Source organism: Zingiber officinale, chromosome 1B (assembly GCF_018446385.1).
Source record: "Zingiber officinale cultivar Zhangliang chromosome 1B, Zo_v1.1, whole genome shotgun sequence".
NCBI classification, from domain to species: Eukaryota; Viridiplantae; Streptophyta; class Magnoliopsida; order Zingiberales; family Zingiberaceae; genus Zingiber; species Zingiber officinale.
Window position 1 is genome coordinate 62,275,526 of NC_055986.1, and position 72,089 is coordinate 62,347,614.

Sequence of the window (72,089 nt, forward strand, 5' to 3'; positions counted from 1 at the left end):
AGGCCATAACATCATCATGCATTATTTTATTTCCTTGTAAATTAAGGACTAATGGCATTTATTAACAAGTAACATCCTCGGTGGATGTTTACAACTCAAAATGCCTAGATAGATATGCATGATCCCTAGATTAGGGCAAAACCAAAATTTACATCTCACTAAAGAACTATAAGGTGACTTGTATGTGTTTTAGTACACATTAGATACAAGTGAGATGTTAGAATGATGAACAAAACTCAAGATGTTGATTTAGTGCATTCTTTTGAGTTTTAGATTCATCAAAACAAATAGTTATGTGTTTTCCAATCATTGGGAAAGCTAATGTACAAGTCATGTGCATTGAGCCCAAGGAACATGGTTGGATATTGGTTTTGAAAATGATTTTAAATATATTTTGGAAAACCTTGATGAAGGCTATCTTTTGATAGTAATCATCATTGAATAGTTGAACATAAACTTGAAGAAAACACTAAAGTTTTTACAAGTTTTCAAGTTTGTGTCAATCTTTGAAAATAAGAAGTATTTTCTTAGAAAACTATTTTTCCATGATACTATATGTGATCGATTGAAGGGTCTCAATCGATTAGGCGATCGATTGAGAGCAAGCTTCTCGCGAACAGAAGCTTCCTGGACCGATCCACCGATCGATCCAGCCCTCCTGAATCGATCAGTGGATCGATTCAAGAAGGTTCAATCGATTGGGACCCAACTCCAATCGATTGGGAATGCTGATTTTGGCTGGTAAAGCCTAATTTCAGTATTTTGGACCATCTTTAGTCTAAGTAACCATTTCTAACCCCTCAAAACATATTTGTATACATTTAGGGGGAGTTTTCATGTTGAAAACAAGAATGGATTGGTTAAGGAAGACTAAATAGAGGTTTAGGTTGAGGTTTGGTTTCAATATTGAATTTATGAACCTCAAAACTTCTAAATTTGGATTTCCTAAAGGTTTAGGGATTCCAGGTCATTGTTGGTACAATGACAGAAGTCATGACCATGTCTTTAGGGGGAGTTACTCTTTAAGGACATGAAAATCTAATTTTCATACACCTTGGAAGGTGGTTAACCTTCTGTCGTGAAAATGCTCAAGGTTGGGCATTTGACTTCAATGGAGAATGGATATCTTCATTGTTCAAGTGGTGCATGCTCATGGATGAGCATGTGATGATAATGAAGGGTATGAGACCTTCATTTGAATCGTGTGTGAACACAACAAGTGGCTCTGTTCCAACAAGTGGTATTCACACAACAAGTGAATATACCAAGTGGTATATGCTCAAGAATGAGCGTTGAGAATGATAGTGAAGGGTATGGGTCCTTCATTATCGGATTGTGAGCAACAAGAGAAGTTGTGAACAAAGTTAGGTAACTCTTCATGGGGAGAGTTTGCTTATTTTGATGTGTGCCAATAGGGGGAGAATGAAAGGGTTTAAGTTAGGCCTTCATTATCTAAGAGGGAGTTTGCCCTCTTAGGGGGAGAATGTAGGGTTTAACTTATGTCTTCATTACCTAGTGGCATGAAGAAGGTTGAGGCTATGGGATTAGCCTAATTTACAAGTGGTATTGTCAAACATCAAAAAGGGGGAGATTGTTGGTGCAATATTCCCCAGGTCAAGGTTGATCGTGTTGACTGAGCTTGAATTGAGTCAAGCTCGAGTCTTGATGTTGTGATTTTGATGTTTGACAATACATGTAGTCAATACATGAAGATTGCAGGTGCAATTGTTCGTGTGTGAAGGAGAGTCAAGTAGGTCAAGGTTGACCGGATACTTGACAGGGAAATCCTGGTGAGTGAAGCTAGGTGAAAGTCCTAACTGGGAAGTTAGGCAATGGAAAATCCTAGTGAGTGAAGCTAGGTGAAAGTCCTAGTGCGTGAAGCCAGGAAGATGGAAAGATCTAGTGAGTGAAGCTAGGCAGAAGAGAAATCCTAGTGAGTGAAGCTAGGTGAAAGTCCTGGTGAGTGAAGCCAGGCAGATGGAAAGACCTAGTGAGTGAAGCTAGACAGAAGGAAATCCTGGTGAGTGAAGCCAGGTGGAAGTCCTGATGAGTGAAGCCAGGCAGACATGAAATCCTAGTGAGTGAAGCTAGGCAAAAGGAAGTCCTAGTGAGTGATGTTGGGTTTTTCGGGCCGCGAAAACCGTTTTTTCGCGTCGCGGAAACCCCGAAACCCCGCCACCGAATCCGTACGAAGAATAAAACTTTCAAAAAATATGAGTACGAGTTTACCAACCTATAGATCTACACTAGAACTATATGTTAAAGAGTTTTACCCTCGTTGCGTGCCCTTCGCAAGTCCCGCTTGTCCAAGGAGATGCTAGATCTCAAGTTGTCAAAGTAGACAACTCTCTATGCGTATCCACATGAACTAATTAGGTGGAGAAGACCAAACAGTAGTTGTGCTAGCACCTAGGTGGTTCGGCCAAGGAGAAGAGGGAGAGGAGAAGGAGAGCTTGAGGAAGAAGATGATGTAAATTAGCCTTGAATGAAAATCAAATTTCATTCCTCTACAAAAGTGGGCGGCCACTCATGAAGTGTAACCCCCTTTTTTTGCATTAAGTGGCCATTAAAGAGGGAATTTGTAACCTCCATGAGGTGGCACACATATGTGCTAAACATGATGATGTGGCGCATCATCATTGGCCACTTAATGGCAAGTCACAAATGATGTGGCATAAAGTCAAGTCAAACTTGACTCTTCCTCTTCCTCTCAAGTCAAGTCAAACTTGACTTAATCTCTCTCATGGTTGATATAATCCAACCATTTAATTCAAGCCAATTTAATATAATGAATCTAATTCATTTAATTAAATTGATTCAATGAGTCATAATCTAAATTAGACTCATTGAACACATGAATCAACTTGAGTCCAACTCAATTAGCCCAATTAGAATTACTCTTAATCCAATTTGATTCATCACATGAATCTAATTATCTTGGTTCATCATATGAACCTAATCTCCATCTAATTGTCCTTTCTGTGTGACCCTATAAGTTCTTCTAACGTTGGCAATGCCCTAAACCCATTTAGGAGCATAAGTAATGAGCAGTATCTAGCAACACATCATTACTATCCAAGTTACAAGAATGTTAAGATCCAACATTACCTTGTGACTACTAATTATGATTTCTCACAATATATGACAAGTGTCCTTCTATCCTAGACATCAAGATTGATCAATGTGAGGCATAGACCGTGTCATCCTCTGACCAATCTAAATCTTGATCTCCAAGTAGACTCACTAAATCAAATGAGCTCAATATCTTATATTGACTCATTTGGGCATGATCATGCACTTCGTGGTCTAACTCTATCAAGAATATCGATGTCGCTCCCGTCATATAGGAGGGATAGATCCCATCTACATCACTCACATCCCTCTGCATAATTCGTTACATACCCAGTAATCGCCTTTATAGTCCACCCAATTACGGGTGACGTTTGACGAAACCAAAGTACATAACTCCTTATGTAGGGATCTCATCTTCTCATTTTCTTCATTCATGCCTTTTCTTTTGCCTATTTCATCCATTTCAATTGTTTTTTTGCTTTTATTTCAATTCTTGTTGATTAAATCCTTTTGATTCATTTATGCTATGTTTATAGTGGTGGAGAATTAAAAAATAAGCAAGCTTATGGTAGTGAAATGTTGTGAGTTGCATTGAGAGAGCTCCACTTATATGCAATTTTGAGTGTGAGTGCTAGAATAGGCAAATCCCTTGTGAGATTGCAACTTGCTTAATTTTTCAATTGGATTGAAACTACCATACCTACTAATTAGTGTTTGGATTGTATTCATGATTGTTTGTGATCTTTAAGATGATCTTAGTTAAACTCTTTTTACTATCTTTTAGGTATTGCTAGGAAATTTTCTATGGAGATGATTTTTAGTTTCTTTACTTTCACGGGGTGTTCAAGACTAAGTGTGGGGGATTTGATAACCATGATTTTACTGCATTATTTTGATTCATATATGCATGGTTTGATGTTAATTTCATAGGTTAAAATCATGGTTACATCACATTTTGTGCATAGTGTGTATTTTTGGACTTAATTGCAAATTATATTATTTTTGGTATTATTTGATGCTAATATTTGATTCTTATTTGGTAGGCATCAAAGGATCTTGAATTTGGATCTATTTGGACCAAAATTGGGCTCAAATCGGAGTTCAAACGAGAAGATCTAGCCATTGAGCATTATGGGTCGTTCATCAAGAATAGGACAGATCTGGACCATCCGTTGAAGATCTGGCCGATCCAACTTAGTGGAGAGCAGATCTGAGCCATTGATGAAGATCCAGAAGTTTTGATGCAGATCTGAGTTCATCTAGCTATTGATCCGCCCGGAACATTCTGGACCGTTCATTGAAGACTATGAAGATCTGGGCCATCCAGTGATGATCTGATCGATCCGACCAATGGGAGGGTAGATCCAGACCCTAGATCAAGATCATCACCTTCGGATCAGATTTTGGATGAATTTTCACTATTGATTTAGCCCGGAATCATCTCAACCGTCCATTCCAGATCTGATTTAAATGAGAAGCTACAGTACTCAGCTTCTTCGTCGATCCCCTGCGTTGTTCTTCGTCCCACGGCGCGGCATCTTTCGGATTTCGGCACCATTCCTTCTCCTATCAATTTCCCGAGCTTCAATCTCGGTGGAGAACTTCTCGGCGGTGTCATCCCGATCATCTGGAGCTATCGGAGAGTGTTCTCTCCGGCGGAAATATGCTCACGGCGACTTCTCTGTTTTCGCTAGATTTGGAGGTGGTCTTCCAAATCTGCGCTCCGATTCCATTCAATGACGCTTGGAGGTGGTCCGCCGGCGTTATTGAGATTCATCCAACGCTCATCCGCAATCCACATTTTCACTTCAGATCCAGAGAGCTCTGGGATGTAGATTTCCATCATTTTCGGCATTTTTGGGTTTTGGGATGTTCTTAACTCGTCGGGGGTGGTCCGTTGGCGTTGCTGAGTATACCTTGAACTAATATGCCACTGAGATTCTCCACTGAGGTCCGAAATTGGGTGGTCTCGATTTTGGCCTCTTGTGTGACGGCGCCAATGAAGTTTGTGAGTTGATTGTGAGAGGATTGGTTTTTATTTCATTCTAGATCTTTTTCTTACTGTTCAACAGCTTAGAACAGATTTATTTTAATGGTTGTTATGTTTTAGCATTTCTTTACTTAATTGAAGCTTAGTTTAAGTCTTCTTTGAAGCTTGTTTAATTGATAAGTTGTAGGTTTCAAATTAGGGTTTAAATCATGCTTTAGATTAGATTTATTTCTTTCTTGTAATTTCATATATAGTTTAAGTGTGGTGATGATTAAATTATAATGTAGGGTGACAATGCATTATGGTTTGATTGTTGGCACACAAGTAGATTTCACTATTGCTTTAGATTAATTTCTTATTGGCTATGCTTTACTTTTGTTAAATTTAGATCAAGCTTAAACCCCCCATTTATTTGCAAAACTCCCCAAATTCCATTTATATGTTTAAAACCCCAAAAATAGGAATAAAAAGACAATCCTAAATTACATTCTACCGTTGGTTCCTCGGGATCGATCCTGGGCTTGTTACTACAGCATTATTGTTTGATTAAGGGGTTCAGTGGAAAATACATTTATTAATTTAATATTAGCGCAAGTGACAGTTGACAATATATCAAGGAGCCTCCGGAATGGGCTGCTCCAGAACGTACAGTTTACGTTCCTGGGTGAGAACTATTCTCAAGTTCCTGTACCAGTCCAGGAAATTTGCTCCATTGAGCTTGTCCTTCTCAAGGACAGAACGCAGGGAGAAAGAGTTCATATTCGACGTCATGGTTATCTACAATAGAAAAATACAGAAAATAAATATCATATTCTTTTAAATCATTTGATTAGGCCTTTAACTAAATGATGCTCCCACTGAATTCTATAATTCATGTGGGACAAGATCCACATCATACTACGCCTTGAGTTAGCTTTGGCTAAATCGCCCAAGACTTAGTATGATCGGTAGGTAACGATTTACCAATTATATCTCTATGCAACTCTTGTTTATAGGATCATTATCCGTAGTTATATTAAAACTTGAGTTAGCTTTGGCTAATACGACCAAGAATTAATATAAATGTGATTTATGTCCTATCTTTCCAACCGTTGGAAGAATGTCTATAGTTGTACTCGATCCAACCGAGTTAACTAGGAATACTCAATCTAATTGAGTTTGTACTCGCCTATGCGTTGATAAGCGGGACCAAGATTGTCCCTCCGTACCCTACCAAGATAATATGTGTTGCTCTGCTTTGGCAGATTCAACAACACATGTGATCGAGGTAGTGATAGGTATCACAGCATGGTAGGCATTAGAGTTGACATGATTTAGATCTAATCTAAACGATGATGCGTATCATATACTCGATAGATCTAATCTAATCGAAAGGGTGCATCATGTGCACGACTTAGATCTAATCTAATCGTTAGGCACTAATTAATTACTTAATCATGCATCACATATACACAAGCAATTAATTAAATTAATTTGTGATTAGTCATGGCCCTACTACGATCTTCTCAAGCCAATGAGAAGATCGGATGGTCAACCTAGGGTCAACAGCTTCTCAAGCTCCTCCCTTTGACCACCTTGTGTTGCTCACGCCCTCCTCGTAACTCCGTCTCGAGTGGACCTTCCACGGCTCCAATTTTGTACATTACAATTTTGAAACTCGAGTTACATTCGAGTCTAAACTAATTTACAACAAGAATAAATAGAGAAAGGCACGACGCGCAGGTCACGTATAAAAAATACAGCACACACAATCACATGACGGCACACATGCCGTATTATGAATTACAACACAAAATATACCAATCCAATTGGGTCTTTTTGGGCCATGACTATCAAAAATTATACATAATTCTAAATTATGTATTTTCTATAATTTTCTTCAATTTTAATACCAAATTTTACAATTTTTACGAGTAAAAATTCCCGGCGGTCCCGTTTAGCGGTTTTCGGACGCAATCGCAGAACGAATCCCCTTGCGGGGCCAAGGACACCGCCCCTACCCGCGATCTAACCATCGGGAGTGTCCCTTAGCGATCCAATAGCACCTTAGCCCGCTGTCCCAAAAAGATTTGGGGCGAAACCTTGCCGTTTTGGAAAAAACTTCTCGGTAGTCGAAGCCTACAAGTGTCGAGACACTTGTGCTTCCCTTCTACGAGAAAAATACCCATAAAAACTCTAAAAATCATAGAATTACAGAATATCACAGAACCTATATTTTTCATAAAAAATCAAATTAAACTCGTACAAGTCTTTGCACGTGGCTCAGATACCACTGTTGGGTTTTTTGTGCCGTGAAAACCGCTTTTTCGCGTCGCGGAAACCCCGAAACCCCCGGCCACCGGATCCGTGCGAAGAAAAATAAAACAAAATACGAGTACGAGTTTCTAAAGTCTAGATCTACACTAGATAAGAGCGTTACCCTCAATGCAAAGCCCTTCGCAATCCCGCTCGTCCTCGGTTCACCGGATCTCGAAAGTGTCAAAGTAGACAGTTCTCTATGTGTATCCACACAAGCAAGAGATGGAGAAAAATCTCTAAGGATGTGCTAGCAACCTTAGAGATCAGTAATGGAGGAGAGGGAGAGCAAGAAGAAATCTAGAGAGGAAGAAGATGGGAGTTACCACAAAAAAAATGAAACTCTCCACATGAAATCAAAGTGGCCGACCACTTTAGTGGAGGTTGTAACCTCCATGGAATACCAAGAGTCACAACTCTTGGTAACTCCCATGAGGTGGCATCTCACTTAAGTAACCATGATGATGTGGAGCATCATCATTGGTCCACTTCTTGCCAACTCACCAATGAGGTGGCAAATGGTCAAGTCAAACTTGACTCTTCATCTTTCTCTCAAGTCAAGTCAAACTTGACCACTTCTCTCCCATGGTTGATCAAATCTAACCATTGGTTCAAGTCAATTTTAATTTAATGAATCTCTATTCATTAAATTAAATTGATTCAATGAATCTAAGTCCAAATTAGACTCATTTAACACATGAACCAAATTGAATCCAACTCAATTAGCATAATTTGGATTACTCTTAATCCAATTTGGTTCATCAAATGAACCTAATCCTTTAGGTTCATAAAATGAACCTAATCTCTATCTAATTGCCCTTTGTGTGTGACCCTATAGGTTCTTATAACGTTGGCAATGCTCCTAAATCCATTTAGAAGCATAAGTAATGAGCGGTATCTAGCAACACATCATTACTACCCAAGTTATAAGCATGTTGAGATCCAACATCACCATGTGACTACTAATTGTGACTCCTCACAATATATGACAAGTGTCCTTCTATCCTAGACATCTAGATTGATCAATGTGAGGCATAGACCGTGTCATCTTTTAACCAATCTAAATCTTGAACTCCAAGTAGACTCACTCAATCAAATGAGTTCAATATCTCATATTGACTCATTTGGGCATGGACATGCACTTAGTGGTCTCACTCTATCAAGAATATCGATGTCTCTCCCGTCATATAGGAGGGATAGATCCCATCTACATCACTCACATCCCTCTGCATAATTCGTTACATACCCAGTAATCGCCTTTCTAGTCCACCCAGTTACGGGTGACGTTTGACGAAACTAAAGAACATAACTCCTTATGTAGGGATCCATGGTGATTTCAGGTCTAAGGACTAGTAGTCATACTAATAGCCACATGAGAAAGTATATGACACTCATATAATGATCCATGATACTTTTGTTGGTTAATCCTAGGAAAATGTACCGGTTCCACTGTACAAAATTTTTTGTACAAGTATCGAACCTTTCCTTAAATAACCTATTGTGTTCTTTAGAAGTTAAATAAGGAATCACAGTTGGAACTTAACATCATTGATTCCAAATTTAACTTATCTATTCTTAATGGTTTAGATTTGAATTGCAAGCGGAACTTAACACTATTGATTCAAATCTACCTAGGTTATTAATTCCATAAATATTAATTTCTAAAATTAGCTTCCAGGACTACATGGCGAGGCACCTGGCCTTCTAGGATATGGGAGCAACCACCACCGCCTTGGCAAAGCCTTTTAAGAAAAGCTAATATTTATTTCCTTAAATAACTCTAGGTCAACCAAAAGGAACAATCGAATCACAAGTTCGAAAAAAAGAAAACACAAATTCGAAAAACTATTTCGAAAAACTAGATCTAATTGCCTCTTGTATTTAGAATTCTTACAAAGAGAAAAACTAGCATGATGCGGAAAATAATTGCTAATTATATCTTCTCTTTGTATGCTAATGACCTCGAGATATTCTACCATATTCCCCGCCTCGCCTTGGACGTCGTGTGGGCGACGATCTTCCAAGATGAACACCACCCAAAAGCTTCCTCCTTCTTCTTCTGAAAACCGGCCACCACCACCACCAAGGAGAAGAGAGCAAAGGGAGAGGAAGAAGGGAGAGGGCCGGCCACACCAAGAGATCACCCAAGCAAAAGAATAAGAGTTGTGTCTCATGAAGCCCCCTCACCCCTTCTTTTATATTACTTGCCCAAGGCAAATAAAGAAAAAACTTTTACAAAAAATAAAATCATCCAAGAGTTTTTCCTTTTTCCTTTTTATTTTTCCTTTTCTTTCCTCTTGATTGAATCAATCATCAATCAATGGTTGAGATCAATCCTATTTGGTTTAGGATTAAACTTGGCCGGCCCCTTGCTTGGGCACCAAGCAAGGTGGCCGGCCACCATGTGAAAGGAATAATAATTTTTTTTAAAAAATAATTTTACAAGAGAATAACTCTTATAAAATTTTACAAGTTCTCTTTCCTAAAGTAGGAGTTAAAAAAAGAAAGTTTCTAAAAATTAAAACCATGTTTTAAATTTAAAAACTCTGTTATAAAATTTCCTTTTTTAACATGGTGATAGATAATTTAAATTTTAAAACTTCCTTTCCTTTTTTTCTTAAACCATAAGGATGGTTAAAAAAGGAAAGTTTTAAAATCTTTTAAACTCTCTATTTAAACATGTAGCCTAATTCAAATAAGAAAAGTTTTAAAAATTAAAATCTCTCTTTTAAAACTTATAGTTTTTTACAAAGAGAAGATTTTAAAAATTCAAAACAACCCTCCCTTTTTGAATTATTATGGCCGGCCCCTACAAGCTTGGTCACCAAGCTATAGGGCCGACCCCTACAAGAGGATGTGGTCGGCCATTGCTTGGTCACCAAGCAATGGTCCGGCCCCCTTCTTGGACACCAAGAAGAGCCTTACATTTGGATGGACTTGAGGCTATAATGAGGCTATGACAGGGACCTAGAGGAGAAATTGGTTTTGGCCTTCCGATGAGCTTGAGTATCCCGTGCTCGCCCCGAACACACAACTCAAGTTCATCGATAACAACTCATTCCACTAGAGAGTTATTACCGCACTACCACACCAATCCCAAATTACATTATGGGCTCCTTCTTATCATGAGTGTGTTAGTCTCCCTGTGTTTAAGATTACGAATGTCCACTAATTAAGTAAGTCACTGACAACTCACTTAATTAATATCTAGCTCCAAGAGTAGTACCACTCAACTTTATTGTTATGTCGGACTAGGTCCACCTGCAGGGTTTAACATGGCAATCCTTATGAGCTCCTCTTGGGGACATTCTCAACCTAGATAATTAGGACACAGATTCCTTTTATAATCAACAACACACACTATAAGTAATATCATTTTCCAACTTATCGGGCATATTGATTTATCGAGCTAAACCTCACCCTTTGATAAGTTAAAGAAATAAATATTAAATATATGTGCTTGTTATTATATTAGGATTAAGAGCACACACTTCCATAATAACTAAGGTCTAGTTCTTTTATTAACTCAGTACAAAAAGAACTTACCTAAATGATCCTACTCAATACACTTAAAGTTTATTAGTGTAATTTATTAGTCAAGATAAACTAATACTTAATTACACTACGACTATTCTGATGGTTTGTTCCTTTCCATTTTAGTCGTGAGCAACTTGTTTATAATTTATAGAGAACCGACAACATGATCTTCTGAGTGTGACACCACACTCCGTGTTGTCTACTATATAAATTAATTGAACAATTACATTTAACAAATAAATGCAGATATTGACCAATGTGATTCTTTTATTTCAACAAATAAATGTTTACAAAAGCTAGGCTTTTAGTATACACTCTAACAAACTCTGACTTATACTAAAAGACTAAGCTACCATATCTGTTGCCTTACATCTGATTCCCATTCCCTCCACATGCCGATCAAAAGCATTCGCTGGAAGGGCCTTTGTGAAAGGATCTGCTAGGTTATCTTCTGATGCAATTTTGGCGACGACAACTTCTCCTCGCTTGACGATGTCTCGTATCAGGTGGTACTTACGCTCTATATGTTTACTTGCCTTATGAGCCCGTGGTTCCTTCGAGTTTACAACTGCACCGCTATTATCACAATAAATTGTGATGATCTTGGGCAAACCAGGAATCACATCTAAGTCCATTATAAAGTTCCTGAGCCATACAGCTTCTTTGGCTGCCTCAGAGGCTGCCACATACTCAGCTTCCATGGTTGAGTCCGAGACGCATTTCTGTTTAACACTCCTCCATGCAATGGCTCCACCTCCTAGAGTAAACACATAGCCTGACGTAGACTTACTATTGTCCCTATCTGATTGGAAATCCGAATCCGTGTAACCCACAGGGAGCAAATCGTTTGCTTGGTAGACTAGCATATAATCTCTAGTCCTTCTCAGGTACTTTAAAATATGCTTCACAGCAGTCCAGTGTCCTTGTCCAGGGTTACTCTGATATCTGCTAACCATGCCCACGGCAAAACAGATATCAGGTCTCGTACACAGCATTGCATACATAAGGCTTCCTACAGCCGAAGCATAAGGAACTGCCTTCATGTCCTCAATCTCCTTTGATGTCTTTGGGGACATCTCTTTAGATAAGGCTACTCCATGCCTAAAAGGTAAGAAACCTTTCTTGGAGTTTTGCATGCTAAAACGAGCAAGGATTGTATCTATATATAAAGCTTGAGATAGGCACAACATTCTTTTCTTGCGATCCCTTATAACTTTGATCCCAAGAATGCGTGCACATTCTCCTAAGTCCTTTATATCAAATTGTTTGGATAACCATACCCTTACATATGATAATACCTTGACATTGTTGCTAATTAACAAAATATCATCTACGTATAGTACAAGAAATACCACCATGTTTTTGTTACACTTCTTGTATACACAAGACTCATCCGGACACTGAATAAATCCATATGATTGGATTACTTCGTTAAACCGGATGTTCCAAGATCTTGAAGCTTGCTTTAGTCCATAAATGGACCGATTGAGCTTACACACTAGATGCTCTTTGTCCTTTTCAATGAACCCTTCTGGTTGCTTCATATGGATGTTTTCTTCAAAACTTCCGTTAAGGAAAGCTGTCTTGACATCCATTTGCCAAATCTCATAGTCTATATGAGCGACAATGGATAAGAGTATCCGGATAGACTTAAGCATGACTACCGGTGAAAAAATCTCCTCATAATCGATTCCCTCTTTCTGAGTATACCCTTTCGCAACAAGCCTTACTTTGAAGGTTTCTACCTTCCCATCTATCCCTCTTTTCCTTTTATAGATCCACTTGCATCCATTGGCTTTTACATCATTAGGTGGTTCTACAAGCTCCCAGACCTTATTAGAATACATAGATTCTATTTCAGAATTCATTGCCTTTTGCCAAGCTACTGCATCTAAATCTTGGAGTGCTTCGTCATATGTTCGGGGATCTGGTTCATTTTTACCTGGGATCAAGTCTGAAGACTCACCCAAAAACATGAATCTCTCAGATTGCCTCACAACCCTCCCACTACGACGAGGCACTATCTCTGGCTGTGTATCATGTGTGACACGTGTTGCAGTTTCTTATGGTACTTCATCTTGTACTGTTGGTACTAAAGTAGACGTGTCCTCTCTAATTTATTCTAGAACTATTTCACTCATGGGCTTATGGTTCATTACATAATCTTCTTATAAAAATCGAGCATTGGTGCTAACAATAATCTTCTGATTTTTAGGATTATAAAACAAACCACCTTTCATTCCCTTAGGATATCCCACAAACAGACAAACTTCTGTACGTGATTCCAACTTGTCAGTATCTCCCTTCAGCACATGTGCTGGACTACCCCATATCCGGATATGATTCAGACTAGGCTTACACTCATTCCATAATTCCATGGGAGTAGAAGGAACTATTTTAGAAGGTACCATATTCAGAATGTACATTGTTGTTTCTAAAGCATATCCCCAAAACGAATTCGGTAATTCTGAATAACTTATCATTGATCTAACCATTTCCATAAGAGTCATATTCCTTCGTTCTGCCACACCATTCTGCTGGGGTGTACCAGGTGCAGACAATTGGGATTGAATCCCGACCTCTGATAAGTAATTCCTAAACTCTCCAAAGAGGTATTCGCCACCACGGTCAGACCGTAGTGTCTTGATATTTTTACCAAGACGTTTCTCCACATCAGCCCTATATTCTTTGAACTTGTCAAAGCATTCAGACTTACGGTGCATCAGGTAAATGTATCCGTATCTTGAATAATCGTCTATGAAGGAGACGAAGTATTCATAACCTCCTCTTGACTGGATAGACATAGGACCACACAAATCAGAATGAACCAGTTCTAACGCATCATTGGCTCTATACCCCTTGGCCTTAAAAGGTCTTTTGGTCATTTTACCTTCCAAGCAGGATTCGCATGTTGGAAAGTTTTCCAACTCTAATGAACCTAAGAGTCCATCGGCTACAAGCCTTTGAATCCTACTTAAGTTAATATGTCCAAGCCTTAGATGCCAAAGATATGTTTGGTTCATTTCTGAAGGTTCTTTTCTCTTATTAGAGTTAGAAGATGTATTATTAATTTCCATATTTTGCTTTGTGGGAGAAATTGAATTTAAAGTGTATAAATTGTCAACCAATGCACCAGAACAGATAATCACTTTATTTCTCTTTATAACGACATTGTTACTAAAAGAGACTGAATATCCATCCAAATACAGTTTAGAAACTGAAATTAAATTCTTTCTAAAACTGGGTACATAAAGATAATTTTTTAAAAACAAATTTCTATTCCTATTAAAAGATAAGTAGACGTCTCCCACTGCAACAGCCGCCACCTTAGTAGCATTGCCCTGTACACAGTTATCTCTCCATCAAATAGTCGTAGGGTTTCCTGGAACCCTTGTAAAGAATTGCAGACATGATCAGTGACTCCCGTATCTACACACCAAGTGCTGGTAGATAACATTGCTAAACATGTTTCAACTACTAGAGTATGAGATATACCTTTATTGTTCTGGTTCCTATGAGGACAGTCCACTTTCCAATGTCCAGACTGCTTGCAGATGAAGCACTTGCCCTTCGTCTTCTTCATTCCAGCTTTTTGTCCTGTACTCTGAGGTTTATTCACCTTCTTTGCTGAAAAGACCTGTTTCTTCTTCTTCTTGCCTTTCGACTTAGAAGTAGAACCATTTTCAGCATAGTGAATCTGAGAACTGTGACGAAATATTCCTTCTGCTGCCTGTAGTTCTGTCAGAAGTTCCGCCAACGTATACTTTCTTTTGTTCATGTTATAGTTCAGGCGGAACTGCTCAAAACTTGTGGGTAGCGTTTGGAGAATTATATCGACCTGGGTTTCCCCATCGATTTCTCCTTCAAGGACTTGTATTTCATTCAGATAAGCAATCATTTTGAGAATATGATCCCTTACGGGTGTCCCCTCAGACATCGTGGCTGTCATTATCTTCCTCATTGCTTCTTGCCTAGCAGTCCGATTCTGGTGCCCAAAGAGTTCTTTGAGATTGTTCATTATATCATAAGCTGTTGGTAAATCTTGATGCTGATGTTGCAATACATTTGACATAGATGCCAAAATGTAACACCGCGCCATCTCATCAGCTTTTACCCATTTCTTATGATACTCAATATCCTTTGGGGTAGAGTCACCGTCAGGTGCATCAGGGCAAGCCTCAGTCAGTACAAACTTATAGCTTTCAGCAGTAAGAAGTATGTCCAGGTTTCTTTTCCAATCAATATAGTTGAGACCAGTAAGTTTGTTTTCTTTCAGTATAATGGCTAGTGGGTTGAAAGTAATCCTAAGAATCATAAAAATAAATTTTGGTCAAGACTCTAAATTTAGAATAATATTGATTCCTCAAACAATACTATTTTAAATTAACTAACACCTCAAATCACCGTGAATATTGCATGCCACGTTAGTGTGGACGTATACAAATTCAACATTTGTAAGAGAAGGGTGTGACCCATTAATTTTATTATCTTGTCATCCTAACTTTATGACAAATAAAATTAATAGTTGGCTTTACTTTTGTCACACAATACAATAGCAGTGACTCTGTTGGGGAGGATACTATTGAATGCGTCTAAGTGTATACCATTACTTGATACTAAGTCTATTAAATAGGATTGTGCCCCTTCAGTTGGAGAAGATCACACGCTCCTAAATAATTTCCTATAACCATCCATAAAAGGAAGTTTGATCTAGTGATCCGCAACAAACCCATCCGTTGTGGAGGGAGGCACTCAGAGCCAACACGCAGGCTTGTTGCATCACTTACAAACCAGTAATGGAGACCATGGGATTTATTAAAATCTCTCTCCCACTTAGTTATTTAAAATTGAGAATTTTATCCTATGCTAGCATACATCACATGCATATAAACATCACAGTAAATAAAAGCAATAAATTTGGAAATTAATTTTCCAACTATTATGGCCTTTTCCGTCACTGTCTTCGGTATGCTCCAACTCTAGCTGCTGCCATCTTTAGCCACCACCATCGGGTCAAGTTGTCGCATCCATCTTGCTTCTTATTCCGCCGCGCCTCTGGTGCTCCAAATGTACCACGCCTCACAAGAATCCGATTCGCGACAAGAAAAGAATTTTACATATATCGATCCTATATTCCTCGAGGGAATGTACATGTAATCAGGATCAAAAAATAAAATTCTAAAAATAATACAGCTCCTGCTGTATTTTATACATACAATCATGCACACAAATAATGCCCTTATCATGTCCAAGGGTCCAATCACACATAATATCAATAAGTCATAATAGTTGGAGCCTGCAACCAAAGAGTTAGCACATCCTATTATTTTCCTGCCAAAATTATGTATGACATGTGCATAACCTATTTGAATTCTAAAAATACACAGAGGCAAATCCTAGCTCTGATACCAATTGTTGGTTAATCCTAGGAAAACGTACCGGTTCCACTGTACAAAAATTTTTGTACAAGTATCGAACCTTTCCTTAAATAACCTATTGTGTTCTTTAGAAGTTAAATAAGGAATCGCAGACGGAACTTAAAATCATTGATTCCAAATTTAACTTATCTGTTCTTAATGGTTTAGATTTGAATCGCAAGCGAAACTTAACACTATTGATTCAAATCTACCTAGGTTATTAATTCCATAAATATTAATTTCCAAAATTGGCTACCAAAATTGCATGGCGAGGCACATGGCCTTCTTGGATATGGGAGCAACCACCACCGCCTAGGAAAAGCCTTTTAAGGAAAGCTAATATTTATTTCCTTAAATAACTCTAGGTTAACCAAAAGGAACAATCGAATCACAAGTTCGAAAAAGAAGAAAACACAAACTCGAAAAACTATTTAAAAAAACTAGATCTAATTGCCTCTTGTATTTAGAATTCTTACAAAGAGAAAAACTAGCATGATGCGGAAAACAATTGCTAATTATACCTTCTCTTTGTATGCTAATGACCTCGAGATCTTTTGTCGTATTCCCCGCCTCACCTTGGACGTCGTGTGGGCGACGATCCTCCAAGATGAACACCACCCAAAAGCTTCCTCCTTCTTCTTCTAAAAATCGGTCACCACCACCACCAAGGAGAAGAGAGCAAAGGGAGAGGAAGAAGGGAGAGGGCCGGCCACACCAAGAGATCACCCAAGCAAAAGAATAAGAGTTGTGTCTCATGAAGCCCCCTCACCCCTTCTTTTATATTACTTAGCCATGGCAAATAAGGAAAAAACTTTTACAAAAAATAAAATCATCCAAGAGTTTTTCATTTTCCCTTTTTAATTTTCCTTTTCTTTCCCCTTGATTGAATCAATCATCAATCAATGGTTGAGATCAATCCTATTTGGTTTAGGATTAAACTTGGACGGCCCCTTGCTTGGGCACCAAGCAAGGTGGCCGGCCACCATGTTAAAGGAATAATAATTTTTTTTTTAAAAAAAATTTACAAGAGAATAACTCTTATAAAATTTTACAAGCTCTCTTTCCTAAAGTAGGAGTTAAAAAAGGAAAGTTTCTAAAAATTAAAACCATATTTTAAATTTAAAAACTCTGTTATAAAATTTCCTTTTTTAACATGGTGATAGAAAATTTAAATTTTAAAACTTCTTTTCCTTTTTTTCTTAAACCATAAGGATGTTTAAAAAAGGAAAGTTTTAAAATCTTTTAAACTCTCTATTTAAACATGTGGCCTAATTCAAATAAGGAAAGTTTTAAAAATTAAAATCTCTCTTTTAAAACTTATAGTTTTCTACAAAGAGAAGATTTTAAAAATTTAAAACAACCCTCCCTTTTTGAATTATTATGGCTGGCCCCTACAAGCTTGGTCACCAAGCTATAGGGTCGTCCCCTACAAGAGGATGTGGTCGGCCATTGCCTGGTCACCAAGCAATGGTCTGGCCCCCTTCTTAGACACCAAGAAGAGCCTTACATTTGGATGAACTTGAGGCTATAATGAGGCTACGACAGGGACCTAGAGGAGAAATTGGTTTTGGCCTTCCGATGAGCTTGAGTATCCCGTGCTTGCCCCGAACACACAACTTAAATTCATCGATAACAACTCATTCCACTAGAGAGTTATTACCGCACTACCACACCAATCCCAAATTACATTATGGGCTCCTTCTTATCATGAGTGTGTTAGTCTCCCTGTGTTTAAGATTACGAATGTCCACTAATTAAGTAAGTTACTGACAACTCACTTAATTAATATCTAGCTCCAAGAGTAGTACCACTCAACTTTATTGTCATGTCGGACTAGGTCCACCTGTAGGGTTTAACATGGCAATCCTTATGAGCTCCTCTTGAGGACATTCTCAACCTAGATAACTAGGACACAGATTCCTTCTATAATCAACAACACACATTATAAGTAATATCATTTCCGAACTTATCGTGCATATTGATTTATCGAACTAAACCTCACCCTTTGATAACTTAAAGAAATAAATATTAAATATATGTGCTTGTTATTATATTAGAATTAAGAGCACACACTTCCATAATAACTAAGGTCTAGTTCTTTTATTAAGTTAGTACAAAAGGAACTTACCTAAATGATCCTACTCAATACACTTAAAGTGTATCAGTGTAATTTATTAGTCAAGATAAACTAATACTTAATTACACTACGACTATTCTGATGGTTTGTTCCTTTCCATTTTAGTCGTGAGCAACTTGTTTATAATTTATAGATAACCGACAACATGATCTTCTAAGTGTGACACCACACTCCATGTTGTCTACTATATAAATTAATTGAACAATTACATTTAACAAATAAATGCAGATATTGACCAATGTGATTCTTTTATTTCAACAAATAAATGTTTACAAAAGCTAGGCTTTTAGTATACACTCTAACAACTTTCTCATGGCGGGTCATTCAGTATACATTCTCTAATGCATACCCATGTGTCAATTTGATATCTCTATATCCATGACTTGTGAGATCAAGTCATCGAGTCGACCTACATGCTAGTCTTATTGCATTAACATTGTCCCTGAATGTTAATACTCGACTAGGAATGATTAAGAGTAGTGTTCCCTATATCATCTCATTATCGGTTCAACTAACCGATTGATATAGGTGAGAACCTTCTACTGAAGGACGCTATTATACTTAGTTTATTTGGCACCAATACAAGTAAGTATAATAACCAAAACAAATGCCTTTATTTATATAAGAATATGATACAATAAGTCCATAATACAATCATCAAATGATTGGCTCTAGGGCTCTAACTAACATTATACAACTCAAATAATAGGTCTAATGTGCATAACAATTTAAATGAAAGAATTCTAAATACATGGCAATCTTAATAAATTCTTATGCTAAATCCCAAGGCTTCTATAGTCCAGGCATCACACATCCATCCGCACCTCCTTGTCGCCTTCATTTGCTATAACTTTTCCTTTCCTTTATCTGTAGTAAGAGGAAAATGCATCTATAAGCAAAATTGCTTAGTAAGCGCTATCTAACTCACAAAACTCGAATATGCATGTGAATAAGAATAAATCTAAAACTGAATGCTTTAAAGGAAATACTACATATGCTCATCTAATAGCAAAAGAAACAAGACATGCTGAAATGCTAAACATGTAAAGCTTATTTCACTTGTTCAAAACTTATACTTTTATACTTTAGAATAATAAGTTTAACTGAACTGATACATAAGCTGAGCTAAACTGATGTTAGACTAATGTTGAATCTGAACTGTATTCACGTAACTGATTTGTGAAGTTTTGAAAACTATTTTCATAATAGATAAAAATAATAATCAATCTGCTGATGGGCCTGACAACTGTACTTGCTATGCGCGCATCCCTAACTAGACCCGAGGTAGCTAGTCCTGAATCTAGTAAGGTTTAGTAGGTTATCTAAACCTAGTGACGACTATAGGAGTCCAACCCAAGGACAACTAAGAGTCCAGCACAATGCCACTGATAAAAGTAAAATACTGATTCATAAGCTGATTTATCTTAATTACTTCTTCTTTAAATGCCTTGGCATTTTAACGAGCACCTTGTGTGCCAAAATCCCTAAAGTCTTGACTTTAGGATCTACTTAAGGCCTTGGCCTTTTTCTTTCTTTTCTTTATCTTTCTTATACTTGTTAATACCTCTAATAAAAGAATGCTTCTTTAAAAACTGAAATGTTTAAACAAATTCTAATTTTGAAATGCATAAATAAAAATTTGCATACTATGCTAATCAAAATTCTGCATACTATACTAATCAAGATTCTGCATTCTATGCTACACTATTTTTGCATACTATGCAAACATAAATTCTGCATTATAATACTTAACCAACTGCACTATAATTTTTTTTTTTAAAAAAACTGCACTATAAGTTCCACCAAAAATCTGAAAGTAAAGTTTCCATCCTTAATTTACGTCATCAACATTTGATCATCATCTTTTCTGAATCTAATATTCCCTTAAATTTATGCATTCTCTTCCCATAAATTAATCAATATGATATCTGTCTCATGCTCACTGCATAACAAAACAATTTACTCCTTTCCAAATCTAAATGAACTAAATTTAGTTTCATGGCAGCAACACCAATCAAACAATAAGAAATAAACTAAACCACATATTCAAATCAATTAAAACCTCTTCTCATCTTCTTTATGAAACTCACGGCATGAAATCTTCAAAATCATCAATCTTTGCGGCATGTGTCGGAAATCAAGAACACATGAATCCGAAACTATTCTACTGCAGGTGAGGAAGCACTTACCTTGGTTTCTTGGTCTTATAATCCGAATTAGGCTTCTAGGGTTTTCGGAGATCTTGAGATTTTGGCTCTTCTTCGTGCCCACGGCTTCTCTTCGACGAGAGGATCTTAAGGAGGTGAAGAACTCTCGGGATTTGCCCTTCACCGGCCGCCGGAGAGAAGCCTAGCTCCGGCTTGTTTCCGCTCGAGAAATCGCCGTCGCCACGGGCAGAAGGAATGAGAGGAGAAAGGTTTCTAGGTCACGGGAAATAAAACCCTCTCCTAACTTATCCCTTTTATAATCTCCAATATTCTGTTAACTTCTTAAATAAATTTTGCTACCTTTTATAAACAGAACCGCCCGCTTGGGCACTTGGTCAGCCGGATTCGCTTAAGGTTCGGTTTGGGTCAAAGGTCGCGGGTTCGAATCTCGGCCACAACCCTTTTATTCCAATTTATTTTCTGTTTATTAACTACCACTTAAATTATTTTCACTCCTCCTTTAATCTGCAACGCCCGCTTGAACACTTGGCTAGCCGTGTTTCGTCGAAACCTCTGACCGGGTCAGAGGTCGCGGGTTCGATTCCTCATCCGAACCTTTTATTCCCATTTATTTTCTATTTCCTAACTACTGCTTAAATAAATTATGTTCTCCTTTTAATTAGCAACGCCCTCTTGGGCATTTGGTCAGCCGGATTTGCTTAAGAGTTGGCTCGGCTGGAGGTCTCCGGTTCGAATCTTGGCTTGGACATTATTTTTGTCGAAACTTCTTTCGTTTAGTAAAAATACCAAACGAACTCCAAAAATTGCATAAAAATACAATAAAAATTTCTAAAAATCACTAGAATATTTCTAAAGCATTTATAAATATTTTTAAATGCTATTTAGGACTTGGAATGAGGAAATTTGTGTCGTTACACCTCTATTGTTGTCGTGGCATAACCTCGAGCTATATTTGAAGACATAGCTCATGCTTATGAAGCATGACATAGCCGTGTGTTTTTCCTTTGCTTCCATTGGGGCATGGCCTTGGGACTGTTTAAGGACATGGCTCGTGACTCAAAGGCACAAGTGGGCCATGTGTTTTTCCCCTCCCAACTTTGCATGATGTCTTCTTTTCCTGGTGACTTCTTCCCCATTGCCCCTATGCCCATGGATAACTCCATGGCCAGCTCATGGGGCGAAAAACCTTAAAATAAAAATAAAGAGCAAACATGGATTAAACTCTGAAAGCAAGTAAAATAAACTAGAAAAGAAAATTCAAAAGAAAACTCTTGGATTGCCTCCCAAGCAGTGGTCGTTTAAGGTCACTAGCTTGACCCAAACTCCTTTAACTTGGAATCATGCTCCCATCTTTTTTACGGGCTCTCACCGGAATGATATATTTTGTATTTACATTGTGAGGTCTCTTTTCCTTGCTTGCTAGACTTGGAGTAGCATTTGGTGGTCTTCCTTTTGGGGTGTGCTCCTTTCTGCTGGTGTAAGGTGCACCAGAATCAAACCTGAGTTTTGATGTTGTCAAAGAATCAAGTTAAATCTTGTTATGATATGATGATTTGGCTAAGTATGCAGGCTATTTACTCAATTGAGAAAGCCGTAATCGCGAACAAACAGTAAAGTCTAAACAGGTCTGGAGGACCCAACGTTTTGATAGGTAGGTTGAGGTAAACAAACTGGAGGAGTGACAGTGAGGTTGGGTTCATGAAGGGAACAACCTTAGGCCGTTGATCCAACTGAAGAAACCAGGAAGGTTTCCAAGTTGAGATCAAGACAGTCCTACTGTCTTTATATTACTCATGCATTTTATTACTGAGCTAATCTTTATTTTGCAGGTTATTTTGGCTAACACTATTTTGCAGGTCAAACATGATCGGTCGACCGAACCAGAGGATCGGTCAACCGAACCAGGACAACTGAAAGCAGTAATAATCACAGAACAGATCAAACCAGAGTCCGGTCAAAGCATGATCGGTCGACCGAACAGTAAGATCGGTTGACCGAACCTTAATGACTCAGCACTGCCAGTTCATTAGAACCGTTCAGTAGCAAAGGAAAAAGAACCTGATCGGTCAACCGAACCCGTAGATCGGTCGACCAATCCAATCAGCATTAATGGTGCAATAAATAAAGATCTCAGCAGATTTCAACGAACAAGGAAAAAAGCTTGTTCGGTCGATCGAAAAGTTGGTTCGGTCGACCGAACCATTAAAAGGTAGTTAATGCAGAAGATCGAGCCCGCATCAGATTCCAGCCAGGAAGGAAAGGAGTAGGTTCGGTCGACCGAACAGTGGGATCGGTCGACCGAACCTTCAGTACACCTATAAAACGAGGCTCGAAGTCTGAGGTATAATAACACTTTCTAATCCATTCAAGTTCCCCTCTGCAAACTACTCGTGCTACAAATTTTCATCAGTCTTGCAAAGCTACTCCGTCCGACCGAGCTTCGACTTTAAATTTCTATTCTCGGTATATTTCATTTTTACTGCACTTAATTTTATAAGATAGTAGAGTGTTACTATCTTACATCTTTCTACCTGTACGATCCACTTCTTTCCAAAGGTTTCAGAAATAAGTGTTATAGTGGTTTGCTCATCGGTGCGGTCAAGGACCGTGGGCCTTTGAGTAGGAGTCGAGCTAGGCTCTGAACGAAGTAAATGCTTTTGTCTCTCTCCTTATTTTCCGTTTCTTAATTCTGTTTTTAAAAGATAAAGAAGAGTTTTAAAAAGAAGCGATATTCACGCCCCCTCTATCACTCTCAATCGATCTATCAATTGATATCACAGCCTCGTTAGCTTTGAAATTACATGACCATTTTTCAAAGCATCTTTTAAAACTCTTTCTTTTCATCATTTTTTTCTTAGAATATTTTTTATTTTTCAAGCACTGCTAATCCCAAGACAAGAGTCTTGGAAATTCTTTTTGTTTCTCAATTTTTGGTGCAAGAACAAATGACACAATCCGAGGGATATTCGACCGTGCGTCCTCCACTATTCGATGGAAGCGATTTACCATATTGGAAAAAGAGGATGGAAGTTTTCTCAAAACAGACATTGATCAATGGCTCATTATCCAATGCAGCTACACATCACCAGTCAACAATCCAGATGAATGGACAGAAGAAATAAAGAAGAAAGTATAAATTGATTCAAATTCACTCAACACTTTACAATGTGGATTATTAAAAGAAGAATTAAAATGAGTCGGCCCCTTCGACAATGCAAAAGATTTGTGGGATAAGTTAGTTAAACTACATGAAGGGACAAATGATACAAAGGTAATAAAGCGTGATCTTTTATTAAATTCATTACTAAATATTAAAATGCTAGATGGTGAGTCGGCAAGCCAACTACACATGAGGATTAAGGACATCCTAGATGGACTACATATCATCGGCCATCAACTTGAGAATCGTGATATCATTAGGTATACGCTTAACTCATTCCCTCGAACCTCCTTATGGGCATCTATTATAGATGCCTATAAAGTTGCGAAGGATCTTTCCATTATTAAATTAAATAAACTATTTTGTGAATTATCATTACATGAACAGACTAACTTGAGTCAAGCCAAGAAAGGGTTAGCTTTGTATGCAGGGCCAATCAAGGAAGCTAAGCCTCGAATAAAACTAGAACCAAAGCACTTGAGTCATATAGCATTTATGGCAAAGACTGAAGAGTCCGAATCCGAGTCTAAAGATGAGTATGAGTCAGAGTCCGACGACGAGTCTGAGATAAGCCATGGATTTGCATCCGTTTCAAAAGGACCCGATAAGGTAACTTTCAATTCGAAGTCTGAAATGTTAAAAGTAATTAAATGCTTGTTTAAAAAATTAACAAAATCTGAAAAAAAAAAAATAACTTGTTACTTAAGGAAATAGACCACCTTAAGGAGTAAGTTAACTTGAGTAACTCGACTAATCAAGTTCAAGTTGGAACTTCGACTCAAGTTACAAAACTTGAGGAAGAAAATTCCAACTTGAAAGGACAAGTCGAACAACTCAAGGAAATGTTGGAAAAGCTCAAACTGGGATCCAAGTGTCTAAATATGGTACTTGGGTCGCAACGAGCCATGTACAATAAATCAGGACTCGGCTATAAACCAAATAAAACAAACAAACCATACTTATCTTTAATCAGTCAAAATGTTAGTAGTCAAGTCCAAGCATGGGTTCCAATAAAATGTTTAACCAAACCAATTAAACCAAACCTCTACTTAGTCCCTAAGAGTCAAATTCATTACTTAGATAGACCTTATCTAAGTTATGACTCAGGGGGAGCAAGTAGAAAAATAATACAACCAACTTGATTAACCAAACTCTAACACATGGGATTAGGTTTATTTTCTGCTTAGAATGGTTAGATGAAAAAGGTTTACCAATGTAACGCCCGAAAATTCTCAAAACTGCATTAGAAATATTCTATGATTTTTCTGGAATTTTTAGATATTTTTCCGGAATTTTTAGAATAGCGGAAGTAGCAAAAATAATTAGAACCGCAAAATAGCTTAGGCGGGAATTGAACCCGGGACCTCTCGGTTCCGATAACTTTTAGTTAGCCTTAGTAACCAGATGAACCCAGCAGGGCCGTGCTGTAAGGAAAGGGCAACGATTTAATTTATATTAGAGTTGGGCCAAAGTACCCACTTAAAATAAATAGGAAGTTTAAGTGGGGTTTGGTTTATTTTTGTTTAGTTCGGCAACTTCTCCTCCTCTCCAACCCTCACCGCCGACTCCCCTTCTCCTCTCCTTCTCTCAGCGCCAACCACAAGAACAACCTAGGGTTCCTTCCCTAAGGGCTCTAGGAGCACCTTCCGGCGATGACTCCGACACGAGGACGTTCCCCTCTGCGAGAAGAACATGTAGACGCGAGAGGATCGTCGAGAAGATCGTCCCCACCGGAAAACTAGCCACTAGATTCGTAAGAAAACTAGCGCACGAGGTAAGAAACCCCTCACCTGCAGTATAAGTAGCTTTCATTTGATTGCATGCCTTTAGTTTAGCTATATGCAGATTTTTCGGCACCTAGGGTGTGTTTAAACCCTCCTCGCAGATTAAGGATCTAGTTGAGCACCTCTAGATGGGCTAGACACGTTGTTCTCCTTCAGTTGGAGGCTCTAGACGTTGTCGGGTGCCTAGAGGTGGTCTCCCTATTAGAGGGGAAAGTTGGAGTACACCAAGTGTTCGATAAAATGATTAGTGTAGCTAAATATTACCTCAGATATTTTTAACAGCTCAGTTAAATGCATTAGTAGCTTTAAATTAGTATATTAGTCTAGTTTCAGCTTACAGGGGACTACGGTCCAATGGGTGGGCTCCCACAGTCGCCTCTAGGTTTAGATAACCTAGAAACAACAAAATAAACAATTAGTAGCTATATCCAGTATTTTATTTTTAGTGGCACTGTACAGGATTAGATATCCATTGGGTTGGGCTCCCACAGTCGTCTCTAGGTTCAGATAATCTAGTAAACCCTACTAATTGCGGGACTTGCAAACCCGGGTCTAGCTAGGGATGCGCGCACAGCAAGTACAGTTGTCGGGCCCAAATAGCAGCATGATTACTATTTTCACTTATTATGATAATAGCTTTTAAACTTGTAATCTAGTTATGTGAATATAGTTTTAGCTCAGTTTTAGTTTCAGTTTCAGTTTAGTTCTCCTAGTTGATACCATGAGATAGCTCCAGGCTTAGATTTTATTATGCATGCCATGTACAGTATTTATGCCATGTAACTTCAGTATGCCATGCTTTAACAAATTCAGTGCATGTTTTTAAATAGCATTTCTTTAAAAACATGTTTGCATCGTTGCATGTTTTAGTGAGGTAGTTGGTTTCTTACTAAGCTTAAAGCTTACAGATACTATTTTCCCTTATACTGCAGATAAAGGTAAAGGGAAGATGGACTAGCAGAGGAAGCTAGAGGTCAATGCAGAGATGGTGTGTGTGGCAGGAACCTGGAATGAAGATCCTTAGGAAGTTTAGCAAATTAAGAACTTAGTTTCTTTCTTAAGACACTTTTATGCATTTCTAGTGGTTTAAATGCTATAAATTAATAAATCTTGCACTATGTCATGTTAGAATGCTAGTTAGTGGATATTAGAATATTTTCCATGCATTGTATAATTGTTGTGTGAGATTTTGGCACGAACTAGTACTGAAATCATAGTTTCAGTGCGAAATCAGAAACCCAGATCGATCTACGGATCGATCAGAACTGGGTTGTGCCACTGGATCGGTCAGCTAACCAATCCAGTCGTGAACAGAGAGTTTATGAATCGGTCAGCCGACCGATCCAGATGTGAACAGAAGCTCACTGATCGGTCAGCCGACTGATCTGTGAGACACTGGATCGGTCTACCGACCGATCAGTGTAATCCTGGATCGGTCGGTAGACCGATCCAGCCGCATACAGAAGTGAGATGATTTGTGGATCGGTCAGCCGACCGATCCAGGGTTTTCTCTGTGCCAGTATCAAGCTGGATCGATCACTGGATCGATCCGACAGCCCAATCGATTCATGGATCGATTGAAATGCCTGATTACAGCTACCAGGACATCCGAGAGGCATAGATTATCCTCCCTAGCATGTGTACAACTCCTAGGTACACCTAGAATATTAAGTTCAGATGTTACAATAATTAGTTTAGTAAAATTTTAATCAATCCAGATTTCCGCAATAGTAATTTAGCACAGCATAATGTAGCGATCGGCCTTACAGCCTAGTCACTAGAAGGCGGGTCGTTACAGAGTGGTATCAGAGCAATTTCCATACTTCCTACACACACATCAGCATTGTACCTGCAGCTTTCAAGTAAGAATACCTCTCACTTTGTATGTTTAGTGCTTTTCTGTTATAGATAACTAAAGCATGCTTGTTTATGATAGTAGTTAACATGATAACAATAGTTTCTCTATTATGCTTGTGTTAGTCATGTATATCCTGCATGTCTTTAGAAATGGCATGAGGACGCCCAGCTAGAAGGGCACCAGCCACTGAGCCCCAGCATGAGGCAGGCAGTTCAGTGGCTCAGTTACAGCAGCAGCTAGCTGAACAACAACAGGAAATAGCCACCTTAAAGGCTAGTCAGCAGAACACTCCCACTGTCACCCCGGAGCCTAACTTAACGACACCAGTGGTCTTAGAGGATCCACCAGTCTAGCCTACGACACCAGTAGCCCCAGCAGCAGGAACGCAGAGAGAAGCCTATCTAATCCAGTGGCAGAGAGTCAAGCCAGAGAATTTCTCAGGCAGCAATGAACCATGGGATGCTCAGGCATGATTCAAAACACTAGAAAGTACGATGGAGCTTCTGGACTGGCCAGAACATGAGAAGGTGAAGTGCGCCTCCTTCTGTCTGACAGGAGATGCACGTATGTGGTGGGAGAGAATCAGAGCGAAGCGCCCAGTGAACCAGATGACATGGGCTGACTTCGAGAAGGAATTCTTTGAGGAGTTCTTTCACGTGCGGGTCACCAACCGTCACTACAACGAGTTCACTGAGTTTCGTCAGGGCAACCTATCAGTTGAGGAAGCCGTGAAGAAATTCAACAGGTTGGCTCGTCTATGCCCTGAATTAGTCAGCACAGAAAGGGAACGAATCCGGTTGATGCTCAAGATGCTGAGGCCGGAAATAGCAATGAACGTGGCTGGTGGCGTTCATAGGCCACAAACCACAGAAGAATTAGTGAGCAGTGCTCTAATCACTGAGCATTACCAGAATAACATCAAGCAGCAGAAGCAAGTCCTCTCAGAAGCTAAAGGTCAAGGAGGCTCAGGCACTCAGAAACAGCAGGGCCACAGCTCCCATGGCTCTAACTGGAAAGGGAACTCCAGCAACAAGCGCAAACCAGGGAGTTACCCAAAAGGAGGGCCAGCCAGCAAACAACCCAGTCATCCAAAGTGTGCTACTTGTGAGAAATTCCATCCGGGAGTTTGTCGTAAGGGCACACGAGGATGCTTTGAATGCGGACAGGAAGGACATATGGCCAAGCAGTGTCCAAACAAGACCAGACTTCCTCAGCCACAACTGATTCAGTACGAAGGCCAGCCAGCTCAGTTACATCAGATGCAGGCCGCTTTTGATGGACCATACATCAGCCAGGGCAGATTAGAAGCCCCTCCAGCTACGACCAATGCGAGGATCTACTCACTCACCAGAGAGGACGTAGCAAATGCCTCGACAGTTGTTACAGGTCAAATTCGTATTTTACAGCAAAGTACAACTGTCTTATTCGATACTGGGGCAACCCATTCATATATATCCAGGGCATTTGCTGAGAAGTTAGCAGTACCTCCAGAGGTACTCAGTAGCCAGTTCCTTACGACGTTACCCTCAGGAGAAATCATGGCGTCTACGCACTGACTAAGAGCAGTGCCGGTCACTATAGCAGACAGAGAGCTCTTTTGCGATCTGATAGTGATTAATATGACCGACTACGACGTCATCTTCGGGATGGACTTCTTGATCAAATACGGTGCCTCCATCGAGTGCCGTAAACAGAAAGTCATATTCCAACCTGAAGCGAAAGCACAGTTCAAATTCGTCGGAGAACCCAGGAGAAAGGCCAAGAAGTTTCTCTCAGCTATGAAGGCACAGAGGTTGATGGATTCAGGATGTACGGGGTTCTTAGCACACGTAGTCAGCACCAGTCAGGACAAGGACCAACAGCTAGCAGAGGTCTGAGTCGTATGTGACTACCCAGCAGTCTTCCCTGAAGAGTTACCAGGCTTAGCACCAGACAGGGAGATCGAATTTGAGATAGAACTCATTCCCGGTACAAATCCTATCTCCAAAGCGCCTTACCGCATGGCTCCAGCAGAACTGAAGGAACTTCATGAGCAACTACAGGAGCTGCTTGACAAGGGCTTCATACGTCCTAGTCACTCACCATGGGGAGCGCATGTATTGTTCGTGAAGAAGAAAGATGGGAGCATGCGCCTGTGTATAGACTACCGGGCACTGAACTAAGTCACAATCAAGAATAGGTATCCTCTTCCCAGAATAGATGACCTGTTTGATCAGCTAAAGGGAGCAGCAGTGTTCTCTAAAATAGACCTCAGATCAGGTTATCATCAGGTGAAGGTTAAAGAAGGGGACATACCCAAGACAGCATTCAGGACTAGATACGGACATTACGAGTTCGTAGTCATGCCCTTTGGCGTGACAAATGCTCCATCTACTTTCATGGACCTCATGAACAGAGTATTCAGGGAATATTTAGATAGGTTCGTTATCGTGTTCATCGATGACATCCTTATCTATTCCAGAACTCAGGAAGAATACGTAGAGCACCTGAAAATAGTATTGCAGACCCTTCAGCAGAATCAGCTGTACGCCAAGTTCACCAAATGTGAATTTTGGCTAGATCAGGTGTCCTTCCTGGGTCACATCATCTCAAAGGATGGTATCATGGTAGACCCCAGTAAGATAGAAGCTGTGAGCAACTGGAAAAGACCCAAGAACGCCAGTGAGATCAGAAGCTTTCTGGGATTAGCAGGTTACTACAGAAAATTTTATAGCCTCCCCACTGACAGCTCTTACCAGAAAGAACAGAAAATTTCAGTGGACAGAGGACTGTGAGAACAGTTTCAGCGAGCTGAAAAGGAGATTGGCCAGTGCACCTATTCTGACTCTACCAGAGAACGCAGATAGCTTTGACATATATAGTGATGCCTCGAAGTTGGGACTAGGAGCAGTGCTGATGCAAGATGGCAAGGTGATCGCCTATGCTTCCAGATAACTTAAGGATTATGAGAAGAACTATCCTACTCATGACCTTGAGCTTGCAGCAGTGGTGTTCGCTCTCAAGATTTGGAGGCATTACTTGTATGGAGCTTAGTGCAGAGTGTATACAGATCAACAGAGTCTGAAGTACTTCTTCACTCAGAAGGATCTGAATATGCGATAGCGCAGATGGCTAGAACTGGTCAAAGACTACGACATAGATATCCTCTACCACCCAGGAAAAGCGAATAGGGTAGCAGACGCCCTCAGCAGGAAGTCCAGCGCTACCCTATTATCTCTAGCAGCCATGTCACCGCCCCTACAGAAGGAGATCTCAGATTTCTGTCTCGAGCTCATAGTCGGACAGCTCTCTACTATGACATTAGAGTCTACCTTACTCGGTGACATCCAGACAGCTCAGGAGCAGGATCCTGAAATTCAGAGAATCAAGCAAGATTTAGCAGAATCAAAAGGTGGAGAGTTCAGAATATCAGATAGCGGGGTGTTGTATTTTGGTGACAGGCTATGTGTTCCGGATCAGGAGGAACTACGGAGGAAAATCCTAGACGAGGCTCACAAGACTCCCTATGCGATGCATCCTGGCTCCACCAAAATGTACCAGGACATGAAGATCTCAAATCTGCTGGTATAAGAGTGGTGAACAGAAAGAGCTAGAACTTCAGACAGATCTAGTGGTAGATACCACAGCAGCTATACAGCAGATCCGCCAGAGGATAGAGACAGCTCAGAGCCGCCAGAAAAGCTATGCTGATATACGGCGCAGACCTTTGGAGTTTTCAGTTGGGGATTCAGTGTTCCTTAGAGTAGCTCCCATGAAGGGAGTAATGCGTTTTGGGAAGAAGGGCAAGCTAAGTCCCCGATATGTGGGACCATACCTTATCAGCAGAAGATTGGGCAAGGTAGCATATGAGCTAGAGCTACCCTAGGAAATGTCAGCTGTCCACAATGTATTTCATGTCTCTATGCTGAAGAAGTATATCCCAGATGCCACCCAGGTGATTGAGCCCAGTTGGTACAGATCCGCGAAGACCTCAGCTATGACAGTCGGCCTATTCAGATAATACACCGAGCAGTTAAGAAATTGCGGAACAAGGAAGTACCATTAGTCAAGGTTATTTGGCACAGTAACACAGCAGAAGAGGCAACTTGGAAGACTGAAGTCAGCATGAGACAGAAGTACCCAGAATTATTCTAAGTTCGAGGATGAACTTTTTATAAGGTATGAGGGATTGTAACGCCCGAAAATTCTCAAAACTGCATTAGAAATATTCTATGATTTTTCTAGAATTTTTAGATATTTTTCTGAAATTTTTAGAATAACGGAAGTAGCAAAAATAATTAGACCCGCAAAATAGCTTAGGCGGGAATCGAACCCGGGACCTCTCGGATCCGATAACTTTTAGTTAGCCTTAGTAACCAGATGAACCCAGCAGGGCCGTGCTGAAAGGAAAGGGAAACGATTAAATTTATATTAGAGTTGGGCCAAAGTACCCACTTAAAATAAATAGGAAGTTTAAGTGGGGTTTGGTTTATTTTTGTTTGGTTCGGCAACTTCTCCTCCTCTCCAACCCTCACCGCCGACTCCACTTCTCCTCTCCTTCTCTCGGCGCCAACCACAAGAACAACCTAGGGTTCCTTCCCTAAGGGCTCTAGGAGCACCTTCCGGCGACGACTCCGACACGAGGACGTTCCCCTCTGCGAGAAGAACACGTAGACACGAGAGGATCGTCGAGAAGATCGTCCCCACCGGAAAACTAGCGACTAGATTGGTAAGAAAACTAGCGCACGAGATAAGAAACCCCTCACCTGTAGTATAAGTAGCTTTCATTTGATTGCATGCCTTTAGTTTAGCTATATGCAGATTTTTCGGCACCCAGGGTGTGTTTAAACCCTGCTCGCAGATTAGGGATCTAGTTGAGCACCTCTAGATGGGTCAGACACGTTGTTCTCCTTCAGTTGGAAGCTCTAGACATTGTCGGGTGCCTAGAGGTGGTCTCCCTATTAGAGGGGAGAGTTGGAGCACACCAAGTGTTCAACAAAATAATTAGTGTAGCTAAATATTACCTCAGATATTTTTAACAACTCAGTTAAATGCATTAGTAGCATTTAAATCAGTATATTAGTCTAGTTTCAGCTTACAGGGGAATACGGTCCAATGGGTGGGCTCCCACAGTCGCCTCTAGGTTTAGATAACCTAGCTCTAGGTTCAGATAACCTAGCTCTAGGTTCAGATTACCTAGAAACAGCAAAATAAACAATTAGTAGCTATATTCAGTATTTTATTTTTAGTGGCACTGTACAGGATTAGATATCCATTGGGTTGGGCTCCCACAGTCGTCCCTAGGTTCAGATAACCTAGTAAACCCTACTAAATGCGGGACTTGCAAACCCGGGTCTAGCTAGGGATGCGCGCACAGCAAGTACAGTTGCCGGGCCCAAACAGCAGCATGATTACTATTTTCACTTATTATGATAATAGCTTTCAAACTCGTAATCTAGTTATGTGAATATAGTTTTAGCTCAGTTTTAGTTTCAGTTTTAGTTTAGTTCTCCTAGTTGATACCATGAGATAGCTCCAGGCTTAGATTTTATTATGCATGCCATGTTTCAGTATTTATGCCATGTAACTTCAGTATGCCATTCTTTAACAAATTCAGTGCATGTTTTTAAATAGCATTTCTTTAAAAACATGTTTGCATCGTTGCATGTTTTAGTGAGGTAGTTGGTTTCTTACTAAGCTTAAAGCTTACAGATACTATTTTCCCTTATACTGCAGATAAAGATAAAGGGAAGATGGACTAGCAGAGGAAGCTGGAGGTCAATGCAGAGATGGTGTGTGTGGCAGGAACCTGGAATGAAGATCCTTAGGAAGTTTAGCAAATTAAGAACTTAGTTTCTTTCTTAAGATACTTTTATTCATTTCTAGTGGTTTAAATGCTATGAATTAATAAATCTTGCACTATGTCATGTTAGAATGCTAGTTAGTGGATATTAGAATGTTTTTCATGCATTGTATAATTGTTGTGTGAGGTTTTGGCATGAACTAGTGTTGAAATCAGAGTTTCAGTGCGAAATCAGAAACCCAGATCAATCTACGGATCGATCAGAACTGGGTTGTGCCACTGGATCGGTCAGCTGACCGATCCAGTCGCCAACAGAGAGTTTATGGATCAGTCAGCCGACCGATCCAGATGCGAATAGAAGCTCACTGAAGCTCACTGATCGGTCAGCCGACCGATCAGTGAGACACTGGATCGGTCTACCGACCGATCAGTGTACTCCTGGATCGGTCGGTAGACCGATCCATCCGCATACAGAAGTGAGATGATTTGTGGATCGGCCAGCCGACCGATCCAGGGTTTTCTCCATGCCAGTATCATGCTGGATCGATCACTGGATCGATCCGACAGCCCAATCGATTCATGGATCGATTGAAATGCCTGATTACAGCTAGCAGGACATCCGAGAGGCATAGATTATCCTCTCTAGCATGTGTACAACTCCTAGGTACACCTAGAATATTAAGTTCAGATGTTACAATAATCAGTTTAGTAAAATTTTAATCAATCTAGATTTCCGCAATAGTAATTTAGCACAGCATAATGTAGCGATCGGCCTTACAGCCTAGTCAGTAGAAGGCGGGTCGTTACAACTAAACCCTACAACGTAGCATCGGAATGAATTGGGGTGATAGTACGTCAAGGAAGCTTTGTCGAAGGCATGTTTAGGCTGAATATGGAATTCTACGTAGTGCACTAGACTTAGTGGATCTGACCGAAGCTATCCCAGTCAAACATGGGCTAGTTGGACCAAAATTTAGTATTAAGTTTTTTGGGCAGAAAAAGTTTGGAAAGTATTCAGTAAGTGGCCCACCGTTGATACATAAGAAGGTCATATGCCTTGCAACTGAACTGAAAACTTATCCTTAGGACGCCTGCTTGATTAACCTAAAGCTAAATTTGAATCTAACATGGATTCAATAACCTTTTTCGATAATTCAAAATTAATTAATTAATTAATTAAGTAAGTAATTAAATAAATAAAAAAATTCTATTAAAAACTTAATTAAAATTATTTCAAAACTTAATTTATTTTTAAAACTTTATTAAAATTATTTTTAAACTTATTTTTAAACTTAATTAAAAACTTAATTAAAATTATTTTTAAAAAACTTAATTAAAATTATTTTAAAAACTTAATTAAAATTATTTTAAAAACTTAATTAAAATTATTTTTAAAACTTAATTAAAATTATTTTTAAAACTTAATTAAAAACAATTAAAATTACTTTTAAAACTTTATTAAAAGTTAATTAATTTTTTTTTTAAAATTTTTTTGTTAAAACTTAATTCTAATTAAAACTGAAATTAAATTAACACTCAATTAAACTCAAACTTAATTTTTAAAATTAAAACTTAAAATCCTAAACTTAAAGGAAAACTAAATCAACTCTAAATTCATAACTAAATGATTAACCAATTAATTAAACTTGAAATCACTAATTAATTAATTATTTAATTTTATTTAACAATTAATCTTGAAATTTCGAAACTAAAACATAAATTAATAAATAAATTTATTAATAATAATAAACTTAAATTAATTAGAACTTAACTTAACTAAATTCAAGGTTAATAAATTAATTCATTAAAACTTAAACTAAAATTTAATTTAAAACTTAAAAATATAAACTTAAACTAAAACTTAAAGTAAAAAAAAAAAAACTTACACAACATAAAATTTAATTAATCTAGACCTACATTCAATACTAAAGTTTAAAACTTAATTCAAATTTAAATTAAATTAACACTTAATCATCTCAAAATTAAACTCTAACTTAAAATTATAATAATTTTTTGAAAAGAGTAATAACTAATATAAAAATTATAATAATGTAAACCAAATCAATCTAACTCAAAACTGATTTAATTAATTACCTCTTAATTAATCAAATTATTTAATAATTAAAGTTAAATTAAGTTAACTAACTTGATCGATTAATCTAATAAATAAATGAATCAATTATTCTTAATTAATAAATTTGTAAACCTAAATTAATTATGTTTTAAATACTAAACTTAAAAATAAACTTTAAAGTAATCCTTAATTAATTAATTCTAAATAATTATAGAATAAATTAGAAATTAAATAAATCAATAAATTTTTAATCTCAAACCTAATTTGTTTTAACTTTAACCATAAATTAAACTTAAATTAAGTATTAATTTAACCTAATTACCAAAATAATTTGAATCATCTCACACAACTATAGGTTTATTTAGTTTGATAATTTAGAAATGGTGTGATTAATTAATAAATTAAAAATTATTCCAAAATTTTGGTCTAACATATATTTTTCATATCCCGCTTGGACCTTAGGATTATTTAATTAAGGGGGAGCCTTAGCATCATTTAAAAACCAATCTTTCCTAGATTTTATTTTTCAAAACTTATTGGTTAAATATTTCTTTTAGACTTATGGTTTTTTAAAATTCTCTTTTCACCATATTTCAAAAATTATACACTTATTTTTTTAAAAAAGTATAAATGTTCTTAATTAGAATATTTTGCTTCAGCCTTTCAAAACCTAACTTTTGAATTAACGTTGTTTAAATTCTAAAGATTAATTTCAAAACTTAGTTCACTTTTTTCTCTTATAAAATTTTCTAAAGTTTTCCTTAGAAAATTTTTCTATCAAATCATAACATTTATACTTTCTTATTTTCTAACTTACACTTATTCATGAAATTTTTAAGTTGTTCTAAAAACATTTTCAAAAATTTTAACTTAATTCTATTAAGTTTTTATGAAAATATTTTATGAAGTTTTTTTTTAAAAAAAATTACTATTATTTTCAATCACATAACTTCTAACTTATACTTAGAGAACCTTGATTTTTTTTTAAAAAAAAAATCAAATAATTTTTCTAACTCAAATTCTTAATTTTTTCTCTTGGTTTACTTTAAATATGTTGGTTAGTATTACCTCTATTTTTGATGTGTGTCAAAGGGGGAGAGATAGTAAATTTAGGGAGAGTTATTAAACTTAGGGGGAGAGTTAAATGTTTGTTTACTTAACTCTGCATATTTTAAACTTAACTGTGAACTTTGGTTGCCAAACATCAAAAAGGGGGAGATTGTTGGTGCAAGGTACACCAGAATCAAACCTGAGTTTTGATGTTGACAGGTTCAAGTTAAGTCTTGTTATGATCTGATGATTTGGCTAAGTGTGCAGGCTATTTTCTCAATCGAGAAAGCCCTAATCATGGCCAAACAGTAAAGTCTAAACAAGTCTGGAGGAACTAACGTTTTGGCAGGTAGATTGAGGTAAACAAACTGGAGGAGTGACAGTGAGGTCGGGTTCCCGAAGGGAACAACCTTAGGTCGCTGATCCAATTGAAGAAACCGGGAAGGTTTCCAAGTTGAGATCAAGACAATCCTACTATCTTTATATTACTCATGCATTTTATTACTGTGCTAATCTCTGTTTTGTTGGTTATTTTGGCTAACACTGTTTTGCAGGTCAAACATGATCGGTCGACCGAACTAGAGGATCGGTCGACCGAACTAGGACAACTCAAAGCAGTAATAAGCACAGAACAGATCAAACCAGAGTCCGGTCAAAGCATGATCGGTCTACCGAACCTTAATGACTCAGCATTGCCAGTTCATCAGCACCGTTCAACTACAAAGGAAAAAGAAGCTGATCGGTCGACCGATCCCGGAGATCGGTCAACCGATCCAATCTGCATTAATGGTGCAATAAATAAAGATCTCGGCAGATTTCAACAAACAAGGAAAAAGCTTGTTTGGTCGACCGAAAAGTTGGTTCGGTCGATTGAACCATTAAAAGGTAGTTAATGCAGAAGATCGAGCCCACGTCAGATTCCAGCCAGGAAGGAAGGGAGCGGGTTCGGTCGACCGAACAGTGGGATTGGTCGACCGAAGCTTCAGTACACCTATAAAACGAGGCTCGAAGTCTGAGGCATAATAGCACTTTTTGATCCATTCAAGTTCCCCTCTACAAGCTGCTCGTGCTATGAATTTTCATCAGTCTTGCAAAGCTACTCCATCCGACCGAGCTTCGACCTTAAATTTCTATTGTTGGTATATTTCATTTTTACTGCACTTAATTTTATAAGATAGTAGAGTGTTACTATCTTACATCTTTGTACCTGTACGATCCACTTCTTTCCGAATGTTTCGAAAAGAAATGTTATAGTGGTTTGCTCATTGGTGCGGTTAAAGACCGCGGGCCTTCGAGTAGGAGTCGAGCTAGGCTCCGAACGAAGTAAACGCTTTTGTCTCTCTCCTTATTTTCCGCTGCTTAATTCTATTTTTAAAAGATAAAGAAGAGTTTTAAAAAGAAGCGATATTCATCCCCCCCCTCTATTGCTCTCAATCGATCTATCACTTTCTCTGTAATTGAAGATCATATAATTTGAAACAAGCATTCTTGATAGTAGAAAGTTCGTTATTGGCATTAGATAAAGCAAATTCTATTTTCTCCTTGCCCACACCTAGAGACAACAAGTTTTTAACATCAATCAATGCCTCAGCTATGGCAAGGAAAGACCTTCCCAAAATAATTGGGATCTTTAGGTCTTCTTCGATCTCTAAGACCATGAAGTCAGTAGGGAAGATGAAGCTCCCTACTTCCACCACACTACCTCTATAATACACAAATGGTATCTACAAGAATTATCTGTTAACTGTAGTGCCATCGTGGTGAGTTTTAAATCATTAAATCCCAATTTCTTACACATGGAATAGGAAATAAGACCTACAGTAGCACCAAGATTGCAAAAAGCCTTACCAATGATTGTTGTACCTATCTTGCAAGATATCGAAAAGCTCTCCGGATCTTGAAGCTTAGGAGGTAGCATATCCATAAGTAGAGCGCTACACTCCTCTATCAAGGCTATCATCTCATATCCTTCTTTCCTACACTTGTTTGATATGATCTCCTTCATAAACTTCATAAATTTGACATTTGTTGCACAACATCCAAGAGAGGGATGTCGATGCATCACTTTGATCTTCTATAGAAAATTTTCAAATTCTGCATCTTTCATAGCTTTGGAGATTCTCTGAGGGAAAGGGATTAGTAGAATAATGTTCTTTGGTGGAGGCACTTCAACCATCTTGGTAATCTCCTCCTCCTCTTGGACAATTCAATTATGGTTCTTTGGTGGAGGCACTTCAACCAGTGGTAGGAGGGATGGTTCTCCATTATGGTTCTTAGCAATCACTTGGGGATCTCCCAAGGTCCGTCCACTACTCAGTTGGATTCTATTGCAGTGCTTCACTAGATTTGTTCTGGCAAGATGAACTTGCCAATTGTGCTACCTGAGTGTCAATTAAGCATTTTCAAGTATTTATCAGTGTTGTCTAATCTTGTATTGAGTTGCTTGATATCCTTTTTCACTTCTCCTTGGCTGGAAAGTATTTCTTCAAGGAGATTTTCTATTATTGATGATTGATTGCTTTGCTGAAATGTTGCTAGTTGCCCTTGATGTTGGTTGTTACGGTATGAGAAGTTTGGATGATTCCTCCAACTGGAGTTATAAGTGTTTGAAAATGGATTGTTCTACCTTTGGTTGTAGTTGCTCACTACATCCACATGTTTAATTTGAACTAAATGTGCAAAGAAAGCTTCAATGGGACAACTCTCCTTGTTATGATCCGTACTTCCACATCCTTCACATGTTGCAACAATTGCATTCACCATATTGACATTCATTGTGTCAAACTTCTTGTTAGAGTGCCCAATTTTGCAGAAATAAAGTTCATAGCATCTACATCATACTTCCCATGGATTTTAATTGGATTTCCACTCCTTTTAGACGCCCATTGATGGTGGTTTAGCGCTACACTTTCAATGATTTCTTCAACCTCATTAAGTCCTTTATTCATTAGTGCTCCGACAAATGTGGAGTCTAGAGACACTTTGGTCTGATAATTAATGTCATTATAAAATGTGTGTATAACTAACCACCTCTTTAAACTATGATGGGGGCAGAGTTTAAGCATTTCTTTGAACCTGCCCCATGATTCACTTTCAATTTGATGGAAGCTGGCGATCAGATTTCTTATGTGAGCTATCTTCGATGGGTAAATAATTTATCTAAGAACACCTACTCACATTAATCCCATGAAGTAATTCTATTAGGAAATAAGGAGTTCAACCATGCTTTTGTTGGGTTTTTCGGGCCGTGAAAACCGCTTTTTCGCGTCGCGGAAACCCCGAAACCCCTTAGCCAACGGATCCGTGCGAAGAAAATTTTTGAAAACATACGAATACGAGTTTACCTAGATCTACACTTAGATCTACATGGAGAAAATCTTATACCTTCGATGCGTGCCCTTCGCTAATCCCGCTCGTCCAAGGTACGCCGGATCTCGTGATTGTCAACGTAGACAATCCTCTAGAAGTATCCACACGAACAAGATGAGTTCTCTAATACACAAAGATGGAGAAGAGAGCACCACAAGTGTTCTAGCACTCTCTAGGGCTCTCGGGTAGGATTGGAAGAAGAAGAAAGGAAAAGAAGAGAACACACTCCTCTAAAATCTCTATGTGACTTTCACTAACCTTTCTTCTTGGATTAGATTCACTCTCCTTTCTTCTCCCTTGCTTGAAACCCACGACCAAGAGAAGAGAAGGAGCAAGAAGAGAGCTTAGGAGGAGGAAGATCACTTGAATGAGAGTTACACTTGCAAAATAAAACTCTTTTCATCTAATTAAGTGGTTTGTAACCTCCATGGGATACCAAGAGTCACAACTCTTGGTAACTCCCATGAGGTGGCACTTCATTTAAGTAACCATGATGATGTGGAGCATCATCATTGGTCCACTTAATGCCAACTCACCAATGAGGTGGCATAAAGTCAAGTCAAACTTGACTCTTCATCTTCCTCTCAAGTCAAGTCAAACTTGACTTAATCTCTCTCATGGTTGATCTAATCCAACCATTTAATTCAAGCCAATTTAATATATTGAATCTAATTCATTTAATTAAATTGAATCAATGAGTCATAATCTAAATTAGACTCATTGAACACATGAATCAACTTGAGTCCAACTCAATTAGCCCAATTAGGATTACTCTTAATCCAATTTGATTCATCAAATGAATCTAATCCTCTTGGTTCATCATATGAACCTAATCTCCATCCACTTGTTCTTTGTGTGTGACCCAATAGGTTCTTGTAACATTGGCAATGCCCCTAAACTCATTTAGAAACATAAGTAATGAGCGGTATCTAGCAATACATCATTACTACCCAAGTTACAAGAATGTTGAGATCCAACATCACCTTGTGACTACTAATTGTGACTCCTCACAATATATGACAAGTGTCCTTCTATCCAAGACATCTTGATTAATCAATTTGTGGCATAGATCGTGTCATCCTCTAATCAATCCAAATCTTGAACTCCAAGTAGACTCACTCAATCAAATGAACTCAATATCCTATATTGACTCATTTGGGCATAGCCGTGCACTTCGTGGTCTCACTCTATCAAGAATATCGATGTCGCTCCCGTCATATAGGAGGGATAGATCCCATCTACATCACTCACATCCCTCTGCATAATTCGTTACATACCCAGCAATCGCCTTTATAGTCCACCCAGTTACGGGTGACGTTTGACGAAACCAAAGTACATAACTCCTTATGTAGGGAACCACGGTGACTTCAGGTCTAAGGACTAGTAGTCATACTAATAGCCACATGAGAAAGTATATGACACTCATATAATGATCCATGATACTTTCTCATGGCGGGTCATTCAGTATACATTCTCTAATGCATACCCATGTGTCAACTTGATATCTCTATATCCATGACTTGTGAGATCAAGTCATCTAGTTGACCTACATGCTAGTCTTATTGCATTAACATTGTCCCTGAATGTTAATACTCGACTAGGAATGATTAAGAGTAGTGTTCCCTATATCATCTCACTATCGATTCAACCAATCGATTGATATAGGTAAGAACCTTCTACTCAAGGACGTTATTATACTTAGTTTATTTGGCACCAATACAATAAGTATAATAACCAAAACCAAATGTCTTTATTTATATATAGAATATGATACAATAAGTCCAAAATACAATCATCAAATGATTGGCTCTAGGACTCTAGCTAACAATCTCCCACTAGCACTAGCGCCAATCAGTGTAGGCTCTAATCCCAAATGACCTAGTGTGACCATCATGCTTCCTCTGTGCCAAAGCCTTGGTCAAGGGATCTGCGATGTTAGCCTCTATAGGTACTTTACAAATCTTCACATCTCCTCTTTCGATGATCTCTCGAATGAGATGGAAGCGTCGTAGTATGTGTTTGGTCCGCTGGTGAGAGCGAGGTTCCTTCGCCTGTGCTATAGCTCCATTGTTGTCACAATAGAGCTCAATAGGGTCAGCAATGCTAGGAACCACCCCAAGTTTAGTGATGAACTTGCGAATCCAAACTGCCTCCTTTGCTGCCTCTGTTGCAGCAATATACTCGGCCTCTGTCATAGAATCAGCTACTGTGTCCTGCTTCGAACTCTTCTAGCTCACAGCACCACCATTAATGCAAAACACGAACCCCGACTGCGATCTATAGTCATCCTGGTCGGTCTGGAAGCTAGCATCACTGTAACCCTTTACAGCTAGTTCATCATTGCCTTCATATATCAAGAAATATTCTTTAGTCTTTCTTAAGTACTTAAGAATATTCTTGACCGCTATCCAGTGACTTTCACCTGGATCTGACTGATATCTGCTCGTCATGCTCAAATCATACGAGACATCAGGTCGAGTACATAGCATGGCGTACATGATCGATCCTATGGATGAGGCATAAGGGATCTGATCCATGCGGTCTCTCTCCTCTCTAGAAGAGGGACCTTGAGTCTTCGAAAGACTCACGCCATGTGACATCGGCAGAAATCCCTTCTTGGAGTTCTGCATGGCAAACCGAAGGAGTACCTTGTCAATATATGTACTTTGACTTAGGCCAATTAATCTCTTAGATCTCTCTCTATAGATCTGTATCCCTAAAATCCGGGATGCCTCAACTAAGTCCTTCATTGAGAAGCAACTCCCTAGCCAGGTCTTGACAGACTGAAGCAAAGGGATGTCCTTCCCAATGAGTAGTATGTCATCCACATACAATATGAGGAAGACAACTATGTCCCATACAACCTTCTTGTAGACACAAGGTTCATCTTCGTTCTTGATGAAACCAAACTGTTTGATTGCATAATCAAATAGAAGATTCCAGCTCCGAGAAGCTTGCTTTTGTCCATAAATGGACCTATGCAGCTTGCATACTCTGCTAGTATGCTGTGGATCTACAAAACCCTAAGGTTGTGTCATGTACACATCCTCGAGTAGGTTTCCATTCAGAAACGTGGTTTTTACATCCATCTACCATATCTCATAGTCATGGTAGGCTGCAATAGCAAGCATGATCCGAATGGACTTAAACATCGCTACTGGAGAAAAGGTTTCATCATAGTCAATACCATGAATCTGCTTGAAACCTTTAGCTACCAAGCGACCCTTATAGATAAGTCCATCCATGTCAGTCTTTCTCTTAAATACCCACTTACACCCAATGGGTTTTACCCCTTCAGGTGGATCAACCAAAGTCCATACTTGGTTGGTGTACATGGATTCCATTTCGGATCTCATGGCCTCTAGCCATTTCTCGGAATCTGGTCTCATAACAGCTTCCTGATAGGTGGTAGGCTCAACCTCTATGAGCACAACGTTATCATGGTCAGACAAGAGAAATGAGTATCTCTCAGGCTGACGACGTACCCTATCAGACCTACGAAGAGGTATATCTACTTGAACTTGTTGTTGTTACTCAACTCCTTGTGGAACAACATCATCCACAACACTTTGTGGTTCCAGTTCAATTTCCATCGAGGCATCAGTGCTATTGTTCGCATCTTGAATTTCTTCAAGATCGAACGCGCTCCCACTAGTATTTCTAGAAACAAAGACCCTTTGTAGAAAGCCCCCAGTTTTTGCCACAACTACCTTGTGCTGACTGGGAATGTAGAAGTAATATCCCTTAGTTTCCTTGGGATATTCAATAAAATAGCATTTGTCAGATTTGGGTCCTAATTTGTCTGAGACTTGACGTCTAACGTAAGCCTCACAACCCCAAATCCTCATGAAAGATACATGGGCATCTCTCCCAGTTCATATCCTATATGATGTCTTTATCACGGCCTTGGATGGAACTTGGTTGAGTATAAAAGCTGCCGTGTCTAGAGCATAGCCCCAAAGGTATGTCGGAAGATCTGTGTGACTCATCATCGATCGTACCATATCTAATAAGGTATGATTCCTCCTTTCGGATACACCATTCCACTGTGGTGTTCCAGGAGGAGTGAGTTGGGATAGAATCCCACACTTAGCTAGATAGTCATGGAACTCATGGCTAAGGTATTCTCCACCTCGATCGGATCGAAGTATCTTAATACTCTTGCCAAGCTGGTTTTGTATTTCATTCTTGAATTCTTTGAACTTTTCAAAGGATTCAGACTTATGTGTCATCAAGTACACATAGTCATATCTACTGAAGTCATCAGTAAATGTGATGAAGTATCTATAACCGCCTCTAGCAGCAATATTGAAAAGGCCACATACATCACTATATATAAGTCCTAACAAATCAGTCGCTCTTTCGCTGTGCCCACTAAAGAGTGTCTTGGTCATCTTGCCTAGTAGGCATGACTCGCACGTCTTATAAGATTCAAAATCAAATGAGTCCAGCAAACCATCCTTATGGAGCTGGGATAAGCGCTTGTCATTTATATGACCTAAGCGACAGTGCTAGAGATAGGTTTGGTTCATGTCATTTGACTTGAACCTCTTGGTATTTATGCTATAGATAGGGCTCTCAAGGTCTAGAATATAGAGTCCTTTCACAGAGGTGCACTACAATAGAACATATCGTTTAAATAGACGGAACAACATTTGTTCTTTATTATAAACGAAAATCCTTTCTTGTCCAAACAAGAAACTGAAATTATGTTCTTAGTCAAGGCAGGCACATAACAACAATCATCTAATTTTAGTACAAGCCCAGAGGGTAGAGATAGATAGTAAGTTCCTACAGCAATAGCAGCAACCCGTGCTCCATTGCCTACTCGTAGGTCTATCTCACCCTTCGTCAATGCCCTGCTATTTCTCAGCGCTTGTACATTAGTACAAATGTGCGAAGCACATCCGGTATCTAATACCCACGGTGAAGAAATAGAGAGGTTGACTTCTATAACATGTATACCTGAAGTAGAAATCTTATTTCTCTTCTTCTTAAGATCTTCCAGGTATTCTTTGGAGTTCCTCTTCCAGTGCCTTGCTTGTCCTTGATATAGGTGACAAAGATGTTCAACCATATCGTAAGCGCCCATCAACTCATGTTGCTTCTGAAGCTCAGAGTTCATGGTCGCGAGCATAAGACAGGACACATCTAATGCGTCATCTTGATGCTTCTTGTAAGCATCTCGGTCTGCTCGCGTGGCAGTGGCAGGAGGAGCCTCCGGAATGGGCTGTTCCAGAACGTACAGTTTACGTTCTTGGGTGAGAACTATTCTCAAGTTCCTGTACCAGTCCAGGAAATTTGCTCCGTTGAGCTTGTCCTTCTTAAGGACAGAACGCAGAGAGAAGTTGTTCGTGTTTGACATCATGGAAATTCTACAACAGAAATAAATGCAGAAATAAATATCATATTCTTTTAAATCATTTAATTAGGCCTTCAACTAAATGATGCTCCCACTGAATTCTATAATTCATGTGGGACAAGATCCACATCATACTAACCCTTGAGTTAGCTTTGGCTAATACGCCCAAGACTTAGTATGATCGGTAGTTAACGATTACCAATTACATCTCTATGCAACTCTTGTTTCTAGGATCAAAATCCGCATTTATATTAAAATTCGAGTTAGCTTTGGCTAATACGCCCAAGAGTTAATATAAATATGATTTTGACCTATCTACCAACCATTGGATTAATGCCTATAGTTAAACTCGATCCAATTGAGTTAACTAGTTACTCAATCTAATTGAGTTGTACTCACCCATGCATTTATAGGCGGGACCAAGATTGTCCCTCCGTACCCTACCAAGATAGTATGTGTTGCTCTGCTTTGGCAGATTCAACAACAATATGCGATCGAGGTAGTGGTAGGTATCACGGCATGGTAGGCATTAGGAGTTGACGCGATTTAGATCTAATCTAAACGATGATGCGTATCATATACTCGATAGATCTAATCTAATCAAAGGGTGCATCATGTGCATGACTTAGATCTAATCTAATCGTTAGACACTAATTAATTACTTAATTAACTAGCATGCATCACATACACACAAAAGCAATTAATTAAATAATTTTGTGATTATGTCATGGCCCTACTACGATCTTCTCAAGCCAATGAGAAGATCAGATGGTCAAACTAAGGTCAACAGCTTCTCAAGCGCCTTCCTTTTGACCACCTTGTGTTGCTCGCGCCTTCCTCGTAACTCCGTCTTGAGTGGACCTTCCATCGCTTCAAAATTAACATTACATTTTGAAACTCGAGTTACATTCGAGTCTAAATCTAATTTACAACAAGAATAAAAGAGAAAGGCACGACGAGCAGGTCGCGAAAAAAAATAAAAATACAACACGCACATCACATCACGGCACGCAGGCCGTATTATTAATTACAACATATATTATCCAATAAAATTGGGTCTTTGGGCCATGACTATCACAAAAATATTATATAATTGAAAATTATATATTTCTATAATTTTCTGTAATTTTTCTATAATTTTTACAATTTTTACGAGTATAATTTCCCGGCGGTTCCATTTAGCTATTTTCGGGCGCAATCGGGGAACGAATCCCCTTGCGGGGCCAGGGGAAGCGCCCCTACCCGCGATCTAACCATCGCGAGGGTTCCATTGTGATCTAACATTACCCTAGCCCACTGTCCCAAAAAGTTTTAGGGCGAAACTTGGCCGTTTTGGAAAATTCTTCTCGGTAGTCGAAGCCTACAAGTGTCGAAACACTTGTGATTCGCTTCTACGAGAAAAATACTCATAAAAACTATAAAAATCATAAATTTACAGAAATTCACAGAACTGAAAAGTTTTCATAAAACACAAAATAAACTCGTATCATTTTCGCACGTGGCTCTGATACCACTGTTGGGTTTTTCGGGCCGCGAAAACTGCTTTTTCGCGTCGCGGAAACCCCCAAACCCCTTAGCCAACGGATCCGTGCGAAGAAAACTTTTGAAAACATACGAATACGAGTTTACCTAGATCTACATGGAGAAAATCTTATACCTTCGATGCGTGCCCTTCGCTAATCCCGCTCGTCCAAGGTACGCCGGATCTCGTGATTGTCAACGTAGACAATCCTCTAGAAGTATCCACACGAACAAGATGTGTTCTCTAACACACAAGGATGGAGAAGAGAGCACCACAAGTGTGCTAGCACTCTCTAGGGCTCTCGGGTAGGATTGGAAGAAGAAGAAAGGAAAAAAAGAGAACACACTCCTCTAAAATTTCTATGTGACTTTCACTAACCTTTCTTCTTGGATTAGATTCACTCTCCTTTCTTCTCCCTTGCTTGAAACCCACGACCAAGAGAAGAGAAGGAGCAAGAAGAGAGCTTAGGAGGAGGAAGATCACTTGAATGAGAGTTACACTTGCAAAATAAAACTCTTTTCATCTAATTAAGTGGTTTGTAACCTCCATGGGATACCAAGAGTCACAACTCTTGGTAACTCCCATGAGGTGGCACTTCACTTAAGTAACCATGATGATGTGGAGCATCATCATTGGTTCACTTAATGCCAACTCACCAATGAGGTGGCATAAAGTCAAGTCAAACTTGACTCTTCATCTTCCTCTCAAGTCAAGTCAAACTTGACTTAATCTCTCTCATGGTTGATCTAATTCAACCATTTAATTCAAGCCAATTTAATATATTGAATATAATTCATTTAATTAAATTAATTCAATGAGTCATAATATAAATTAGACTCATTGAACACATGAATCAACTTGAGTCCAACTCAATTAGCCCAATTAGGATTACTCTTAATCCAATTTGATTCATCAAATGAATCTAATCCTCTTGGTTCATCATATGAACCTAATCTCCATCCACTTGTTCTTTGTGTGTGACCCAATAGGTTCTTGTAACATTGGTAATGCCCCTAAACTCATTTTGAAACATAAGTAATGAGCGGTATCTAGCAATACATCATTACTACCCAAGTTACAAGAATGTTGAGATCCAACATCACCTTGTGACTACTAATTGTGACTCCTCACAATATATGACAAGTGTCCTTCTATCCTAGACATCTAGATTGATCAATGTGAGGCATAGACCGTGTCATCCTCTAATCAATCCAAATCTTGAACTCCAAGTAGACTCACTCAATCAAATGAGCTCAATATCCTATATTGACTCATTTGGGCATGGCCATGCACTTCGTGGTCTCACTCTATCAAGAATATCGATGTCACTCACGTCATATAGGAGGGATAGATCCCATCTACATCACTCACATCCCTCTGCATAATTCGTTACATACCCAGCAATCGCCTTTATAGTCCACCCAGTTACGGGTGACGCTTGACGAAACCAAAGTACATAACTCCTTATGTAGGGAACCATGGTGACTTCAGGTCTAAGGACTAGTAGTCATACTAATAGCCACATGAGAAAGTATATGACACTCATATAACGATCCATGATACTTTCTCATGGCGGGTCATTCAGTATACATTCTCTAATGCATTCCCATGTGTCAACTTGATATCTCTATATCCATGACTTGTGAGATCAAGTCATCTAGTTGACCTACATGCTAGTCTTATTGCATTAACATTGTCCCTGAATGTTAATACTCGACTAGGAATGATTAAGAGTAGTGTTCCCTATATCATCTCACTATCGATTCAGCCAATCGATTGATATAGGTAAGAACCTTCTACTCAAGGACGTTATTATACTTAGTTTATTTGACACCAATACAAGTATAATAACCAAAACCAAATGCCTTTATTTATATATAGAATATGATATAATAAGTCCAAAATACAATCATCAAATGATTGGCTCTAGGGAAAACTCAAATAAAAGTACTCTCATTGCTTCGGGAGGTACTCCATTCATCTTCATTGCACCATAGATATCATAATAAGTCTCCAAGTGTTGATTAGGGTCTTCTATGGGTCCTCCCCCAAATTGATTCTATTGTACCATGGATATAACTGCTGGCTTGATCTCAAAATTAATAGCCTCAACAGTAGGTCTAGTGATGCTAGACCTATGACCTCTATAGTATGGAGCAACATAGTCTTTTAATAGTTTGTTAGCCATCTCTAAATATTCCTACTCTTCCTTTTCTAATCATTGGATATTTCTTCTTCTTCTTAATATTCTGTCAATCTCAAGATGGATCTCTAGTAGCAGTAGACCTTCACATAAAAGAGTAATGTTTCAATTAGTTTTGAAAAAGACAACAATTAAAATGCAAAATATCAAAAGAAAAGTAACGAGATATGTACAAAAGAGAATGAGTTTGCTAAGTGAAAAAGAGAATGCTTAGAGTAACTAAATCCCCCTTCCAACTAATGTTAAGTGCACGTCTCTAGCAACGGTACTGAAAACTTATTACATATTTGCAAGTGCACAGTTACGTCATTGATAATAAAAATATTGATCCATAGGGACCGCATTTAAGCACTAGTTGAATAGGTGAAGGAAGTTAACTAAACTCACGAAAGTTGACTGTAAGCCTTAAGAACTTAGGAATGAGAGAGAGAGAGAGAGAGAAGAGTAGAAGTCTTGAGGTGTAAGTGATTGTTGTTGGTTTGGGAAGGTAACAATTGGACCTCTGATTCATTGCAATGCTAGTTGATGTGTCCGGTATTGAAAATCTCCTACCCTCATTGTGTATGACTTGTAGAATTCCCTTACCGGTATGATCCTCTTGAGAAGATGCTCCAAAGTGTCCCTCCCCATGGGTATCGAATGCTCGAAGTAGAGAAGGTAATATAAAGAGTCAGGTTAAAGGGATACCCCTTGTCACATGAGGGTCCCTAGGTCTTATGTCTCTAGATTACACAATTCCCTTCTAACACTAGATAGGAAGAAACACATTAAGCATATAAATAATTCTTTGTAGAGAATTGACCTTCATTTCAAAGCAATGCTTAAGATGTTTGGTTAAATGGATACCCTTTGTCACGAAGTGCCCCCCAGTCATATAATCTCAAACGTTCCCTCTATATAGCAACCAGTCAATACAACACATTCATCAAACAACATATATACATAATTAAAGTTTACACAAGCATTTAATCAAACATGAACAAGACACTCACATGTCATGGAATAGGAAATTACCAAATATACAGTGTTTATATTCAAATGTTCCCCCTAGTCATATAATCTCAAACGTTCCCTCTATATAGCAACCAGTCAATACAACACATTCATCAAACAACATATATACATAATTAAAGTTTACACAAGTATCTAATCAAACATGAACAAGACACTCACATGTCATGGAATAGGAAATTACCAAATATATAGTGTTTATATTCAAATGTTCCCCCTAGTCATATAATCTCAAACGTTCCCTCTATATAGCAACCAGTCAATACAACACATTCATCAAACAATATATATACATAATTAAAGTTTACACAAGCATTTAATCAAACATGAACAAGACACTCACATGTCATGGAATAGGAAATTACCAAATATACAGTGTTTATATTCACAATCATACCACAACTACTCCCTGCGACCTAGAGTTTAGAGAACTACTCCATAAAGATGAGAATGGATCCAAAATACAGGCAAGTTCCTAATCCAATTCAAGAAAGGAGAAGACAACTTAGCCGTTGAGAGAAATTTGAGACTTCAAGATCCAATCCCTTGCTTTAGAGAGGAAGGTGATGTGGAACATGACTTCAGATCATTGACGGATGGACAAAAAGGTGGTAGATCTAGACCTCTTGGGTCTTCCAAGGGAAGGCCCCTCCTCCCCTTGAATTGGGGAGGATGACTCCTTTTTAGTAGGGCCTGGCACAGTCCATCACATGGGCCATGTTGCACAACCATAGGAAGGTTGTGTGAATCTTTGAAAGGAGGCACGACTGTGCCACTGGGGCATGGCACGACCATGTGCTCCTTGGATTTAGATACATAGCACGACCTTGTCTGGTAGACACGAACGTGCCTCAAAGCATTGGCTCCAACATGTTTTCTCAATGTAGAATGCACAGCCATGTTTAGTAGTCTTGAGCCGTGCCTCCAAAGTGTTCTCTCAATATAGATACATGGCACGACCGTGTCTACTGGACACAGGTCGTGCCTCAAAGTAGTGAGCTCCTGTGTTATGTCTTTCTTCTTGTCCAAAGCCACTTCGATGGATTTTTTTTGTCCATTTAAGCTCCCAATCATGCCTTGAAAGTGAAAACTAAGAAAACACATATCTCCAAATCAACAAGAGTAATTATGCCGATAAATAATGGAAGGGGTGAAATAACATAAGTCATACATAGGAAATACAAGTGATTGTATATCAAATATTATCTAGAAACACATATAACTTACGCGCATCAGTTATTATTGAAGACAACTCTAGAAACAAATCATAAGTGTGCCACCCCCTTTTCCACCCTCACATAATCATCCATTTCATAGAGTCAACTTTTTAGGTCGTCGCTCTACTCTTGATAATCTCCATATTAATTTTACTACACATAATGACCTACTTAAACAATGTAAAACTATGTCAACAAAATTTTTTGAGTAGTTACAACGTTTATTCACAGAAGAGAAGGCAATTTATAAATAGATTACTGACTTTATGAACGTTGTAAGAGAAGATTGGAGACAAATGGAAGATTTTCTATTCAAAATGTGGCATCTCTATTTGGAAATCAATGCAATATTCAAATACCACAAGGACTTAGAGACAATTCATACTCTTACCATACCCGGATTCACCAAAGAGGATTGGCCAAACCTTTACCGCCCACCACCAGTCTGATTCTAAATTTGTAGCATTCCACTTGACCCTCCTTTTTAGTTTCATTGGGACAATGAAGTGACTAAATCCGAGGGGACTGTTTATAGTTGCATGCTATCTTCCAGTTTGTTTTTATGTCAATTTCAGTTTATTTCATTTCAGTTTGCTTCAGTTAGGACATTTTTTTATCATAGTTTGATGAGTGTGTCATTAGTTCACATTACTGTTGGCTTATTCTCTAGTAAAAACTCTAGAACCTTTATTCTTTATTCCTGTACTCAATTTTTAGTGTTAGTATTCTTAGTGAATAGTTTTTTTTCTATCTTCAATAATAAGAAGGGAGCATTGTTTGTATTGAAAACATTTGAGTTTTGACCTAGTTTTAGGATCTCTCTACACTTTACTGAGTTTGGATAGTAGATAACTTTATAAATAGTCATAATTTATAGAATCTATTAGTGCTTGTGTCCTAAGGTGATTTCCTCGATTATTTAAGGAGATGAATAATAGATAACAACAAAAACTCAGTTCTATTACTCTAGAAAGTGCTCGAAGGCCATGAGTAACTTTCCCTCAACGGTTGATCACACAAACACTAGACAAGCAAGTTGGACCTCCTCCACAAGTTCGAAGGGAATATGTGAAAAAGGAAGATCAAGCTTTTCCAAGACCTTCAAGAGTTCCTTTTCCACAAAGGCTAGTGGAGGCTAATAAAAATAAAGATTTTGGAAAATTCTATGATTCTAATATGGTTGAGTGCAGATTTCTAGATGTATATAAAGACAAAGACTCTTCAGATAAGGATTGTAATGTTAATGAAATGAGTTGTAAATTTTTAGATCTACCTCTAACGTTTACAGGGTATTATGGTGAAATTAAATTTTTAGATGATTAATGTACTAAGGTAAATAAACATAAGAATGCAAATGAAGTCAGTGATCCTCCTGTAGTTGATTCTCCTCATGAAGATATTGATGTGGGAATATTCTTCACCACATGTATAGATGTTAATGTATGGAAGGATGTATGGGGAGATGCATTGTAGAAGCAACATCTCAAGAATCACCTCCTTTGTCCACATAATCGTTAGAGACTATGAGAATTGCAAGGATTGAACATGTTATGGATCAATGTGTAGGGATTTATATAGAGTTAGTAGAGTCTCAAGAATCACCATCTTTGGTTGCACCAACACTTGAGCTAGAGCCAGAACTATCATTTGATTCAGAGGAAGTAACATCCACAGGTCTAGAAATTCCAGGTATCTCTCAACAAAGCAAGGTTTGTATTTCTTATGATCTTTTGAAAAATTTTATAGAGGTACCCATCATTGACTTTGTTGGATGTAATTAAGTTTTTATTACTAATTCATCTTATCATAATATGGTTCTAGTTCTATCTTATATAACATGCTTATGGGAGATTTATTTTTCTTCTAGGTGTGCAGAGTTCACTTGGGCTAAAAATTAGAAGCTCAGTCTGAACCATCTTCGACCACCTGAAAGAACTTATAAGAAGATGAAGATGGAGAGAGTGATACTTCACTTTATATATCCTTTGATGAAAACTCCCTCCATACTAAGATCCCTTAGTAAGAGGGTGTTGAAATATCTTACCCCTCCAAGATTACGATTTTGATGAATCTAATGAGGTGGTTGAGCTAATAACCTTAAACAAGCACTTCTTGGGAGGCAATCCAAGTTCAATCTTACTTTCATTTTAGTTTTAGTTTATTTATAGTTTCTTTACTTCGTTCATAATAACTCTAATATCTCTACTTAATTTTTCTTATCTATTTCTTTTTGTAAAATTCAAAGTTGTGGAGAAATGTGAGCATAAGATAGAGGAGTATCTTCATAACATGAACATCTCAACCATTTGAGCTCATCACTTGGTAAATTCTCTAACTTCAAAAATCTCCTCCATATTTCATTTCTTGTTTTCATTGAGACAATGAAAAGTTTAAGTTTTGGGGGGGGGGGGGGGGTTTGGGTTTAGTTTAGTGTTTGTCATATTTCTTAGTTTTTTGTATAATAAAATGTTTCTAGTTGCATCATTCATCACATCATGATTGTTTGTTCCTTAATGCAAAATACTAATACGCTTGTTCTAAATTTCATGTGGTTTATTGGTTACTTATGGTGCTAGTATGTTTAGTAATCTATCATTTCCTATCTATGTTTGCATTAAGTGAGCAATGTTTTTTACGTAAGAGTTTAATTGTTGGCCTTATTTGAGGATCTCTATACACTTTGCCTAGTTTTAATGGTAGATAACTCTGAAAATAGTCATGATTAATAGAACTGGACTAATACTTATATTTCTATGATGACCTCTTAATTACATTTTGGTTACTGGATGATCTTGGATCATGATAACTCACTTAAAAAAATCACAATCCCTATATTTGCATTTATATATTTATATTTGTATATATTTGCATTTGTGTTAGTACTACACTTTTAAAGAACCATAAAAAAGAGAAAAAAAATCATATGAATAAGGGATAAAAAATAGTTATCGTGAGTGGAAACTAACAATTTACCCCTTTGAGACCAAGTTAGGTTACTGTGAAAATAAATGTTATATTTTCTTGATTTTGAGTAGTCCATTGAGACCTTGTGTAGCTCTAGAGATATGAACCATGCATGTGGTAGGTAAGTACCTATCACCGGAAGCATTAGGAATACAATTCTATGACAACTTGACTAAGCTTAGGGATTAATACTTGATAAATTTAGGTCACAATTGCACTAAGCAAGGAGAACTATTACTTTGGCAATATTTAAACAACTTTTGTATCTTTCTTACCAATGAAATCATTTGATAGGATTAGATTGACTTGATAGAGATTATGATGAACTATTTAACCACATGAGTTTGATGCAATTTTTGCTTGAGGTCAAACAAAGGTTTAAGTCTCGGAGTGTGATATGTGTAGATTATATACACTTTTATGCATATTTTGATGGACATCTACTTATATATCAAGAGCAAAATCTATGTTTACTGCACCCTATTTCATTTTAATACCATATTTCTACTCTATTTATTCAGATATATGCTCTTTTCTTATTTTAATTGATATGAGATGTTTTTAGAGGGAAAATGGAGTAAAAAAGCCTTCAAACGTGAAGTCAAAGAAAGAAGCATGCTCACACAAAACATACATTAAGGAAAAGGCTTTCAAAAGACCTTCAAATTTGAAATTTAATCAAAGAATACGCTCTAGTCATGTTTCTTGACATGATCATGTTCCTATGGATGAAATTTGATGGAAAGCGGAGCTAAAATAGAGTCTAGAGCCTTCAAAGTGTCCAGGCCGTGTAGAACTCATATGGCCATATGAAAACTAAGATTTTCCCATGCCATGGAAGTGTAGATTTCACACGATCATGTCCATAGCCGTGTGGAATTTTTTACACTGCAGACATAAAGTAAAATGACCATAACTTTTTGCTCGATTAGAGTTATGATATGTTTTTTATATCAAAATGTAAATAAATTCAATATCTACAACTTTAACGAGGACTTAAACTAGAGAAAATCATATCTTGATGGTCTAAAAGATATTTCTATGAGACATAGTCATGCATGGCCATGCAAGGGTCAGGTCATGGCCGTGTGAAATCCACACGTCAATGTAAGGGTCATACAAGGGTCAAGTCATGGCTGTGTGGAATTCACACGGTCGTGTCACATTTTTAGAGAAGGAGCTGACCTTGGCCGTGTGGATCCACATGGCCGTGTGGATTCACACGACCGTGTCACGTCCCAAGCAAGAGTCGTGTCTAGAGTAATAAAAGGGATTTTATCCCCTTTTTCAATGCATCTTTGGATCTTGAGGAAGGGTTCTCCCTCTTGGGGGATCCCTAGGCTTCATCCTTATTGATCTTCATCTATCCATCTACCTCCGGAGAAAGGGAACACCTCCAAAGATGCCATGCTCCAAGGACAAGCACTCTCCTCTCTCTATTTCTATGTATTGAGTTGTAGTTTGCTATTTTTGTTGTCTTTTGATTGTATTCTCTTGCAAGGAGTAGATATCTATATCTAGGATATAGGAAGTAGTTATATTGTGATTGTGGATGTATGATCTATGTATTTGGACATTTTCTTATTCTATGAAGTGTTTATGTCATGCTTTATGTGTGTTGTGGTTTTTATGTGTTTGATGAAATGTGTGTGAGGTCAATTCATGTAGATATAGGGTTTTGATCACCATGTAGAGGAAGAGCCTTAGATTGTAAGACCATGGGACCTTATGATAGAACATATCCCATACTTTATACGTTGTTTCCTTGATACAGGGATCAATTCCCTACAAGGGAAACTAATTAGAGTTTAGAGGGTTCTCCCAAATTAATGTTAGAAAGTGACTTGTGTATTCTAGGAACGTATTACCGGGGGGATCTGTGATAGAGGATAACCCTTTAACTGGACTTCCTAGGTTATTTGTTTTACTTAATTGTATTAATCTACCGTTAGGAAGTAAATCGGATAACTCTAAGAATGTATGACCGGGGGACCTTGTGACAGAGAGTAACCCTTTAACCGGACTTTCTAGAGTTACGTCTTTACTTAATGACATTAGGACTTGGTAAACTTTCAAGTGCAACCTATGCATGGGTTGTTCTAGGCTTTAGTTAGAATCCCTACACTAGTGTAACCATCGAGTTAGGTAGATACACAATGCATAGGGACATTAACTAGCATCATGATAAAACTGAAATCCTAGCATCTATCATTCATCCCCTTCCAAGATCATCTCTTATTCCCTCTCTCTCTCTATTATCTCTTTCTTCCTCTCACTCTCCTTCTCCTTAATCTTTCTATTACTCTCTCCCTTTTCCAACCAACCTTTGATTGTCTAGATAGTTTGTCGTGTCACTACAACAAAAATATTAAAAGACAATGGTTAAAAACCATTGTCTTAGGCTCTTTAAAACCGTTGTAATTGGTAGTGTTGTTAAAAGTGGAGGGCTACGACAACGGTTTTAAACCGTTGTCTTTGAATGAAAAGACAATAGTTTTGTAACGGTTTTAAACCGTTGTCTTTGAATGAAAAGACAACGGTTTAAAACCATTGTTATTTAGAGCATTTTTAACGTAACACTGCCAATTTTGGGGCTACGATAATGGTTTTTAACCGTTGTCTTTGAGGGTGATAGACAATAATAGTGGTTTTAAATCGTTGTCTTTTAAATTATTATCTTTTAATACCAATATATCATATTTCAATTTAAATATATAATACAAAATCATAATCAAGAAAGAATATTTCCCACATCAATATCATTCAAAATGTTAGTTATACAAGAATTACAATCACAAAAGAAGAAACATATCTCATGTTCAAAATTTTTTTTTCCCAATAGTATGAAAAGACAACGGTTACTTCCTCGAGCTAACTTGGTCCTGTGCATGTTGTAAACCTTGCGTTGAAGGACTCAGTCTTATAGCTGGTCAGACTCCTATTTGCAATTCTTCTATCATTGTTACTTCCTCGAGCTGACTTGATCCTGTGCTTGTTGTAATAATTTTTCCTTGCTTTGGGAAGTTGATGGTGATTTTTCTTCACAGTGTGTAATAGTAAGGTGCATGGTGGATCATAGACATCAGGAGCCCATTTCACATGTAACTTGAAGTTCGATGGTGAACCATGCTGTGCGCAACTTCCCTTCATGGCAGAAATAAGCTTAATTTGGAAGCATCTGGAGTAGCAGTCCAAAAAATACATTAAGGAGAAGTATGAAATTTGCAAACATGAACGTGTATCACATATGGCCAATCCCACTAAATAAATTATAATCCAATGAAAGTTGAATCAATTCTTGCGAGTTGCAACTAACATGGTCCTATTTTCTATAAATAGGAGCAAATCATTTTTGTAGACATGAATCTGCTGCATTTATGCAGAGAATGTAAATATGTCTTTTTTAGAGTAATACTAATTAAGGAAGTTCAATCCGTATGAAAAATTATAACGAGCTTATTTTCATACTAAAATTTTACAACAAGTACGTGTATAAACCTTATATAGCAAGTGCGTGTACATTTGAGGATGATACTATTCCATGTAGTCTTGATTGTCAGTTGTCACACTATTTTGCAATGTTAGTGCTTAACAACACTAGTAACAAGGATCAACATGCGCATAAGAATTTATGCTTCAAATAAAAGTGCAATTCATACGGGAACATGGACCAACATGTTCCATATAAGTCTATTTTAATTGTTATGTTCAACTAATGCATTTAATTAATTATGAAAAAAATAGATAAAGAAATATAGAATGTTGAGTAAATATTACTTGTAATTGTCAAATCCTGGACAACATTTGATGTTACTTGGAATGTTGGTGGCACGCTAGGAAACTTTGTCAATAGAACCTGCAAAATATAAACATATATTAGAAGTAAAAATATCCAAAACAAGGTCATTATCCCCTCAACTAGTTAGGTTTTTTATTCTACTATGAAGCATTACAATACAAACATGTCTAAACTTTAAACAATGTAAACTAACCCTCATTTAAGTAATTGTATTTGATAAAAAAGAGAAAGGATAATAAATCATGCAATTAAATGTGAATATAAAGAACAAACTTTACATTAAGCTAACAGAATTTTTATATTGATTCTAGCAATCTCTTGTCTAAATAAAATATTAATACATTGCATGTGATAGTAAGGATACATCAAGGCAACTATACATAGACTAAGAAATGAAGATTGACAAAATTATTTACAACTACGATAGAAGGGCTAGAATCTTCTCCAGGATGAGAATGTGTTACGTCAGCACCAAATATTATAGTTGGTCGGTCGCTAACAAGAGGAATGCACCTTGACAATACATCGACAAGAACTGTGTCCCTTCCTCCAACCTATGAATCAAGCCTTAGTAACACAAAGCAGAACAAGAAAAATAGATCCACCTTCCACGTACTCACCTTTCCATTGATCTAGAGGCCAACATTGGCAAGGTACTATTTACTCATCCTGAAAACATGCTTTGTCAAGCAACATTGTGAAACTAAACCAAGGCCAGTCTCACATATCTGCTTTTGATCACTTGTAATAACTATGGCATATAATAATAAAGCAAACAAGGAAAGGGAAAAAATTAAACCTAAAAGGTTCAACCAATTGATATTTGTCAACAAGCAAAAATATCAAGTTGTGTCAAACAAGATCAAGTGTAAGAAAGACATCATACCATAAAGAGAACCATCATTATCATGCAATATTACAATGAGCAAATCAAGCTCCTTTCCCTGAGGTTGGAGTATATCCATTGCATCATAAAGAATCATGAGTTCGGGATGAGAAATTGGTTGTTTTTAGAGTTGCACAACAGAAAAAGTAACATGGAGACAATCTGAGACTTAAAAACCTATTTAGAAGGTTAGAGGAAATGAGCAATCTGTACTTTTACTCTTAGTCAAAATTAGACAGCTGTAAGAAAAATCTCCATTGAACAAATATCAAAGTCTAATCCTCACAAGCATCCAATTGAACTGCAGCATGGTTGAAAAATTTTATAATTGGCATGGAAAGAGAACATGCATCTATAGCTTGTGACCACCATGCCAAGAGAATGAAATATTTTTACAGAAGTCAACAAACCACCAGTATCGATACCAAATTATGGTCACAATTATAACATATCTCAAACTATCTGAATCTAAAGCAGGAAATATGGGTTAATCAATTCCATGATTACATACATACATACAAGCATATCCCATATGAAGAGAAATTTAGCTAAGAAAAAGTTACCTCCTACACTATGCATTCCCCCACCAGTAACAATGGAGAAAATTCTAGCTGCACAGATGTATCTCCACTAAGCAAACATGAACTCGACGTTAACTTGTAGATTTCATTTCCAGATTAAATATTCTTGAAATATTATCAGACTATAAGATTGTGCAGCAAAATATGATTTCTCAGTAACTAGTAAAAACCATGGGGCATTAGTTATTTCTAAGGCAATAATAAACTTAATAAAGAATCATGAGTTTGGGATAAGACTATATTAAATGACAATCTATTGAAATTTTTTGAAAGCAAGTGCAGGCATTACTTTGATCAGTAATATCAATTCAAACTTAGATGCCTTCTTTGCAGGGTGCCTGTGAGCCAAGAATCTCTAAATTCCATTTGTCTCATCGCAAACAATCTGTCATTTGATTTAATGTTTGCAAGGAAAAAGATCTCGACAGGAATATTATTGTAGAAATTCGATGAAAATTGTTATTTGTTTCATCATATTTGTGTCAAAGTCAGCAAAAGTCGTGAGGTGTTGAATTGAAATGCCCACATAGTAATACATAGGGAGAAAAACATGTCAGGAATATATTACTTTTGTAATAAGATCAACACCAGAACTATCTCTCCACTTGAGCATATTAACAAACATGATCTCTGCCTTAGACATGTTGAAGTTCCTCAATCACAAAAATCTGCAGAGAAGAATAGAAAGCTATAGCATCAATAGTAAAATTCTTCCACACGATATAGAACTAGGCCATGTATGATCAATATAATAATAAGAAGGATTCAAAAAGTGAAATTTCTTCCAGCTACTTAACAAATGTATTCTAGCCATACCGGAGAAGCGTATGGTAGTCATCATACTTCTCAAGTAGCTGGCCCTTCGACAACAGTGTGTCCCTCAACGACTTCACCACTTTCTCCTCATTCGGATTATGGACACCTTGGAACATCGTGCGAAATGCATTGCTTTTGCTGACCTTAGTGAGCGATTTCTGCAAGGACCTGAAGGTCAATTTTGAAGTCAAAGGGGGCTTCTTCTTCTCGGGCTCCAGAAAATGCCAATGCGATTCCAAAGGTCCGTAGAACGTGTTTGTCCTTCTCGTCTGCTTCTGTTCCTCAGTGGTCGTCGAATTCCTCCTCGAAGAGTCGCCATTGGACCTGGCTGTAGGATAGTTACCCTTCCACCAAGAACTCATTTCTCTTACCAGCTTTCTTTATCTCCTAAATTTCGCAGAATGCCTAGTTTTGACAGAAGATGGCGGTGGAGGTTGGAGGGAAAAGCCTGGCTTCCCTTGAATAACTTCAAGCACTGAGTGGAAGCCATGGAAAGGAGATCACCCTCCATCTTCAAATGATCTGTAGAAGAAAAGGAAAAAGCAAAGAATATGAAAGCGTGCGATGGACAAAGGAGCAATCGAGTCGAGAGAGGAATAAAACAGCAGTACTGCTTGATCTTAGCAGTGCTCCAAGGTCGTCGAGGTCGCCGTTGGTACGATCCGTGGCTGCAGATCAGAGGTACGCGATGAGGTTTAGGATGCCTCGACAGAGATCGACGAACATTGAAAACCTCTAAGCCTTCCATTCTACTCCAATCCCACAGCTGCGCGCTCACCATCACCATAGAAAACGAGAGAGCAAGTGAGAGGTTTTAGGGATCGAGAAGGTAAAGGGACAGAATGCAGCGGTAAAAAATTTCAGAGAGAGGGAAAGACAAAACGCAGCTGCAAAAAATTGCGAAGGGGAAAAAGCGGTGAAAGAAAAAAAACAATGGTATTCAACAAACACTTAATAGACAACGATTTTTAAAAACCGTTGTTGTAATCCCAAAAAAAGCGCACATAGACAACAGTTTTCAAAAACTGCTATCGTAGCCTTTAAAAACCGTTGTCGTAACCCCTAAAAAAATATAATAGACAACGGTTTTTAAAAACCGTTGTCGTAGGCAAAAAAAATGCTAAAAGACAACGATTTTTTTTAAAACCGTTGGTAAAAGGAAAAAAACAACGATTTGGTATAAAACCGTTGTCGTTTGAGTGTTGTTGAATGAGGATTTTCTTGTAGTGTGTGAAGTTCACTAGTGCTTAATCAGCTGTCCCTATGGGTTCGACAATCTTTTATATTACTGATGACGTAGTCGTGCACTTGCAGTTCATAACATTAGGGTATTTTTGTTATAGACTCTATAAGCCTTACTGGTTGTAGAGTACCCTAAAAAGATCCTTGTTGTTAATTTTGATGTAAATTTACCTAAATAATCTTTAGTGTTTAGTGTATGACCCTTACACCCAAATACCTTTAAATAATTTAAGTTAAGAATTTTATTATAATATATTTCATAGGGGGTTTTACTATAAGATTTGTTAATTAATATTCTATTTTGAATGTAACATGCTGTGTTTATTACTTATGCCCAAAATTAGTAACTTAGATCATATTCATTTAGCATGGTTCTAGCAACTTCTTGTAATGTTCTATTTTTTCTTTCTACTAGACCATTTTTTAGGGGAGTCCTAGGACATGAAAATTCATGATTATATCCATTAGTTTGACAAAATTCAGTAAACCTATGATTTTTGAATTTCTCCCATGATCACTTCTTATTCTTTAATTTTTGTATCTTTTTCATTTTCTATTAATTTTCATAAATTGTTAAAGAATTAAAAGGTTTCATCCTTAGGTTTTATAAATTTACCTAAGTAAATATTGAGTAATCATAAATTATAACTAAGCAGTATTGGTTTTTTTGCTTAGTGACTTGGCTCCGTATGAATCAAATAGGTCTAAGTGCAGGAGCTCAAGTATTGAATTATTTTGATTTAGGTTTGTTGGTTTGTAGGTTGACTTAGTTTGTTTATCTTATTGACAAGCTTACAAATTTATTTTCTAAATTTTTTAATTTAGGTTGACCTCTAACTAAGTCATTTCAACTCATTTTTGAAATAAGTCTAATGTGAGCATGATCCAGTCTTTTGTGCCATAATTTGGTTTCCTCTTGTTGTGTCAAGAGACACTTGAGTGAGGAAGTTGGTAGGTCAATTATGTAAACAGTATTTTTCCTAATTCGCTTAAGTATAATTTCAGAATTTTTGATATTTTTAATTATACATTTAAAGTCAGAAAATGTTACTAAGTAGCCAAAGTCACACAGTTGACTTATACTAAATAAGTTAAACTTAGATTTCTCAACTAATAAGACTTTTCTAATAATGAAATCGGAACTTAAGTTGATATTACCTATTCCGATTACCTTAAGTTTTTCGTCATTACGAAATGTAACCGACCCTAAGTTCTTGAGTTTTAACTTGGTGAACTTTAATCGGTCTCCAGTCATATATCTGGAGCGTCCACTATCCAACATCCATTGGTCCAAATAATTATGTTCCAACACATAAAGTATTTGATTTGGATACAATGAAAATAGATTATAAGATAGATTGATTGAATTCAACTCCTTATTTTCTATCTCACCTAGTTTAGGTTGTCAATCATGTTATACCTATGGGTGTTTGTGAAATAGTTTATTAAGTTTAACTTATGTTTAATTTGATTTAATTTAATTTTAATTCATGTTTGATTTAATTTTATAGTAATTTGATTTAAATTTGATTTAATTTAATTTAGGTTTAATGTTAATCTAGGTTTAATTTTAACTTAAGTGTGGTTTAATTTTAGTTTAAGTTTAATTTTAATTTTAATTTTAAGTTTGGCTTAATTTAATTTAAGTTTAATTTGTTTTAGGTCTAATTTTAATTTAAGTTTAATTTTTATTTTAAGTTAGGTTTAATTTTAATTTAGGTTTAATTTAAATTTTATTATTTTAACCTAAATCTATCTCACCCTTTATTAGATTATCAATCAGGGAATTTTATGGGTTTTGAGAGATGGTTATTTTAATTTTCAATTTAGATTAAAATATAAGAATTGATTTACATTTGAGTTAGACTAAGGTTTAAAAGTTAGTCAATTAAACATTCATTTCAATAATTGACTTCCAACATATGACAAGTCACTAAACCTTATTTGAATAACAACCACTTCTAGACAAAGTCTTTTAAAGAATTTAAATATTTAATTTTCTTTCTGAGAATTCTTAGTCTAACTAAAATGTTGATCAAGTCTAAGTCCTTATCTATCCTAATCTAGGAAAGTATAAGGAAAGTAGTAAATCAAACATCAAACAAATTTATTTAATAATAAGGATGGTCTTTCTATTGGCCCCCCCTGAATCATAGGCTCGATAAGGTCTATCAAGGAAATAAATTTGATCCTTGGGGATCTAATATTGATCAAATCTAACTTGATTAATCAAGTTGGACTTGGGGACCCGTGCTTGTACTACTTTTCTATTTGTTCGATTAACAAGAGATAGGTAGGATTTAAATTTACGTTTGGCCTTATACCCAAGTCCGAATCGATTGTATATGGCCCTTTGTTTCCCAAGAATTAGGTCAAAGTTCATGGAACCTAAAGTGAACATTCCAACAAGTCCCTAAGTTCCTTGACTTGACTTTTCAAGTTAGAATTTTCTTCCTCAAGTTGTTGGACTTGAGTTGAAGTTTCAACTTGAATCGATTCAGTTAAGGAGCTTGGGTTATTCACTTTCTTGAGGGATTTAACCTCCTCATGGAGTGACTTGATCCAGAGGTTGGATTTAGTCAGTTTTCTAGACAAGTATGAGATTAAGTTATGAGATCTAATTAAGGAAATTCTTATAGTGGATTGGGAACCTTCTGAATTGGATATGGATCAGTGGTTTCGCTCGAACTCAGTTTCATATTCTGTCTCGAACTTAGATTCGATGACTTGCTCTCAGGCCGAAAGTGCGAGGAAGCTTGTCTATTTGAGATCTTCATTGGAGTCTTTCAATGATGATTCATCCCATGTTGCTTGTAGCGCCTTCTTCTTTCATTACATCTTCATTTCCTTTTGGTTTAGATAATTTGCCTTGATATGTCCCTTCTTATTGCAGTTGTAGCAAGTGACTTTAGACTTCATTTTCAAGTTGGGGCTTGGTTGCGTTATCTTTGGTTGGATCACCTTCTTGATCTTGTGTTTTGTGAATCCCTTCTTTTTCTTGTACAATTTTCATGCAAGGTGATATGAATCCAAAGAGAAAGATATCTCAAGAACCTACAACGAATGGAAGAAGAAAGAAAGAAAGAACTAAATCGATAACATTGATGAAAAGAACCTCGACCCAATGCTTAGGAAAGCATGAACCTTGGTATAGAAGATGGTAGATGCCACAATCTTGGGATCGAGGTTGATAAATCTTCGAACGCCACAAGGAAATGCCTTGATAATTTCTAATTCAATGAAGAACCAACAAATGAGAGCCTCACCGTGCTTTAGATTGAAAAATATGTCAGAGATACATGTGTGGTCATCACCCACTTTATTTATAGCTATAAGGTGACCAAAAAACCCTAAAAGGCCAAAAGAAAGCCCATTTAATAACGACCTATGTAGATTACTTAGCCATTTTAACCTTATGGCTTTATTACAACCCAAATAAAAGTAGAAATTGAGTCTAAATTAAGCCTACATATCCCTACTACATAGACATGAGACTTAAGTGCTAATTAAGCTCATCTAAGGCTTGAATTAGGTTGACTATGCCGAATGACTTGCTCTTGGTCAAACCTTCTTCAATGGTAGCTTTGGCCTTCACATATTCAATTAGTACATTAAGTGCTTCCTTCATCTTTCTAGCCTAAGCCCTTGTAATTGGCCCTTTATTGATGCATAATGGATCATCATTAATATCTAGAGTGGGTTGACCATGATCCATATCGTTAGCTTGTTGCTCTCTTTCTTTGACTCCATCATTCCCCCTTTCCCCAAAAGGATTCGTCCTTGAATCTTGATCACCTACATCAAAGGGAGAAAGATCAAAAACATTAAATGTAGTACTCACATTATAATCACCTGGTAAGTCAAGCTTGTATGCATTATCATTGATTCTAGCAATGACTTGAAATGGGCCATCTCCTCGTGGATGCAACTTAGTATGATGTTTAGTAGGGAATCTTTCCTTCCTCATATGAATCCAATCCCAATCTTCGGGTTCAAAGATCACTTTCTTTCCTCGCCTGTTGGCTTGCGTAGCATATTGTTCAGTCCTCTTTTCAATTTGCAATCGAACTTTTTCATGTAATTTCCTCACAAACTTAGCTTTTCTGGTACCATCTAAACTGGCACGCTCAGGGACAGGCAAAGGTGACAAATCTAAAAGAGTTAAAGGGTTGAACCCATATACCACTTCAAAAGCTGCAAAATTAGTAGTAGAATGCACAAATCTATTATAAGCAAATTCAACATGTGGTAAACAATCTTCCCAACCTTTTAAATTATTTTGAATGATAGCTCTTAATAAAGTAGATAAAGTTCAATTTACTACCTCAGTCTATCCATCTGTTTGTGGATGACATGTTGTAGAAAACAAAAGGTTTGTTCCCAATTTCCCCCATAGTGTCTTCCAAAAGTAGCTTAGGAACTTTGCATCATGATATGAAACTATGCTCCTCAGTACTCCATGAAGTCGCACAATCTCTCTAAAAATTAGATCCGCAATATGGTTAGCATCATCTGTTTTCCTATAAGAAATAAAATGAGCCATTTTAGAAAATCTATCCACAATGAAAAAAATAGAATCCATACCTCATTTAGACCTTGGTAGTCCTACAACAAAGTCCATGAAAATATCAACCCAAGGTTCACTAGAAATTGGTAAAGGTGTATACAATCCATGAGGTAAAGATCTAGATTTTGCTTGCCTACATGTAATACACTTCTCACAAAACTTGACTACATCTCGTTTCATGTGTGGCCAAAAGAAATGCTCTACCAACACTTCTAGAGTTTTTCTTACTCCAAAATGTCCCATTAGTCCCCTACCATGAGCTTCTTGGATTAATAATTCCCTTAATGAACAATTAGGGACACACAACCTATTCACTCTAAAAAGAAATCCCACATGCCTATAAAACATTCCAAATGCAGCATATTCACAAACATCAAACATATTTCCAAAGTCAGGATCATTAGACTATAGATCTTTAATGTATCCAAATCCTAACAATTTAGTGTTCAAAGTAGAGATCAAGGTATACCTTCGAAAGAAAGCATCTGCAACAATGTTTTCCATGCCTTGTTTATATTTGATCACATAAGGGAATAATTCAATAAACTCCACCCATTTTGCATGACGTCTATTCAACTTACTTTAGCACTTCAAATGCTTCAACGATTCATGGTTAGTGTGAATGACAAACTCTTTGGGCCACAAGTAATGCTGCCAAATCTCTAAAGCCCTCACCAATGCATACATCTCTTTGTCATAAGTTGGATAGTTCATAGCTGCTCCACTAAGTTTCTCACTAAAATAAGCAAGAGGTCGACCTTCTTGTATTAGCACAGCTCCAATACCTATTCCCGATGCATCACACTCAATTTCGAACGTTTTAGCAAAGTTAGGTAATGCAAGTAATGATGCAGAACTTAGCTTCTCCTTAAGTAAGTTGAAAGCTGAAACTTATTCACTATCCCAATAAAACCCAACATTCTTTTTAACAACTTCAGTTAAGGGTGCATCTATAGAACTAAAACTTTTAACAAACCTCCTATAGAAATTTGCCAACCCATGAAAGCTACGTACCTCAGTTATCATTTTTGGTATTGGCCACTCACGAATTGCCTTAACCTTTTCTTCATCAACTGCTATTCCCTTAGCACTAACAATATAACCAAGAAACTCTATTTGACTAGTGCAAAAAGAATATTTTTTAAAGTTAGCATACAATTTTTCATTTCACAAAATAAGTAGAACTTTTTATAAATGATTGACATGCTTATCTAAATTCTTACTATAAATCAAGATGTCATCAAAATATACTACAACAAAGTTTCCAATATAAGCACACAAAATATGGTTCATTAATCTCATGAAAGTACTAGATGCATTAGTTAGCCCAAATGGCATGACTAACCATTTGTACAAACCATACCTAGTCTTAAAAGGAGTTTTCCATTCATCTCCCTCACGCATGCGAATTTAATGATAGCCAGGCTTCAAATCAATTTTAGAGAAAATACAAGAACCATATAGTTCATCTAGCATATCATCTAATCTAGTAATAGGATGATGATACTTTACCATAATTTTGTTGATAGCCCTGCAATCAATGCACATTCTCCAAGTTCCATCCTTCTTAGGCACAAGCAAAACAGGAACAGAACAAGGACTCAAACTTTCTTGGACATACCCTTTTCTCATCAACTCTTCAACTTGCTTTTGAAGCTCCTTCATCTCCATAGGATTGCTCCTATAGGATGGTGATTAGGAATGGTTGCTCCTGGGATGAAGTCAATTTCATTCTCTATTCCCCTAAGTGGTGGCAATCCATTAGGAACTTCTTCAGGAAAGACATTATCAAATTTCTGCAAAATAGATTTATCAACACTAGGCACAGAAGGGTTAAGATTGTTAGTGTTGAAATAAGTCTCCTTGTACAAACGTACAATCATCGGCTGTTGAGAATAAAAAGCTCTCTTAACCTCTTTTTCTTTTGCACAAAAGCTCCCTTTTTTACTCTCTTGCTCTATTTTTTTTTGTTTCTTTTTCATTCTTTTTTTTTCACTACTCTCATCCTCACTTTTTCTTTTCTCACACTCCTTTTCTTTTTCATTTTTTTTTCTCTCACAATCTTTTCTTTTTTCACTCTCTTTTTTAATCCTCAATTGATCTTCATATACTTGCTTAGGAGTTAATGGTACAAGAGTTACAAGTTTACTATGCATCTTAAAAGAATATTTATTTGTGAAGTCATCGTGCATGACCCTCCTATAAAATTGCCATGGTCTACCTAAAAGCAAATGACTTGCATGCATTGGTACTACATCACAAAGAACATCATCATGATACCAACCAATGGATAATGAAACCAACACTTGCTTAGTGACCTTAACTTCCCCGCAATCATTCAACCATTTTAGTTTATAAGGTCTAGGATGCTTAGTGGTAGGTAAGCACAATTTCTCAACCAAGATAGTACTAGCAACATTAGTGCAACTTCCCCCATCTATAATCATACTACATACCTTGTCTTTGATGTGACAACGAGTATGAAATATGTTGTCTTATTGTTCTTCATCTTCTTCCTTCACTTGCACATTTAGAGCACGCCTAGTGACAAGGGCTTCACCTTCGATGGGATACTCTTCTACATTACTTTCCATCAATGGTGGCATGACATTATCATCTTCTGACTCACTCTCAGTTTCAATATCACCATTTTCTTTCAAAAGCATAATTCTTTTGTTTGGACTTTGTGAAGCAATATGTCCTCTTTCCAAACATTTAAAGCATTTAATATCTCTATTTCTTGAAGAATGGATAGGTTCTTTACCTTTGACCAATGGAGAACCAACATCTTTATTCTTCAAAAACTCGGTCTTACTCTTTGATGCAAATTTATCATCTCTTTTGTTCCAACTAGATTTCCAAGTGGATGAATTTTGACCATGCTTGATTGAACCCTTCCTTTTGAGTTGCCTTTCAACTTTCATGGACATATGCACCATATCTTCTAGCTCCACATAATATTGCAACTCCACTACATTTGCAATTTCTGAATTCAAACCTTGTAAAAATCTTGCCATGGTTGCTTCTTAATCCTCCTCCACATTGGCTTGAATCATGGGAATCTCCATCTCCTTGTGATATTCTTCGACAATTTTAGATCCTTGGATTAGACTTTGTAGTCGTTGGTACAAATCTCGATAGTAATGTGATGTCACAAACCTCTTTCTCATAATAGATTTCATCTCTTCCCAAGTGCCAACGAATCTCTCATTGTTTCTTCTCCTGCTTAAAATAATTTGATCCCACCAAATAATAGCATAATCAATAAATTCAACAACAGCTAATTTTACATTCTTCTCTTCAGAGTAGTTGTGACAATCAAACACTAATTCAACTTGTTTTTCCCACTCCAAATATATGTCTGCATCGCTTTTGCCTTGAAATGAAGGAATCTTAAGACATCTTGATATATCCTAAGTTTCTATCAACATAATAATTTTTTCTTTCTCTTCTACCACCAATTCTTGCATTACCAGATCTACCACTAGAAACTCTATCATCAATGTCCTCAGATATGCCATTATCATCATCATTGTTGTTATTATGGTTATATTGCCTTGAATTTCGTATAGGAACTCTACCCACTTAGCTATTTTGCAATCCCAAAATTACAGCATCTTGTCCCTCTAATCTGTCAAGTATTTAATTGAATCTAATTTCCATGTGTTCCAAGTGTTGTCTCAAGGCTCGTTGTTCAAGTATTTCTCTCAGTCTTGCTTCCTCTTCACTTGTCGCCATTAATGCAATCTGTTGACACTCAATCACTCAACTCACTAATGTTATCTCTTTAAAGAACTTAGAATGGTGGCAATTTCCCTATAAGCATTCGTTGACTAATTTAAAATCCTAAGGGTATTAGGTTAAAAGATAGGAATTGATATAAAAATACAAATTGAAGAATTGAAAACTGATATTAAGGACTGAAAGGAAATTTGCCAGAATTAAATCTTAGCAGAACTTAAATGGAAAATACAAAATTGGAAAATGCAAGTATACTAGGCAAGACTTTAAAGGAGATGTAGAGTATACTTGGCAAGACTTTATACAAAATACGGAATTGGAAAACGCAAGTATACTAGGTGATATGGGTTAGGTTTCATAGTTCCACGATAAGGAAAGGAAAGGAGAGGATCAAATGAAGAAGATAGGTTAATATTGGCAGGGATATCCTCAAACGAAGTAAGACAATATCGGCCGGGATATACCTCCAAAGGAGGTAGGTTTGTATCGACCGAAATATGCTTCCTAGGAGGAAGATGCATATCAATAGGCACATACCTCAAAGGAGGTAGGCTAATATCGGCCGGGATATACCTCCAAAGGAGGTAAGTTTTTATCGACCGAAATATACTTCCCAGAAGGAAGATTCATATCAATTGGCATATACCTCAAAGGAGGTAGGCCAATATCGGCCGGGATATACCTCAAAAGGAGATAGGTTAATATCGGCCGGGATATACCTCCAAAGGAGGTAGGTTTGTATCGACCGAAATATACTTCCCAGAAGGAAGATTCATATCAATTGGCATATACCTCAAGGGAGGTAGGCCAATATCGGCCGGGATATACCTCAAAAGGAGGTAGGTTAATATCGGTCGGGATATACCTCCAAAGGAGGTAGGTTTGTATCGACCGAAATATACTTCCCAGAAGGAAGATTCATATCAATTGGCATATACCTCAAGGGAGGTAGGCCAATATCGGCCGGGGTATACCTCAAAAGGAGGTAGGTTTGTATCGAGCGAAATCTACTTCCTATAAGGAAGATTCATATCAATTGGCATATATCTCAAAGGAGGTAGGCCAATATCGGCCGGGATATACCTCAAAAGGAGGTAGGTTAATATCGGCCGGGATATACCTCCAAAGGAGGTAGATTTGTATCGACCGAAATATACTTACTAGAAGGAAGATTCATATCAATTGGCATATACCTCAAGGGAGGTAGGCCAATATCGGTCGGGATATACCTCAAAAGGAGGTAGGTTAATATCGGCCGGGATTTACCTCCAATGGAGGTTGGTTTGTATCGACCGAAATATACTTCCCAGAAGGAAGATTCATATCAATTGGCATATACCTCAAGAGAGGTAGGCCAATATCGGCCGGGATATACCTCCAAAGGAGGTAGGTTTGTATCGACCGAAATATTCTTCCCAGAAGGAAGATTCATATCAATTGACATATACCTCAAAGGAGGTAGGACAATATCAGCCGGGATATACCTCCAAAGGAGGTAGGTTTGTATCGACCGAAATATACTTCCCAGAAGGAAGATTCATATCAATTGGCATATACCTCAAGGGAGGTAGGCCAATATCGGCCGGGATATACCTCAAAAGGAGGTAGGTTAATATCGGCCGGGATATACCTCCAAAGGAGGTAGGTTTGTATCGACCGAAATATACTTCCCAGAAGGAAGATTCATATCAATTGCCATATACCTCAAGGGAGGTAGGCTAATATCGGCCGGGATATCCTCAAAGGAGGTAGGCTAATATGGGTCGGGGTATACCTCCAAAGGATGTAGGTTTGTATCAACCGAAATATGCTTCCCATAAGGAAAGCTGAGACTGGCCGATTGACCAATACCTGGGAAAGATACTTGATAAAATATAGCCTAGCGCTAGTCAGGATCAGTAACATAGAAGGATGCCTCATTAACTAAACCTAATCATGATTAACTTCTATCGATATAAGGAATATTGATACATTGAGTTATCTGAAGCAGGAGGGGTGAAACGATAATTAATGAAGATATCTGCAATATGTAACTATATGACAGTTATTATATATTTTTTGGTGGGAAATGTGTTTTTAGATTATTTTGCAGGTGCTAAACGACAAAAATGGTACATCTGGGGTACAAGAAAGATTTCTTAAAAAGTCATTCACCACATATACACGACTTACGTCATCTCATAACAAACTCTAACAAACCGGGGTCCACTTCATGACTACGGAGGTTATATGAAGTGGTATAAAAGGGGGAATCCTCTCCGTTGGCAAGGTAAGTTCACATCATTGCACACATTCATAACCCTAATTTCCAACTATTGTTCATCTGACTTCTTATTCCACACCGAGAGAGATCACTGACTTGAGCGTCGGAGGGCCTAGCCAGGGATTCCCACCCCGGTCTTAGGTCACTGACGATAGTGTTGGTTGGTCTCTTGTGCGTAGGAAATCTGGGAGGCTCCAAATTTGTGTGTCTCTTTGATTGGGT